Source organism: Leptopilina heterotoma, unplaced genomic scaffold, assembly GCF_015476425.1.
Source record: "Leptopilina heterotoma isolate Lh14 unplaced genomic scaffold, ASM1547642v1 Lhet_304, whole genome shotgun sequence".
NCBI lineage: Eukaryota > Metazoa > Arthropoda > Insecta > Hymenoptera > Figitidae > Leptopilina > Leptopilina heterotoma.
The window spans coordinates 287,733-359,821 of record NW_025111008.1 but is presented as its reverse complement, the minus strand read 5'-3'; the positions used below and the strand labels follow the sequence as shown (position 1 = coordinate 359,821).

Genomic DNA, 72,089 nt, shown 5'->3' with positions numbered 1-72,089 from the left:
TAAGTTTATTATTTTCTTTAATTATAAGAACATCTAAGAAGTTAATTGTATTATTTGTTTCAGTCTTGTATGTAAATTGTAGTCTCTCGTCATAATTATTAAACGTGTCAATCATCTCATGAACTTCATTTTCCGGTATGCAAGCAATAAGGACAGCTGTGCTGCCGAAACGTAAAAAGAATTGAATTTCTTTTATTTTTATTTTCCTTGACTCGGAGTGATCGTTAATTTTCACTATTTATTTATATCTATTATGTTCATTTATTTATTATCATGCAGCTCCCTTATGATATCAGTTCAGCTGCATGACGTTTTTCATTTCCTTTCATTGACAAATTATTACCATCGCGCCCCGACCTCTGAGATCCCTCGACAGTTTCATTTCGACCTCAGAACCATCGGTCTCGCCTGAATTGTTGCCATTGCGCCCTGACCTCTGAAATCCCCCTCCAGTTTCATTTCGATCTCAGATTCGTCGGTCTCGCCTGAAATTGTCGATTTATGTTCTACATAATTGTATCACTTTTTAATATGTTTATGATTCCAATAAAAGAGACTTTATTATAATTTGTTGTCAATTAATTATTCGGCTCAACCCTTTCCTTCCTTTTAACAAAATTAATAACAAACTTCTCTGTTTATTTGATTGCAATTTTTATTTTTTAGTATTGATCAACTGTTTTTAAATAATTTTGATATAAATATATACACATGTATATACTTATGAGTTTTAATTTTATTTAATTATATATATTTTTTTTCTTTATAGACTCACCCGTGTGGTAAAATACGTTTTCTCTTATTTTAAGAGTTATATTCTCTCCTTCGACGATGACTTTTATTTCGTCATCCGGATGACTTTTGTCTAATCCAAACATTAAGTTTAGATTTTTCCACATCTTTTGAATCGTCGTCTCATCTGTAACTTTTTGTTATATTTATTAATAATGTTAAATTAATGCACATTCACATTCATACATTATTTTGTTTAAATATATTAAAATTTTTAAATTAAATCTATTCACTTAAAATTTTATTTCGATTTCTCATCTTTATTCTCATCTTGTATCTATTTCAGATCTAGTTATTATTTCAATGTCACTTATTTCTATTAGTATTTAATTCTTTGTTTTGATTTTGTGGGTACCCAACGGCGCTCGAAGGAGAGAGAGAGAGAAAGACAGTACTGTGTTTATATTACCCATCTTTTGTTCGAACAGTTTCACAGTCACAGCCATCCCCACACTCCCCTTCGCCCCGCATCACTTAAACTTGCCGGTATTCTCCTCTTTGTTTCTCTCTCACCGGCACCCATTTTCCTCTCCGTCACATAGCCGCCATTTTTATTCAACAAGTCTTAGCCTGTTCAACCATGTGGCTTTTCTTTTTCTTTTAATTACTATTTAAAATTTCAATTCAAAAATTTATTTATATAATTTAATCTCATCTAAATCTTCTAATTATTTAAACTTAATTTTTATATATTTAGGTGCGTAATTAGAAATTAAATTCTTGTGTAAATTCAAAATCTCATCTACTCATGCTTTTGCTCATCGTTTAATAAAATTACATATATGTATATCTTACTCACCAGCTTGTGTAGTCTTTTCACTCATCTTGTCTAGGATTTTTCTCGCCACCAATTTTACAGTAAAATCACTTCCTAATTATTTTCTTTTCTCACTTACTAAAAAGCACTTTTTCCACGTGGTGGAAACGCGAATTGTTTTTACAATTACCTGGGCTCCATAACCTGTTGGAAGGTTAAGTGAGATATAGATATAGTAAGATACTTTTAGGTTTCGAAGGAACGAACGCACGAGGTAAGAGCAATGAGACGCTACGACACATCACGTGATCGCAGCCTAGTGGCGCTAGAATACACTAACAGAGAAAAGGGCGGGCGTTTCAAACTTCTAACATAAGGACCTTCAAATTTTAAATTGACAAACTCAAAACAATTCAATAATAAAAGTGAAGTTGTCTGAAGCTGTTTTGTTTATATTTAATTTTTTTTTCAATATTAGACATATTAGCAAAATTTCATTCCAATCGGCAAAATTAAAGGTTAAAATTATTTGTAAATAAAAATGTCTTAAAAAATGAAACTATAATTCTGAAAGTAATTCGAATGATAGTAAGAAGAAAATTAAGATGGATGAAAATATTGATTTGACATTCTCAAATTTTTTAGGGGAGAAATACGCACGTTAAGACGGTCCGCACGTTGAGACACTAAGATATTATAACCTGTGTAACTGATAATACCAAAAATTTTATTGGCATTTTGTCTTATCATTAATACCAAACTTTTTATTCAATAAAAGCGCAATAACTCCTGTTTTTTTCGGTAGAACTAGAACGAACCAATGTTTTAGTTAAAAACAGTGTTTCTTAGAATTTCTGTTTAGTGTATTTTACTCTGGCCATTTTTGTAAAAGTATTTAATATCAATGAGTGCCGGGCTGAAAAAGTTTCCTTTTCATCTAAAAAACAAATTCAAAAATAATAAAGTGAATGTGTGAATAATTAATGGACCCAAAAACTGATTGAATGTGAAAAAGAGATTTTATTGGATTTTTGCAGTAAATTTCAATGTTTCTTGAAAGAAAATGGTTCTTTTCTGTATAGCTATACTAAAAATATAATACATATGTATATATAAGAGACTTCTTTGCCTAAATTTTTTTTTTTAAATTCAAAAATTGTTAAAGATACGCCATTTCCAATTTTAATAGGTATTAATTTTATATAATTTTGAATATCTCAGAATATTGTTTGTAGATTTTTCTAAAGTTTACACTTTTTTCAGGTAAAAATTTGTAATTTGATATAAAAATAAAGTTAATAAAAAAAATTAATTTTTAAATACAAAATTTTAGGTATATCTCCGGCTGCTACTTTTGAAAAAATTTATTTTCAATAGATTTTCTTCAAATTTTGAGAAAATGTTTCTTTGTAAATATTTAAATGTGGTAAATATTTCAAAACTCTTTGCCATGTCAAAAAACGAGATATTGTGGTTGACATCTTTTATTTTTAACATAATTGCATGTAAAAGTTAAAGTTTTAACTTGAATATCTCGAAATTTAGCATCGCAAAGGGTTTTGAAATTTCTAACACATTTAAAGGGCACCCGTAGAGATATTTTCTCAAAATTTAACGAAATTCTATGGAAAAACAATTTTTCAAAAGTAGCAGCCAGAGGATTCAAATTTTTTTTAAGCATCGACAAAGATTTTCTATGGTAAAAAGCACAGAAATTTTAAAAAAAAATTAGGAACCGTTTGTACCACAGGCCGACAATATTTACTAAACAAGAATCAAACAATACTTTTCCGAAGGTTTTAACGTGATAATTCCGAATCCAACGTCATAAAAGACCCTGTACGTCAGTTTTTTTTCTTTTTCTGCGTATTTTCGGTACAACTGAATGCGAATACGATGTCAGATTTACCAAATTGTCTGCCATATACGATCCGCTATTTTGAATTTTGAAATATGACATAGAATTCGTAACCAGTTATACCAAAAACCTGCAGAACCATTTGAAATTTTGATGTTTGTAGTTAAATTCTTCTATATTATCGAAGTTTTGCCTATTTCTACTCAATTTTTGTAGAATTTGACCAACTCACTAACAAATGAAGATTTTTCAAATATCCGAAATGAGAAAAATCGAAAAACAGAGATTATTCAAAATTTCATATACCGATTTTTTCTTTTTTGTCTTAAGGTACTACTACACTTTAGAATTATTTTAGATTATTTTTTTTAAGTTAATTTTTAATGTTTTAATTTTTTTCTTTGAGTTAAGACCATCAAAATAAGTAAATAAACAACAAACAATTAGGAATCTGACGTAAGTATTTATTTTGTTTTAATTTAAAATAAATTACTATGGGTGTCTCAACGTCCGTACGACTTTTTTTTTGGTCAAAAATAACATGTTTAAAAAATCAGCTATAAATTTTTCAATTTTGTCTAAAAAAATAACTTTCTTTAGCAATGTTGTAGCCCTTGACAATACTTTTAAGAAAGCATTTCGAATTTTTCGCTAAATTTTGTTTTTTTTAAATTATAACTGAAAAACAGAACCCGTCTGAACGTGCGTACCTCTCCCCTACAACAAAAATTTAAGGTTGGAGATAAGTTAGTGTGAGTTGTAAAATATTTTTTTTACTAAATTAATTTATTTATCCATTTTAATTAATATTTAATATTATTTTATTATTATATTATACCATTATTATTAGATCTGTCGTGGGTTACGTATAAAGTGTAAATGAACTAAAACAATTTAGAGCAAAAGAAGATTAGAATGCTGAAAAAAAATTTAAAAGCAATGTTAAAAAAATGTAAAAAAGAAAAATTTATAAGCGAAAAAACATTAAAGAATATAACAATTTAAAAAAATTATATTATAATACACAATTGGAAAAGAAGAAGACCCACAATAATTTAATTCTCGACCAATTAAAAACTTCTAGAGATTCTAAAACTTTCTAGAAAATAATAAACTCTTTTAGAAATAAGTATAATTCAAAAAATGAAATTAACACAGATACATGATATAAATATTTTAATGACTTCTTCCAACTAAATGATTTAAATAGTTCAGAAAACAAAATAGTTGAAATTCCCTATAAAAACGGCAACGATATGCTGGAAACATTTATTACGAGAGATGAAATTATCTCTTCTTTAAGAAATAGTAAAAATAATAAGGCCCTGGGCTCAGATGGAATCACCTTTGAATTCTTTAGAAATCTCCCAGAGAATTTGATTAATTATGTGGGTCTACTTTTCAACCAAATTTTACATAAAGAAAAAATTCCGAGAATCTGGTCCAGAATAAACTTGCGAATGATTCATAAAAAGGGTGATATAAACGATCCTGGCAACTATCGCCCTATAGCTTTAGTTAACTGTATAACAAAGGTATTTACACAAGTGATCACTGATAGAATTGTTTCGTGGGCAGAAAAAGAAAATCTGATTCCAGAGTTTCAATCTGGCTTCAGAAAGAATAGAAGCTGTATAGACAATATTTTCGTTTTGAATGCCTTGATACAGAATCGTTTCAATATGGTTGGAGGGAAATTGTATGTATTATACGTCGACTTCAGCAACGCTTTTCCGTCTGTTTCGCACAATTTGATATGGGAAAAACTGTATAAAAAGGGGTTAGGCTATAAAATAACTAAAATTTTAATAGATTTTTATTCAAAGGCCACGATCTCGGTTCAAAATGATGAGGAAATTTCTACCCCAGTTAAAGTAACTAGGGGTCTTCTCCAGGGGGAGAGGAGCAGTCCAATCTTGTTCTCTCTTTTTATGGCGGACTTAGAAGAATTTTTGAGAGCCGAAGGAATAAGGGGGGTCTCCATGGGTCATAGCAATGAAATTATTTTATTGGCTTACGCGGATGACATTGCATTGTTTGCGGAATCTCCTGCGGCATTAAAAAAAATATTAAAAGCCCTTCGAAAGTACTGCATTAAAAATAATTTAGAAGTTAATGAAAAAAAACAAAAATTATTATTTACAAAAAAGGTGTCCGGTCAGTAAAAAAAACATTAATTTTATGTATGGTAATAAAAAAATCGAAGTGGTTAAAAAATATATGTATTTAGGAATTCAACAATATTATACCGCATCGTATGAACCTAAACTCTTGGGATTTAATTCCAAAATTATTAAACAGTTTAATTACTAAAACGTTTATGTACGCTATACAGGTGTGGGGTCTTCGAAGCCCTAATGAGATAGAGAAAATTCAAGTAACCTTTTATAAAAAACTCCTCTTGCTCCCTCGGAATACCCCTGGTTACGCAGTTAGATTAGAGGTTGGAGAATTAAGACTGTCGTATAAAGTTTTTAAATGGACACTAAATTTAATTAAAAAAATTCTAAAAATGGAAGATGATAGATACCCCAAAATATGCTTGCTAAGATTAATTAGTTTATCGAATTCTCAAAGCGATAATATCAAATATAATTGGTGCTCCCATGTAGAAAAAATTTTTGATACTATGAGAGAAAGAATTTTGTGGAGCCTCGAGTATTTGCAGATTAATAATGAGCGACTTTTGAATGTTTATGGAAGCTTTCTGCATGCTGAGGATGTTCTTTCGCTTTCAAATTTCGGTTCTCTCCAAATACTCCCTCAACTCACTTTGAGAGAGGGACCTCAAAGTTATTTAAAGTTAAAAGTCCCACTTCCTTTTATGAAGATATTTACACAGATAAGATTAGTACACGGAGAAAAAGGAATAGTTGACACATCCAGATACGTGGATATCACAGCCATATTATATTGAAAAATACGGGATATCCATAGTTAAGGTTGCTGCATCCATATTCTATGGCTGGCTGTATATTGTTAAAGCAGCAAAAGATCTATGGTTGGGTGATCCATAGTAATGGAAATGGGAAACAAAAAAATTTGAATCACTCAATTAATTAAATTCTATGTCACTTGAGATATTTTATACACATTTTTGTTAATTAATACACACCACTTATTGAATAACCGCATATTTACGAAATAAATTATTAACCGATGGGGGAGACGCGAACCCTAGACCTAACGCATACTAAACACTAACGCTATCCACTACACTATACACACAACTACAATATTTGAGCATATAATATTCCTTATATACTCTACACATATTTCATGAAAATGAATTTACATAAACACTAATAGACAATAACGATAATAAATAATAAACAATTATAACACTATTTATACACAATAAACTCACAACGTGATTATATAGACGTGACAGGAAACCGACGCGACGGACAAATTGAGACGACCATTTTTAAATGGATGCCATGATAATGAATTGCGCGCAACATGTATCGAAATTTTGAACTAACTATGGATCTCCCAACCAAAGTTTATATGGATGAGGCAGCCATATGTGAAAATCCATAGCCTGAATTGTAAGCCCAACCATGCCTATGGATGTCACATCCATATTTGATTCAACAATATAATATGGCTCCCTCATCCATTGAATATGGAATGTGCTTCCATTCTGAAAGTTGTCTCTTCCATTGAATTGGATAACACAACAATATTCTGCTCAACAATATTTTTATGGATATCTCTTCCAGACCTTTTCTTTCCGTGTAATAAATACAGTTTAAGAATAGTACACAAAAAGAAAATGCTGAAATTAGACAATGTTTTTTGTTGCGGAGAGCCGGTGTTGAAAGGGAGAGAACTTTATCATTTGTTATTCGAGTATGAATTATTTAAAAACATTAAAAACCAATATTTGTGCGACAGTGAGAATATATCCGTAATAAAAGATTGTTGTATTGATCTCTTAAGGTACTACTACACTTTAGAATTTTAAAAAATTTTATTTTTTTTATTGTATTTTTTAACTCCTTATAACTTCAGAAAACACCTCCTAAAGTATTTAAAACCAATTGTAAAAAATAAAAGTAAATTTTTCAAAAAATATTCAATTAATGTAAAAAGTCATTGACAAATTAAGTAAGTTTTTAAGGGGATGGTGGGGTCCAGCTTTTTGTTACGACCACTAGAAACATTGGTGCTAATGTATGTAACAGTGTCTGAAATAAAAAAAATGGCGAGGGTTTAATTTGCAAAAGAATTTTAGGTAATTTATGGATAGCCTCTAACCATACATATAAGTTTAAACTCGTTTTTCTCAAAATAACGTTTTCTCAAATTGCGGACAGTTTATCTCTGAATCTACTGAACCGATTTTAATAAATGATAACTCGTTTTGTTTGGTAGCATGTCCTGTGTGACAATTTATCAGAAAATGGTCAAAAAATTTTAAAAAAACATTTTTGCAGACTAGAAAAATACTGAAAAACACAGTGTATTTTTAAACAAATTATTAAAACATCTGCTATTTTTTTATTTTAGTCGATTTTTCATTATTGGTGGTAGATTGCTATGCAAGACACCTTCCTTTTTAAAAAGCAATTTGGATTTTTTGTTTCCGATTTGTCAATCTTGAGATAAACTGTCCGCAATTTGACAACTAACTTTTTGGAATTTCGATCTGAATGCTGTCTGCAGATTATGATATTAAATAAAAATTAAAAACAAACCATTATTTTTATTCTCCAAATATGTACTAATATAGGCAAAAAAGTTTTTTAAATATTTATAATAAAAGACCTAAGAAATTTTTTTTTAAATTTGGTCTTTTAAAAGTCTTCTAAAGTGTAGTAGTACCTTAAACTACCCGGATATAGAAGGTATTAAATCTGTAAACTATGTTATAAAAAATGTAGGGGAGAGTCTCCAGTTGTGAGACGGGTTTTATTTTTGACCTGTAAATTGTAAACGGGTAAACGAAATTATAAATAAAATACACCGTTCGAAAGGTAACAGAAATACGCAACTTTTATTAAAAGAAAGTATAGTGTTTCGATGAACTCAAAAAATTTTACGATACATTTTCCGAGCACGTCGCTTTTTTCAAAAAAAAAAATGTCTCCAGTTGTGAGACACTCATTAAAAATTGCTAAAATTGAATCAGTTTGACATAAAACGTTATGTGTAGTAGAAATAATTAAATATATTAATAATATATATTATTATATACTAAATAATAATATTTATTCGCCAAAATATGACTATCAAATAAGCACAGTTTAATAGCTTCAACAAGAGCATTAAAATTGATTTCTTCTGAATCAATTGACTTTTTTCCACTTGACATGCCCAAAAATACTAGAAAAAAAATCAAAACAAGATTTAAATAGTATGCCTGCAAAGTCGTATTTTTTATGCTGCCCAGATGGGTGTTGACACCGTCTCACAACTGGTGATATGCTGTGTCTAACACCCAGAAATTGGCGCTATTTTGAAAAAGGAAAATTAAATTATTTTCAACCGTAGATTGGAACAATGCAATATTGCATCACAAAATATAAGGAAAACACTAAAAGAAAATGCATTACATTTACCTTTTCCAATTAATTAACTTGGAAAAAAAGTACTTTGCATTTATTGAAAAAACGCTTTTTAGTCGATTATCACACACAGTGTTGGTAATTAACAAAAACAGTTTATATATCCGCTTCGGCGTACACGAAAAAGTTGGCTCATATATAAAGAAATGTTTTTATATAAACCAATCATCTTTTTAATATTGCATGTTAAAAAAATTGACTGTCTCACAACTGGAGACTCTCCCCTATTTAAAAAATTAACTTAAATCATATTAACTACAAAATGTAAACTTCGAAGATAGCTCAAGCGATACTCTTTTGTATGAACATGTGGTTCGAAAACAAATAAACTACTACTACTACTACGTTTTAGTATTTTTAATAATATGATTAGGTAATAAAGCGTTGCTTTTTAACCTTAAAAGAAATCTTCTTTGATTAACTAATTTGCGTAATTTTATACTTAGCTTTTTCCAAGTTTTAATGTTGTAAACAACTTGTTTGTTGTATTTTTGTGAAATATTATAATAGAATCAAACAATGATAATTGTCGGATCTCATGTTTATGATGCAATAACAATGCTGGGTCATTTCGCAGGAGAGTTAAGGTTCATGTCTCAGATTTTTTTTATATTTTGCTTATTAATAGTATTTTGGGTCCTAAACAACTATACCAAATTTTAATTAAATATTTTTATTATTTTTCAAGATATTTGCATTGCAAATTTCTTGACATGATTTTTTCATTTTATTATAACTCACTTATTTTTAAAAATTTATTAAATTTGTTAAGAACCTTTTTTACGTAAAAACCATTGAAGTTTAATAAAAAAAATTGAAAATTAAAAAATATCAATTTTTTAAATTATTTATTTATAAAATTATATTTATTTTTAATGTTTAAGCATGAGCCCTATCAGATTTTGTTTAAAAAAAAATCTTATTTCAAAGTTTAAGATCTCATTAAAAAACCGTGAAATTTTTAGAATGGCATCTGTCTTTGTTTTTTAGTAATAAATTGTCAAAGTTTTAATTGCACTATCGCGCGCCGGCTCACAGTTGGATTTTTTTACAATTTACTGTTCAAAAATGACTACAGCCTACAGTTTTTAACCGATTTGAGTATTTTTTGTTTTAAATTAAAGGGGACATCCTGGGAGGCCGATTTTTTAAATATTAATTGTTTATAATTTTTTATTTTAAAAAAATTAATACAATTTCTTTAAAAAGGACGTTTATTTCCTTATTCCGTTACTGCACATGATCTAAATAAGTTCAAAATAATCCAATATATCCACCAGACAATTAATAAAACAGAATAATTTATTTAAATTGTTATAAACAATATTAATTAACAAATAGTTAACTTTGATTCCTCTTCAATAAAAAATGTTTTTTTTTCACATTTACTTTTATATTTAGGTTCATTTTTAAATGAACCTAATATGTCCTCTCCTTGTTTAAATAAGTTATTTTTTAAACAAGTAGGACATGTATTCTTGAAATAAAATTAAATCAAAAAGAAAATGTGGAAAAAAACCTTTTTTAGTGAAGAGGAATCAAAGTTATCTATTTGTTTAATTATCTTGTTTATAACAATTTAAATATGTTATGTTTTGAACGAGGAGGATATATATTCATTAAATGATCCTAAATATAAAAGTAAATGTTAAAAAAACATTTTTTAGTGAACAGGAATCAAAGTTAACTTTTTGTTAATTAATATTGTTTATAACAATTTAAATAAATTATTTTGTTTTATTAATTGTCTGGTGGATATATTGGATTATTTTGAACTTATTTAGATCATGTGCAGTAACGGAATAAGAAGATAAACGTCCTTTTTAAAAAAATTGTATTAATTTTTTTAAAATAAAAAATTAAAAACAATTAATATTTATAAAATCGGCCTCCCAGGATGTCCCCTTTAATTTAAAACAAAAAACACTCAAATCGGTTAAAAATAATTGTAGGCTGTAGTCATTTTTGAACAGTAAATTGTAAAAAAATCCAAACTGTGAGCCGGCGCGCGATAGTGCAATTAAAACTTTGACAATTTATTACTAAAAAACAAAGACAGATGCCATTCTAAAAATTTCACGGTTTTTTAATGAGATCTTAAACTTTAAAATAAGATTTTTTTTAAACAAAATCTGATAGGGCTCATGCTTAAACATTAAAAATAAATATAATTTTATAAATAAATAATTTAAAAAATTGATATTTTTTAATTTTCAATTTTTTTTACTAAACTTCAATGGTTTTTACGTAAAAAAGGTTCTTAACAAATTTAATAAATTTTAAAAAATAAGTGAGTTATAATAAAATGAGAAGAACATGTCAAGAAATTTGCAATGCAAATATCTTGAAAAATAATAAAAATATTTAATTAAAATTTGGTATAGTTGTTTAGGACCCAAAATACTATTAATAAGCAAAATATAAGTTTTCTTTTAAATTTATTTATACCTTATAATGTACAGAAGATTTTCCAAAAACTCACGGAGTGGGCCGATGCGTTTAATGAGTTTTACAAAATTTTCAAAAATCAGGTTAAAACATTTTTCTTATTGTTATAAACAATAATAGTTAACAAATAATTAACTTTGGTTTTTCTGCGTATAAAACCATATGGTTTTATACATAGACGAACGATTCATACATAAAATCCTGCAAATTTTTCAAAAACTTTTCTCTGTTAATTAATTTCTTAAATAAACCCTATAAAAACCCTATATTTCGTCATAAAAATAATGTTCAATACATATTTCCCATATTAAATCTTACATCAAATCCCATGTAAAATCCATTTTCATTTTTTACCTATTTTTGATATCTTAAAATAAGATGTAAGATGGAAAAATGGTATCTTACATCTTAAAATCAGATGTTTTCTAAAGTATCTTAAATTAAGATGTTTCTGGTGCAATAAGATGTTTAGCGTTAAGTTACTTGAGAATCGTAAGATGCGACAAAAATGTAAGTTACTAAAAACTAAGATGCATAAAGTGTTTTCCATATGAGCCCATAGTTAATCTCAAAACTTTTTTCCGAAAAAATATGCTGAAAATGTGTACGAAGATACTTAATCATCTTAACCCCTTGGCTGTCAACGGGATTTCCACTGTTTGGGCCAAAAGTGTGTTAAAAAAATTTTTAATGGATTTTTATGAAACTTGGTACCCTAAGGTTTCTGGGGTCGCTGATTACGAATCTGACGTCAGTTTTTCGAAATTCAAAATGGCGGATCCAAGATGGCGGAATTTTTTCAAAATTCGTCGAATTTGCTTGAAACTTGTTACTCGGGGGTTTTAAGGGTCGCTGATTACGAATCTAACATTAGTTTTCCAAAATTCAAAATGGCGGATCCAATATGGCGGACAACGAAATAAAAAATTGATCAGATTGGCTTGAAACTGAATACTTGGGGATTTTCAGGGTCGCTAATTACGAACCTGAAATCAGTTTTTCAAAATTCAAAATATTTGGTTCAATATGTCGGAAAATTTTTAAAAATTTATTGAATTTGTTTGAAACTGGTTAATCTGACATCAGTATGAAAATTTTTGGTGAAATCAAATTTCGATAAATACCCTGAAAAAATAATGACAGATGCGTAATCAGCGACCCTAAAAACCCCTGAGTATTCAGTTTCAAGCCATTATAATTAATTTTTTATTTTGTCGTCCGCCATATTGGATCCGCCATTTTAAATTTTAGAAAACTAATGTTAGATTCGTAATCAGCGACTCTTAAAACCCCCGAGTAACAAGTTTCAAGCAAATTCGACGAATTTTGAAAAAATTTCCGCCATTTTGGATCCGCCATTTTGAATTTAGAAAAACTGATGTCAGATTCGTAATCAGCGACCCCAAAAACCCCCGAGTACTACGTTTCAAGTCAATCTGATCAATTTTTTATTTTGTTGTCCGCCATATTGGATCCGCCATTTTGAATTTTGGAAAACGAAAATCATATTCGTAATCAGCGACCTCAAAAACCCCAGAGTAACCGTTTTTAGGAACATTTAAGAAGTTTTAATCACCTTTTTTAAGTTGCGCATATATGCGTCATGAACCACTTTTGGCCAGTTTAGTTTTGCGCATATATGCGTCAGCGACAGTCAACGGGTTAAATTTAGATACTTCTTTTTATAGTGTATTCCTATTTAAAATTCCTATATGGGATTTTATATGAAAATTATATGGAATTTGACATTGGATTTTATGTAAGGCTCGACCAATGCATTTTTTGATGTTTTTAATAACTTTTTTGAATCAACTTAGAAGTAAATACAATAGTATCTTAAAATAAGATGCCTTCTTTTTACAGTGTACATGGAAATCCATATGGTTTTCTTTATCGAAGTAGGCCTTTACATAATTTTTTACTTAGGACCTCATGTAGATTCCCATGTGGGGATTTTCAATAAGGAAATTAATAAAAACTCCTGAATCGATTCACTCGTTTCATAAATAGGAATTTGTTATTTATTTTTAAAGTCATTTCTAATACATTTCTAGAATTAAAAAATAAGAAAAATTATGATTCAAAAATCCCAATTTGCCCTAATGGCACCTAAAATTTCATTTTTACTGATACTTCTATTCTACTGTTTATTTTTAACCCACTAAAAGCATACTTAACCCTTTAACGACGATATGTGCTACTTTTCAACATGAAATTCAATCTCTTACAATTAGTAGAAAAAATAAGCCATAAAAGTTTTTAAAAGTCCATACCCTACTATTTTTGGGGTCGCTCTTTCGAATGGTGTGGTCAAAATTTTCAAAAAATGATATTTAACCCTTCTTTTTTCAAAAATACTAAAAAAAGTCAAGTTTTTTTAATGTAATTTTTTTCAAAAGAATTTTTTTCTGTGTCTTAACGCTTCTCAAATAGAACAAAAAGTATCTAAAACGTGTTCCCGATAGTTGTACTTGAAAAATATTCATTTCTAAATTTTATTTTTTTCGATTTTGAATTTAAAATGGCGCTTGAAGGACAAAATTTTTTTCTTATTTTACGTAAGATGACAAACTTTTTCAAAATTGCTCAAATCTGATTGAAATTTGTTGCTCAGGGGTTTTCGTGGTCGCTGATTACGAATCTGATGTCCATTTGCCAAAATTCAAAATGGCGGATCCAATATGGCGGATGACTTTTTAAAAAATTGATCGGATTCGCTTGAAACTCGTTACTCGGGGGTTTTCGGGGTCGCTGGTTACAAATCCGATGTTAGTTTTTAAAAATTCAAAATGGCGGATCTAATATGGCGGACGAAATACAAACAAGTTGTTCATTTCATGATCATTAAGCTTCCTCAATATAATATATACCAATTGTTTAATTTTTTATTTTAGAATAATTATTTTAAAGTGTTAAGACAAAATGTCAAAAAATACAAAATTTCAATTTTTTGTGAAAATTTAAAATATTTATTAATTCTATAAATTTTGATAAAATATATACTTTATATACATGAATCGATTCGTTTTTATGTCAGGAATGCAATTTTGACAAGAATTAATAAAAATTTTAATATAGAAAAAAGTTATTTCAAAAAATCCAAAAATTAATTTTTTCAAAAATTAAAAAATTGTTGAAAAAATTTTTTTTTTTAGATATTTTTGAAAATCCTTTTGTCTGATTTTTGGTATTCGTGACCGTAATACACCTACAAAATTTTATCAAAATCCGTCAAGACGTGTAAGAGAAAATTTGTCCACAAGAATCGGTGACATACACACACACACATACATACACACACACACACACATACATACACACACACACACATACATACACACATACATCCGGACATTTGTTCCTCTCGACGAATTATGTATACTACACTTGAAAATTTGTAAAAATAATTGGTTCTAAAAAATTCGGAAATCGACATCACTATAAGGCTTCCTTTATGAGGAAGCAAAATTGTTCAGATTTGCTTGAATCTTGTTACTCGTGGGTTTTTGGGGTAGCTGATTACGAATTTGATATCAGATTTTCAAAATTCAAAATGGCGGATCCAATACGACACATGACTTTTTTAAAAATTAATTGGATTCGCTTGAAATTTGTTACTCTGCGGTTTTTGGGTTCGATAATGACGAATCTGACGTTAGATTCAACAAATTCAAAGTGGCCAAAGTATAATGAAAGACTAATTTTTTTAATTTACTCAGGTTTGCTTGAAATTTGTTAGTGTGGTATTTTTAGGGTGGCTGATTACGAATATGAAGTCACATTCCAAAAATTCAAAATGGCGGAATTATTATACTCTTTTTGCTCTGACTCTACCAGTATCAACTTATCTATATTTCACAATATGTGACAGGAAAATTTAAAAGTGATCTATGGTACGAGAAAATCGATGTTAGTTTTTCAAAATTCAAACTGGCGGAACGAATATGGCAGACGAAATTAAAAAATTAGTCGGATTCACTTGAATTTTGTTACTCTAGGGTTTTCAGGTCCACTGATTGCGAATCCGATGTTCGTTTTTAAAAATTCAAAATGCTTGGTATAAAATAGCTATAAGAATTGGTAAGGATTTTTTTTACACCTCGTCTGCCTTATCGATTCCACCATTTTAAATTTTGAAAAACTAACATCGGATTCGCAACCAGCAACTCCAAAAACCCACGAGTAACGTGTTTCAATCAGGTTTGAGATATTTTGACAAATTCGTCCGCCATTCTGGATCCGGCATATTGAATTTTTTTAATCTAACGTCAGATTCGTCATTATCGAACCCAAAAACCGCAGAGTAACAAATTTCAAGCGAATCCGATTAATTCTTAAAAAAGTCATCTGTCATATTGGATCCGCCATTTTGAATTTTGAAAATCTGATATCAAATTCGTAACCAGCGACCCCGATAACCCCCGAGTAACGAGTTTCAAGCGAATCCGATCAATTTTTTAAAAAGTCATCCGCCATATTGGATCCGCCATTTTGAATTTTGGCAAATGGACATCAGATTCGTAATCAGCGACCACGAAAACCCCTGAGCAACAAATTTCAATCAGATTTGAGCAATTTTGAAAAAGTTTGTCATCTTACGTAAAATAAGAAAAAATTTTTGTCCTTCAAGCGCCATTTTAAATTCAAAATCGAAAAAAATAAAATTTAGAAATGAATATTTTTCAAGTACAACTATCGGGAACACGTTTTTGATACTTTTTGTTCTATTTGAAAAGCGTTAAGACACAGAAAAAAATTCTTTTGAAAAAAATTACATTAAAAAAACTAGACTTTTTTTAGTATTTTTGAAAAAACAAGGGTTAAATATCATTTTTTGAAAATTTTGACCACACCATTCGAAAGAGCGACCCCAAAAATAGTAGGGTATGGACTTTTAAAAACTTTTATGGCTTTTTTCTACTAATTGTAAGAGATTGAATTTCATGTTGAAAAGTAGCACATCTCGTCGTTAAAGGGTTTTGTCAATGGCTCTTTTTATTTATTGAATACTTATTGAAAAAATTACTTTTATTTTTTACAATTGGTTATGCATACTTTAGAAGGTGTTTTTTAAAGTCTTAAAGAGTTAAAAAATACAATAATTTTTTTTAAATTATAAAGTGTAGTAGTACCTTAAGTAAATAATAAAATAACTGATTTTATTAATTATTTAAATTCCATTTTTAATTAAATATTATTTTCACTTAAAATAAAAAAATATTTCTAAAATGTACTAATAAAGTAACAATTTCATTGAATATTCACTTTATTTAATGGAGAAATTGAAAAAAAACATTTGTTACGGGAAATAATTTCTACTTTCAATGAATGTTGAAAAACAGATGAAGGTAGAAACATAAATCTAGGTACTAATTGTGTTTGAGATGATGATACTAACAGATCTAATAAAATCTCCAAGGTGGTTTTTTTTAAAATTAAAGATGAAATAAAGAGGAAAATTATTAAAAAAGAAAAAAAGGGTCGAATTCGCAAAAAAATTGAATAGAAATTTTCTTTTCTTTTTTTTCTATATAAATAATAAACTTACATTTCCCCTTTATAATTTTCTGAAAAAATTTGTAGTTGATTCATCATAATCGGTTGAAATTTGCCCGAGATATAAAAGAATGAAGAAAATGTAGCTTCAAAGTTTAAGTAGTATATCTTCCTTTTGCTGACTAATTTCTCTCATAGTATACTATTATTTCACGACGTTTTAATAAAATCTACGAACTACTTGCAGATTTTTATATTTCTGACGTGGACTCACCCTTAAACAATAATTTTTTATTGTTAAAAAAACATGCTAGGAACATTATGGAATTTACTAGAAAAATTATTTTCTCAAAATTTGAATATTCCTTAATAAGTGATTAAAGGCCGTAGCAGTATAAGCATGTAAAAAGTGCCCCCTTCTGGCAGAACCGATTTTCATGAAAAAAATTTTTTGTACAATATAATATGAACAGTTGATAAAAAAAATTGTCGACCATATTCTTACAAAAAAGTCAGTAAAAAATCAACAAAAACAATTTTTTTTAAACACATTTTTTTTTGTCGAAAATTTTTTTGCACCACCGACATTAGCCTGGCCACGATTTGTTAAGACATTTTTTAATCTTGTGATATCATTGTGCGCCGGGCAGAAAAAGTTTCCTTTTTACCTAAAGAAACAAATACGAAAATACTTAAGTTGATCTATAAATAACTAATAGACCCAAAAACTTAATAATATTAAAGAAAAAGAGATTTTATTGACATTTTGAATTTTAATATTAATTTCATATAGTTTTGAATATCTCGGACCATTTTTTATGGATTTTTATAAAGTTTACACATTTTTCAGGTAAAAATGTGTACTTTAAAATAAAAATAATGTTAATAAAAAATTAGTTTTTAAATAAAATAATTTTTTTAATTTTTTTTATTATTTACTGCTCTCTGTAAAAATGTAAAAAAATATGTAATTAACATATTTGGAATCCTTATGATTTCACCTTTAATTTAATAAAACAAAATTGATGAAGACTCATCTGGTTCCGGAGATAATGAAGTTTTTGTAAAAAAAGACTAGCTGCAGCAACAAGGTGAGCTTCAAATAAAAACCCAAAAGTTCTTGCCCATCCAATTTTTTTGGTATCGTTTCAGTAAAGCCATACAATAATTTTAAGGTACTACTACACTTTAGAAGGCTCTTAAAAGACCAAATTTTAAAAAAAAATTTCTTAGGTCTTTTATTATAAATATTTAAAAAACTTTTTTGCCTATATTAGTACATATTTGGAGAATAAAAATAATGGTTTGTTTTTAATTTTTATTTAATATCATAATCTGCAGACAGCATTCAGATCGAAACTCCAAAAAGTTAGTTGTCCAATTTCGGACAGTTTATCTCAATATTGATAAATCGGAAACAAAAAATCCAAATTGCTTTTTTAAAAAGGAAGGTGTCTTGCATAGAAATCTACCATTAATAATGAAAAATCGACTAAAATAAAAAGATAGCAGATGTTTCAATAATTTGTTTAAAAATACACTATGTTTTTCAGTATTTTTCTAGTCTGCAAAAATGTTTTTTTTTTAAATTTTTTGACCATTTTCTAGTAAATTCTCACACAGGACATGCTAACAAACAAAACGAGTTATCATTTATTAAAATCGGTTTAGTAGATTCAGAGATAAACTGTCCGCAATTTGAGAAAACGTTATTTTGAGAAAAACGCGTCTAAACTTATATGTATCGTTAGAGGCCATCCATAAATTACCTAAAATTCTTTTGCAAATTGAAACCCCACAATTTTTTTATTTCAGACACTGTTACATACATTAGCACCAATGTTTCTACTGGTCGTAACAAAAAGCTGGACCCCACCATCCCCTTAAAGACTTACTAACCTTAAGACAAAAAAGAAAAAATCGGCATATGAAACTTTGAATAATCTCAGTTTTTCGATTTTTCTTATTTCGGATATTTGAAAAATCTTCATTTGTTAGTGAATTGGACAAATTCTACAAAAATTAAGTAGAAACAGACAAAACTTCGATAATATAGAAGAATTTAACTACAAACATCAAAATTTCAAATGGTTCTGCAGATTTTCGGTATAACTGGATACGAATTCTATGTCAGATTTCCAAATTTAAAATAGCGGATCGTATATGGCAGACAATTTGGTAAATCTCACATCGTATTCACATTTAGTTGTACCGAAAATACGCAGAAGAAGAAAAAAAACTGGTCTTTTGCACATTTAAGTTAAAATACCTCGAAAACCTGACGTACAGGGTCTTTTATGACGTTGGATTCGGAATTATCACGTTAAAAACCTTCGGAAAAGTATTGTTTGATTCTTGTTTAGTAAATACTGTCGGCCTGTGGTACAAACGGTTCCTAAATTTTTTAAAAATTTCTGTGCTTTTTACTATAGAAAATCTTTGTCGATGCTTAAAAAAAATTCGAATCCTCTGGCTGCTACTTTTGAAAAATTGTTTTTCCATAGAATTTCGTGAAATTTTGAGAAAATATCTCTACGGGTGCCCTTTAAATGTGTTAAAAATTTCAAAACCCTTTGCGATGCTAAATTTCGAGATATTCAAGTTCAAACTTTAACTTGTACATGCAATTATGTTAAAAATAAAAGATGTCAACCACAATATCTCGTTTTTTGACATGGCAAAGAGTTAAGGTAAGCAGGTCTAAAAGTTCGACTCGGGCTAACCGACATTTTTTTCTATAAAATAATTGTCATTTCAAAAGTATCATATATTAGTTATACATATATTAGTTCAATAGATGATTGAAAGGGTATAATTAATAATATATCCCTATTTATTGTAAATATTGATTTTTTAGCCAACTTTTCAAAAAAATTTACAAAAAATGTTGCTGTCACTGCTGACATTCGCCAAACTATTCCCGTTTGCCCAAGGTACACCACGAGAAGTTTGTCAGTCAGATTATTTAACCTTATACTATTTACAAGATTTTTATATAATTTACACTATTTACAGTAATATTTATTTACAAATTGTAAATACTAGTCTCTAAATCTAAAAAAGCGTTAAGTATTTAACACTGATTCCAATTAGCGTATATATTCTCTGAATTATTAAAATTTCACTGATTCTCAGCGTCTATGTAATCATTGTTATATATAACAATTTCGCTGGAAAATTAGTGAAATTTCGAAAATTCAGATTTAGAGAGTAAGATTACTTTTTTAATCTTAATCGCTGTTTTCGTCAATTACTGAGGTTTTTTCATTTTTACAAAAAGTTTGATTAAAATTTCTGCAGGTCTGACAATTCTTGCTAAATATCTTGCATTTGACAAATAATAGACAATTGGTACAACATGGGAATTTTTAAATCACGATTTTTTTGTAAATACAAATGTCAGAAAATTAACAAATATATCATTCGAAAGATTATTAAATTCTACGATTTATGATACATAACTGAAAATTTATACAAAGATTGCAGCAATTTTTTTTTGATAAATTAGTCGATTTTTAACAGTTTTTGGCTAAAAATGCTCGGCCGTTTATAATGATATAATACTAACCGATTAAGATTTTTGATCCCTTTTGGTCTTAAGGGGAGGTTCTCATTGCGGGGGCCAAAATAAACACAAAATTTGACAATTTTTTGCGAGGAACGGCTATGACTTAACGATGTAATTTTTTTTCTAAATAAAGATACATTCTTAAACTTTTAAAATATATATTTCATTTTCAAAAAAATGCAAAATGGCGGCCAATATGGCGCATCTAGAAAATAATGTTTTTTTAAATAGGGAAAACGGTGGGCATTCTACACTGCGCAATTTTTAGTCTAAAACAAAAACTCAAAATTTTTTATAAAGGTGACATACTAAAGAATAGGTTATACCTATAAAATAGTTAAAAAGTTTATAAAATGGCAAAATGGCGAACACATTTTTAAAAAAAACTGCGTTATCGCATTATTTTTCCATATTTGACCTCTTGTAAAAATCTCTATTGTTAACAATTTTATCATATTATAGGTATAACCCCAGTAGAATTTAGTTACCTTTAATTATCCGCAAACCCAAAGTTGATTGATTAAATAGTTTAGACGCTACGATGCCCACCAGTTTGAAAAATCTTGTTTCGAGAAAAACGCGTTTAAGGTTTGAGAAACATTTTTGTGCAATAATTGTATTCTTTGCAATTCTTTGTTCAATTTGCGTATATGATAAATATCTATAGGTATTTAGGGTCGCTCTTTACGATTCTGAGGTCAGATTTGCAAAATTTTCAAAAATTGATTCGATTTGCCTGACATTTGTTACTCAGTGCTCGGGACGGCGGTGAGTTCAAGACTTCATAAAAACGAAAATATTCTTCGGATCAAAAAATCGCTATACACACATATTCTACATATATATATAGCTTTAAAAAAATACAATAAAAAAGAAATCAATTTTTTTGACTCCCGCAATGGGAACCTCCCCTTAAATTAAAGATCAGACTTCAATGATGACACCTTTATAAGTTTTAAATTTTTTCTGCAATTTTTAAAAAATATGCAAGAATTGAAAAAATTCAAAAAAAAATTTAGTTTTGTATTTTAGTTATGTATCATTGTTACCGGTCACCGTGTAAAGGAATCGGACCGGGCAAAGAAGTTACCCTTAAATTTAAAGAGTAAAATAATAGGAAACCCAAAGAGAGAGAGACATTAATATATTGCTCTTTGTTACTCTAATGTGAGATAAACGGACCGGAGTATAAATAATCGTCCTACGAAGGGATTGTTGTGAATATAGGCGAGAGAGAGAGAAGCGACTATGTATCGTTCTCTCTCACTTCCTCCGTTCTATTAATAGTGTTCAAACAATTAATTAATTTTAGTTGAATTGTTAATGTAGTTATGTGATAACTAATTCATTGTAATTATTTCATTTTTATTTAAAAGAATCAAAATAGTTATATTGTATATCCCTCTTAAATTTCATTATTGTAATGGTAAAATAGAGGAATGGAAAATACTGTAGGTGGAGAAGGAAAGAATTTTAAACCCGCCTGCAAGACGACGAGTGCAAGGAAAGTATGAGAAGGTAGAAGGCCCGCGATCAAGACAACGAGCGAGGTTAGGGTGTAGATAGAAGGCCCGCGTTCACGACGACGAGCGAGGTTAGGAAGTGAAAAGTAAAACCCGCGTTCAGGACGACGAGCGTGAACAGGATGTAGGAAAAATGCCCGCGTCCAAGACGACGAGCGAGGTTAGGAATAAGAAAGGATATCTGCGTTCGAGACGACAAGCATGTTAGGAAACCCGCGTTCAGGACAACGAGTATGGTAGGTGTGTAGAGAGAAAGCCTGCGTTCAAGACGACAATCGAGGTTAGGTAGGAGAGAGGAAAGCCCGTGTACAGGACGACGAGCGTGGTAAGTGCGTGAAGAGAATGCCTGGGTTCAAGACGACAAGCGAGGTTAGGTAGAAGAGAGAGGAGAGCCCGCGTGCAGGACGACGAGCGTAGCTAGGATGTAGGAGGAAAACCCGCGTACAAGGCGACGAGTTCTTTGGTGTTTCCAGAGATACAAGTTTAGGCGAAGGACTTGGCTGCATAAAAAATCTGTTCCTTGAAAGAGAAGATTTTGTATACATGTGAGTGGGCTAACAAGAGACAAAAGTACTAACCGTTTTACAAATATTCAAAATCTTAAAATTAAATCATAAAACACACAAAAATAAACATAAAAATTTCTAATTTTTACTTAAAATTATTAGCTAAAAATAATTGATATTTATATAATTTCGATGCAAATTGTAGAATTATATTAAAGGGGGATTCTACGGGTAAATCAAACAGTTGTACGTGACAAGTTACCGATTTGTCTCAAAGTCTTTAGGCATATTCTACCTTCAAAAATAGTGATCTAGCCAAAATTTTAAGTGCCTATCTCATTAAGATCACTCACAATCTTCAATTTCATGAAAAGTGACATTTTTGAAAACTAAGATTAAAAAATCCATTTTTCTTGAAAAAATGTCAATTTTGGTCTAAAAAAATCGGAAAAGTACTAGTCGATGGGAAATTTTCCAAGGAATCCAATGCCGTTGGAATTTTTCAGATATTTCAAAACGCATGCGCAGTAAATAAAAAACTACTTTTTTATAAAAAATCTATAACTCAAAAACACTTTTTTCGATTTGGCTCAAATTTTCAGGAACAATAGTTGAGAAGCCATACTTTAAAATGATTATTCTGGAAATCCGGGTATTTTGAGTATTTAGCCATATTTTTGCAAAATAGACAGATGATTCGATTTTTTCAATGTTTCCTTACGGTTTTTGCCTTTTTGTGCCTATACGCAGCTATATAGAAAACAAGTTGTTCATTTCATGACCATTTAGCTTCCTCAATGTATAAAAATTGCGGTTTTGCAAACTTTTGAAAAGCTATGTACAAAAGGGTTCGTCCAGAAGATTTGTTAAAAATAAAATTATATAAATCATTTATAATTTATAAGTTGTTATATAAATATTTGGTGAAATTTACACTTTCATTTGCCAATTGCTTCTTTTTTATTATAGAATAATCATTTCAAAATATTAATATTAATATTAAATAAATTATGAAAAAAATACAAAATTTGAATTTTTTTTAAAAAAGAAAAATATTTATTAATTTGATAAATTTTTATAAAATATATACTTTGTATACATCAATTGATTCGTTTTCTTGTCAGGAATGTAATTTTGAGAAAAATTAATAAAAATATTAACAAATAAAAAAATTATTTCAAAAAATACAAAAAAAAATTTTTTCTGAATTTCAAAAAAATTGTATAAAAAAAATTTTTGTAGATATTTTCGAAAATCCTTGTGTCAGATTTTAGGTATTAATGACTGCAATAAACCTGCAAAATTTTAGGACAATCCATTAAAATTTGTCTGAGATAATTTGTACACAATTTTTGTGACATACACACACACACACATACATCTGGACATTTGCTCATAATTGAATATACATATGTTTTAGATGAAAATGAGTCCATATAACCTTCTTTTGAAAAATTGAAAATCGTCACCAATGCAAAGCTTCCTCATCAGGAAGCAAATCTGAGCTCAAATTCACAATACTTGGAAATATTAATTTTATAAAATTTTGAATATCTCGGAATATTGTTTATCGATTTTTATTAAACTTACACATTTTTTAGGTAAAAGTATGTACTTAAAAATGCAAATAAAGTTATTTAAAAAAAATTAATTTTTAAATAAAAAAATTTAAAAAAAATTGTTTAAACAATTTCTTGTTTATTAATTCCTGTTTGAGAAAAATGTTGTTAACATATTTGGATTCCTTATGAATTAATCTTTAATTTCATAACAAAAATTGTTGAAAACTCGAATGGGTCCGGAAATATTGAAGTTTTTGTAAAAAATAGGCCTAGTTGCAGCAGCAATACACGACAACGATAACGTACTACGCGACTTGTGCAGTATGATGCTATGGCGCGGCGACGCTTTTTTTACAAAAACTTCAATATCTCCGGACCCAGTTGAGTCGTCATCAATTTTTTTGTGAAATTGAAGGTAAATTCATAAGGAATCTAAATATGTTAATAACATTCTTCTCAGACAGGAGTAAATAAACAAAAAATTGTTTAAAAATTAAAAAAAAAATTTTTAGTTAAGAATTAATTTTTTTAAATAACTTTATTTGCATTTTAAAGTACATACTTTTACCTGGAAAATGTGTAAATTTCATAAAAATCCATTAACAATATTCCGAGATATTCAAAATTTTATAAAATTAATATTAAAATTAAAAATGGCGTATCTTCAATAATTTTAATTTTTTTTGAAAAAATTTGGGGGAAAGAAGTCTCGTAAATAGAACTATAATCCCACAAAGTTTTGCGAAAATCAGCATAACCTTTGCAAATCGTGATATTTCTGACGTGAAATGCCTCTTATGTGCATGCAATCGGAAATAATAGTAAAACAAATGTAAACTTATTTAAACCAGAGAATATATTGAAAGTAAGTTTTAAGACTACAGAACTTCTAATACGCCTTCTTGGCAGTACGAACGTAGACTAACTGAACATGGCTGCAACAGCATGTATTTCAAAAAACTATAAACGGAAATAGTGGGCTCTGATGGAGCCATATACTGACAGTGCCGTAGATTGCTATAAGATTACCTGTTCCAATACTTCCCCTCAAGCGCACGACACTTTCTCTTTAATTTAAATGTTCAACAGTCCATTCCGAAACTCACTATACACTTTTGATGCTTTGCTCCAGACAAAGCTTTGGTAAAAACATCAGCCATCATTTCCGATGATTGTTCATAATGCAATGAAATGCTACCGTGCTCCAATGCCTCTCGGACAAAATGATGACGAATAGCTATGTGCTTAGTCCTGGAGTGAAAGATGGGATTCCTTGCAAGACTTTAAGCACCTTGGTTGTCGTTAAAGATCTGGACGACTTTCTGAGCACTTAATCCCATTTCCTTCAAAAATCTACCAAGGTAAATTGACTCCTTTGCTGCCTCCGTCAATCCCGTATACTCCGCTTCGGTTGTCGAAAGCGCTACCGTCCTCTACTTCTTTGACTCCCAAGTGACAGCACCAGCTGCAAGTAACAATACAAGTCCTGTATAAGATCTTCTATCGCGTGAACAACCACCCCAATCTGCGTCAACAAAGCCTTTTAGGGGTTCACAGGTTTTCCTGTAGATGATTCCCATATGAGTTGTTCCACGGAGATAGCGGAGAATTCTCTTGGCAGCTATCCAGTGCCGCTTTCTATGACAATTGTTGAACTGACTTAGAAAATTGACCGAGAAAGCTATATCTGGCCGGGTTCCGATGGACAGATACATTAGGCTTCTAATGAGCTGTCTAAAAGGATATTCCTCGGATTCTTCATTTGAGGCTTCATCTTCTATATTTATTTTCAATCCTAATTCCATGGGTGTTAAACCGGGTTTTGAATTTTCCATTCCGAATCTTCTCAATACATCCTCAATGTATCCACTTTGAGAAATTTTTATGCAGTCATCCTTCAGAGAAAATTCCATTTCGAGACAAGATTTCACCTCGCCTAAGTCTTTTACAGAAAAGAAGACACTCAGTTGCTGTTTTATTTTGATGATCCAATTTATGTTGTTCGAAATAATTAACATATCGTCCACATACACTGCAAAGATGATCACTGTATTGTCTTGTTTTCCAGCGTATACACAAATGTCACAATTTAGAGCTGTCAAATTAAGTCCCTTTAACACTTCACTGAGCTTTTGCCTACCTTTTTGCAACTTTTTTATTTAAAAAAGGTACTAAAGATTTTTTTTAAAGTTTAGTTCACTTAATAATAAATTCAATAACGAACAATTTTCAATTTTTCATTTTAAAATCGGTCAATAACTTTTTGAGCTACACTGCACGGCAATTTGAAAAATCCTGTTTTAAGAAAAACGCATTTGAAAAAAAGGATAAAAAAATTAATATTTCTACAAACAAATTTTTTTAAAGTGCTTACACTTTAATCGGCTATTCCAGCACTATACATTATCTGCTTTATAAGTAGCATGTAAGTCTAATAATTCCTCTTTTCGTGCCTTTCTGCTCTCCTTAGTCTCAAAAGTGCTACGCCTATTCTACTAATCTACGGTAACCTGGAGCGCGCTCCTTTCATCACCAGTACAGAGAGGACGTCGAATTTTGCTCTTAAAACTTTTTCAAACTATTTTTGAATACCTTAACTAACAATTTAGGCAAAAAAGAAAAAATCGATTTTTTCAGACGTGTAATGTGGTTTCCCCCATTAAAAGTCTTTACAGAGCTGAGTCTAACAACAGGAGCGAATGTCTCATTAAAGTCCAGTCCGGGACTTTGTGAATAACCTTTCGCTACTAGTCGTGCCTTTCTTCTCTCCAGTGTTCCATTAGCATCAAATTTTTTTCTCAAAACTATTCTGCATCCTACTGTGTTTTGTCGTTCCGAATCATCAACTAGTTCCCATGTACTGTTGTTGATAAGAGACTGAAATTCATACTAAATAGCCTTCTTCCATTCATTGGCTTCACTTCCATTAAGGGCTTCCTTCAAAGAGATTTCAGCAATATTGGCTTGTTCTGGATTTTTTCTTGACTTGTTTCATCGACGTTTTCTGTGTTATAAATTTTGCTAAGTCTCCCTCGTTTACCTATTTTATTTCTACGAGGACGTCCAGGTAATCTCTTTGTTTTCGCATTTCGACGTTGATCCACATTCAAGTCTTGAACTTCTTCGTTTTCGTTATCACTATAATTGTCTTCCGAATTCACTTCGCGATTGTTAATGTCTATTTGGGGATGAACTTTGATGGATTCTATTTCCATCCACATTTTCTTATTTGTCACTTCACTTCGAGATTTGTCCGAATTATTTACACTTAAATCCACTTCTGAAATCGATTCTTTGTTCTGCTGTGACGGCAAAAATTTATTTAAGAAAGTTGCATCTCTAGTAATTTCGACTTTCCTTTCAGCTGTTAACCACACTCTGTAGCCTTTAGATTCTTCTAATGGTACTAAAAAAATGCACTCACGCGTTCGTTGTTGAAATTTGTCCTTTCCGGGAGTTTTGTCCAAACAGTGTCCTTTGCTTCCAAATACTTTCAAATGATTAACACTTGGTAACTTTCCATACCACACGTTAAAAGGTATTCCGTTGTTTAATCCTTTTGAATGACATCTGTTTCTCAAATAGTTCGCTGTAGCCACTGCCTCAGCACGGTGGTCTTCAAGCACTTTTAGGTTTACCTAAAATGAGTGCTAACGCAGTTTTATCTGGAATCGTTCTAAGATTCCAAATTTTCATTTCCAAAAATCGTAGCTGATTCTTTTTTCGAAAAAAAATATGGGCAATTCCACGTGAGATTTTAGTCAACCTCTTAAAATTGGCCAAAAATATTTTTTTCTATTCTGTATCGAAAAAAACAGATACGTATTCTTTTTATTTTTGTTTAATTGTCCAAATTTTCGAGTTATGAATTTTCGAAATTTTGGACACTCAAATAGATAAGGGAAGTGTTTCGGTTGTGGGCACCCTTTTGTTTTTGCCTCATAACATTTGTCCATGTGCATATTATACAAATATATGTGTACGAATTTAAAGCTAGAGGTCTAAGGTGACTGTCAGTGAAGGAATTAAATTGATTCCTTTAAATAAAAAAGTTTTATTAGAAATTTAGTGAAATGGGAATTTTTTGACAAAAAAAATTTTGTACCCGGTTGTGGGCACCCTTGAAAAATCCGCTAAAAATGGAAAAATATTAAAGGAAACCAACACAAATAAAGAAGAAATGAAAGTTTCTTTATTTTAAGAGAATTTGCCGGGATAAAGAACAAAAATGATGACACGTTTTCACACTATGCTCATCGCTAACAAAAGCATAATGCTTGCATGTGAAGTTGCTAGTACGCATAACATAACGCACTTCGAATGCACTGAACGTCTATATTCATCGCATTTAATAGAGTTTGCGGCTGTCACTTTCCTTGGCAGAAAGTTTAGATAGATGAGACAGTAGTCCTCATCATTGTCAGATGGTAGAGCCTCCTTAACATAAAGGTGCCCACAACCGGGAATGACAGTCATTTTTTAAAAAGACCAACACATTTTGTGATGCAGGATTTTGGTTAAACACGAAGGTAAATCACAAAATATAATGACAACACTGCAAAAAAAAAAATTAAAACCTTTTTTCTGAACGAATCTACACCCATATGTTGCTCTTCGAAAACAATACAAAATTACTTTTTTATTTATTTAATGCAAATTTTCTTTATTATGCTCACAGCTATTACACAAATGCATATATTTGTTTCGTTATCAATACGAAAAGTCCGTATTGTCAACGAACACGACTTGCAATACTTAGATCAGTAAAGTCTGCTTGCCGTCGAAGTTTACGTAGGGGTGCCCACAACCGGCGCACTTCCCCTATAAAATTATACGCTGTAGACAGTTTTAAAAAGTAAATTGTAAAAAAATCCTACTGTGATGCTTGCAAGTGATTTTTGATAATGTTTTAAAACTCATTTAACCCCTTTGCAGTCGATGACGTGTATACATGTCATGGTGCAGATGGGCTCAAACTGTCGATGACGTGTATAGACACAAGCAGATTTTTAGCTACAAAAACACACAGATTCGTCCACAAATTGATACTCGGGGGTTTTCGGGTCGCTGATTACGAATCCGATATCAGATTTTAAAAATTCAAAATGGCGGATCCAATATATAGGACGACATTTTCAAAAATTCATCGGATTTACTTGAAACTTGTTACTCAGGGGTTTTCGGGGTCGCTGATTACGAATCCGATATTAGATTTTAAAAATTCAAAATGGCGGATCCAATATGGCGGACATTTTCAAAAATTCATCGGATTTACTTGAAACTTATTACTTAGAGGTTTTCGGGTTTTTTTAACAATTTTTTATTCACAAATTAATTTTTTTTAACTTTAGGCCAGATTTTTTTTTTTATTTTTTTAAAATTTATTTATATCTTATAATATAGTGGAGATTTTCCAAAAAGTCCCGAGTTGGCCCTGATGTGTTAAACCCTTCGCAGTTAAGACCAAAATCTCATAAGTGGGCTCAAAATGTCGCCAACTTTTTAGAAAACTAAAATTTGCGCAAACGAGCATACTATTGTATTTGAACTTGCTGATTGCGAATCCGATATCAGATTTTAAAAATTCAAAATGCCGGATCCAATATGGCGGACATTTTTAAAAATTTATCGGATTTACTTGAAACTTATTACTTAGAGGTTTTCGGGTTCTCTGAATACGAATCCGATATCAGATTTGAAAAATTCAAAATGGCGGATCTAATATGGCAGGCGCGATTAAAAATTTATCAGATTTACTTAAAACTTGTTACTTGGGGTTTATTGATGTCGTAGATTAAAAATGTAATATCGGTTCTGAAAATGGCGGATCTAATATAAGAACTAGTCATGTTTTGATGTCATTATTGATGTCGTAGATTAGAAATGTAATATCGATTTTGAAAATGACGAATCCAATATAAGAACAAACAAAAAAAATATTAAAAAACAAAAAAAATAAATGAGTGTAAAATCCGACCGCATTCCTCCCCGTGGTACACTCTGGGGTCGTAAGTAACGTAGTATTTACCAGCTGACTGCGGGGGAAAAATTTGATATTTTTTATTGTTTAAAAAGTTTTTCTTAATCAGCAAAAACCCCTGAGTAACAAGTTTCAACTGAATCTGATGAATTTTTATAAATGTCGTCCGCCATATGGATCCGCCATTTTGAATTTTCAAAATCTGATATCGTATTCGTAATCAGCGACTCCGAAAACCCCCGTGTAAAAAGTTTCAAGTGAATCCAATGAATTTTTTTAAAAGTCCGCCATATTGGATCCGCTATTTTGAATTTTTAAAATCTTAGATCGGATTCGCAATCAGCAAGTTCAAATACAATAGTATGCTCGTTTGCGCAAATTTTAGTTTTCTAAAAAGTTGTCGACATTTTGATCCCACTTATGAGATTTTGGTCTTGACTGCGAAGGGTTTAACACATCAGGGCCAACTCTGGACTTTTTGGAAAATCTCCACTATATTATAAGGTATAAATAAATTTTAAAAAAATAAAAAAAATCTGGCCTAAAGTTAAAAAAAATTAATTTGTAAATAAAAAATTTTTTTTTAAATATAAAAAAAAAATTTTTAATAAAAAATTTAAAAAAAATTTTGTTTACATTTCTTAAAAGTCGAAAGAAAACTAAAACTTTCGTTATTTGACAACTTTTTCCTAAACTCAATATTTTCGGATTTATAAGCTACTGAATATAGGTCTACAATTACAAGTCCAAAATTTCGAAAATTCATATCTCGAAAATTTGGAAAATTAAAACAAAAATAAAAAAATAAGTATATCTGTTTTTTTCGATACAGAATAGAAAAAAAAATATTTTTGACCAGTTTTTAGAGGTCGACTAAAATCTCACGTGGAATTGCCCATATATATGTTTTTTTCAAAAAAAGAATCAGCTACGATTTTCGGAAATGAAAATTTGGAATCTTAGAACGATTTCAGATAAAACTGCGTTAGCACAATTTTGACTCATTTTAGGTAAACCTAAAAGTGCTTGAAGACCACCGTGTCAGCCCAAAAACGAAGTGGAAGATTGGATTCCGAAAGAAGACATCTTGCCATTGACGTCAAAGTACGGTTCTTCCTTTCAGCCACCCCGTTCTGCTGAGGTGTATAGGGTACAGTGAGCCTTCAAATGATTCCACACTTATCCAGATGTTCGTTGAATGCTTGATTTATATATTTCTTCCCATTATCTGATTGGAGACACTTTATCTTTTTACCCGTTTAATTTTCCACAAAACTTTGATAACTTTTGAAGGCACTTAACGCTTCACTTTTTGATTTCAAGAATTTCACAATGCTCCAACAAGAAGCATTATCCAGGAATGTCATTATATAGGTGATTAAAATTAAAATGTCATTTTTGATCTTACTTATTTTGATTTTTCGATGTTGGATTTTGAACTTAACGATACTCTATTTTGGTTGACTAGAATATATGATGAACAAAAATAATAGTGGTCGAGCAGGTGTAAGCAAATTTTAATTTTCACCAGGTGAAAAAAGATAGGCAGAAATGATAAGAAATTTTCTGTTTTCGTTTATTCACTTCTCAAATAAATTCTTACAACTTTAAAAAGTTAAAATATTTCAAATTACAATAATGAATGTTTCAACCTGATTTAAAAAATATTTGTAATGAGTTCTGCCATAAATTATATACTTTTGAAGACCAAAAAGAACATATGAACATTGAGGGACACCACTGACATTTTTGAAAGATTTCACTGATAATTTTTTTTAATAGTAAGAATAAAATCAGCTTATAAATTACAATCCAGTATCAAATCTTCATTAACTGCATATAAGGAGTAAATTTAATACAAATTTATTAAAAATAAAATAATAAGATGTGTTGAGAACGATCGTGAGAAAATCCTTGGTTTATAAAAAAGAAATAGTTGGAGTTAAATTAGGCAAATGCTAAATGAATTTAAATTGGAATTTTCAATTTTGCTTTTTATTTTTCACACACAATAAAATTCACTCAAGTGTTTTAAATGGCGGCGGTCACGCCGGCAACAGCACACCTTTTACAAAAAATGAGAATGCACTTACAATTTGAGAATGTCCTTGTTAATTTTTTATGTTCTCTTTTAAATAAAACTCCCTTTTATGAAAAATTAACTGACTCAAATAATAAATGTAAAAGAAAGAATCGGAGAGCTGAGCAAAAAGCAACCTTGCCGAGAGACTATAATTTTATGAGAGACGAGAATGTACATAGACGCGCGCGCGAACACCTCACCGGCGGCCACACCGAAAGATGCTGCCCTCACGCGGCCGACGTAGATACAATTTTCAAAAGTTGCCTGCAAGAAACAGAATTTTGAGGGGACACCACTTACAAGGGACACCACTGACATTTTGCTTCATTTCTCAATTTCGAAAAAGAAAGACTTTATTTTTAAGTTAAAGTCGTTACGGCTTTTAAAGTACGTGTAATAACTGAAAATGAGATTACAATTACTATATAAAAATATAGGCTCTTATCTATAAAACATAATTTTTCTGATACTAATAATTTTAAAATCAACAATTTTGCTTCCTCATAGAGGAAGGATTGTATTAGCAAAATTTTCGATTGTGATTTTTTGACATATTTATAAATTCTTTTTCATTATACCTAATCTTTTAGTACTTTATGTACGAATGGGCACTGGCCGTATAAATGTTCTAAATAAATGAAAAAAATTTCGACGCATTTTGACCTCCGAAGTCCAAAAAACGGATTTTAAAAATTTGTCCCGATGTGTGTGTGTGTGTGTGTGTGTGTACTAACATTACATTTGCCTCAATATCTCAGAACGAGAAAAAGCTAAAGGCCTCGATTTTTTTAATTGAAGGTCTCCCCGGGGGACATAAAATGAGAGTATTTTCAGCCCGATTCATAAAGTTTAACTATATTTTTTTTGCATTTTTCATTTTGTAAAAAAACGTTTTTTAGCCATAACTTAAAAAAAATGTTAGGACACCTATAAATGTTTTTCTTTAGTTTTGTAGAGTTTTTTCAGGCGCATCTTTTGAGCCTCCATTGAATATTTTTCGTCTATATTAGCCAGAGATATTAAAGTTTTAAAAATCTAAATTTTTCAAAAATAACACTTTTTTGAAAATTCTGTTAAAAAATGTAGAAGTAATTTTAAAAGTATCGTTACCAACTTGTAGAGCATTAAAAAACGCTTCGATTGACCTATTTTAGAATCTGATTTGGTCAAAAATTATTAAATTATTGGTATTTAAAAAATAAAAAATTGTGGAAAATATAATTTTGTCAACATTCTTGTTTATAAACTTATGTATAATTATTAAACTATTATAACCATTTTATAAAATATATAAAAACATATTTTTTGGACCAAGATTTAATGATTTTTAACTCTTTTATAAAAATTAATTTTCATATTTCAATTATTATTATTTCTATGAGGAAGCAAAGTGTTCATGAAATGAACATTAAAATTATAAAAATCTGTAACTTGGCAGCGGTTTTTATTATTAGATAAAGTTCTGATTTCTTAAGTGCGGATAAGGGACACCACTGACATTTTGCTTCTAATTCTTCTGACAAATTTTTTCAGAGAATTTCTAGCGACTAAGAATTATTAATTTAAGTAGAAGGCGTGATTAAGAAAATTAATTGACTTACAAAATTTGTATATATGAACTTGTTACGTGCCGACATATTTTTGATTTTATCGTATGAAATTGGGAACAAATCATAAATATTAACATTAGCTAATTTGTTAAATAATTTCATAAATATACGACTTATACATTGCTCGTAAATATATAGTTTGATAGTAATTTCCTATTTGAAATTAATTCAAATAATAAGTACAAATTGAATAAAAAGAAATTAAAGTTTCTCTACTATTTCATTCATTATGAATCATTAACACTTGTCGTATTACGATGTATTTAATGAATGAAGGAGTAAGATGAGTCAACAAACTATGCCTTCTCGACAAGTATTAAAATACGAATGAAAAAAATACACATAATAAAACACGTAAGATTTGGAGCACGTATCGTTGTATTATGGTTACATAACATTATAGAATATTAATAAAACATAGGGTAATTAATGATTTCGATCTATGATAGGCATATATCAGACATTAAATTTAAAATAAAAAATATTCAAAATACAAATATAAGACATAATCAATTATCGATTATCGATCATTAATAATCGATCTTCGATTTAGCTGTTCGAGTGCAATAAGCACATCAATAATCGAATTCAAACAAATCAAATAATAACTATTAAGAATCAAAAGTATTAAAGAAAATACTAGACTATAGAAAAGGATCATATTACAATCATACGTGCCTGAAACAGCGTATGTTGTACGTGCCTCAAACAGTGCATATTATACGTGCTTAAAACAGCGTGTGGTGGAAACGTCTAAAACAAAATGCTTCCACCACTTAACATCCCTAAAATGCATTAGGTTTTGATACTATATAAGCTGCTGCAAAAAGCAGAGCAATTGTCAAAAGTTCCAGTGTAGTTCAGTGCGAATATTTCCATTGTAGGGCGACCTTTTAGTTGAACGCGAATTATTGTATTCTTTCCCGTAAAAAGGTGCAAGTTAGATTATTTATCACTTAGAAACAAGTTTCTTTCCCATAAAAAGGTGCAAGATAAATAATATAACATTTAGAGTCGATAATTTTGTTAATTTAACTGTCGTATTTGCGAATAATAATTAATAGCTTAAACTTCATTAATTCTTTCCGTAAAGGTGCAAGTTATATTGTTTGTCACTTAGAAACGAGTTTCTTTTCCGTAAAAAAGTGCAAGATAAATAATTTAACACTTTTTTTTTTTTTTTTTATTTATTTATTTTTTATTTATTTTTTATTGTTTTTTTTTTTATACTCCTGCCCTATTGGCCTTACGCACTTCGACAAGAGTCCCCGAGAAATACTTTTTTTGGATTAAGCATAACCATTCTACTTTAGAAATTTTCTATATATTAACCTAATTTTGCGTCTACAGCCGACTTTATTAGGAGTACTCGCATTACGCCTGGACCACCCGTCAATGGGTTTTCTCGCCAGAGAAGAGGGAAACTGTAGAAAACCTCTCTGAGTACAACCGGTTTATCGACAGTCGAGTTCTAATGGTGTGTACCGGACAATAATCGACGGTGCACATCATTATACCTCGACGTCATAATTTAACACTTAGAAAACGTGAAACTGTTAATTTAGCGCAAAAACTCTTATAAAGTTGTGAACATTATACAAGTGTAATTTAACAAACTTTTAGTTTCATTCATTTGAAACAAGCAACAATCCAGAAAAACCAATTAAAACAACCTTGCGATAATCTTGTCAACGAATCCGTATTTAAACGTAATTAACAATTTGTATCAATTGTAACTTTCTTATTATTATAAACAATAAACCATTTTCTCTTTGAGCTAGCACTTTTTCATTTTTACTGTCTCGAATCACTGCTTCATGTTTCCTGAAAACTACTTCGTAGCCCTTATCCGCGATCATACCCACAGATATTAAATCTGTCCTTAAATCGGGAACGTATACGTTCCCGTGTCTTCTAAATTTGTTGTTTTCAGTTTGTCACCTTGAGCAACTGATATTTTCACATTTCGTTTTGATTCAACAGATGTTGTTTTACTACTAGCTAGGTTTAATTCTAAACCGATGCACTTTTCACTATTTACAAACTTCGTTTCATCACTGCACATGTGTGAAATACACCCACTGTCTAAACACCATTTCACTTTAGGTTGGTATTCTTTCGATTTTAGTGCCGATTCTTCGCTATTCACAGTTACATGAAAGCCTATTTCTTCCACATTTCTGGCTTTTTCCGTTGAATTTGTAAGTTTTACATTGCAGTCAGCAATTTTGTGTCCAACTTTCTTACATCGATGACACTTAAAAGGAAATCGTTTGTTGTCCTTGTCGGCATCCATATTCTTCCCCTTCTTCCTAAAGTTACGAGTGTGCGCAGTACTGCTGTTGCTTGCTGTCATGGCGCTGGATGTGACACCAACTAGCTTTGATTTTCTAACGTCACTTTCTTCGATTATTTTCACCTTTAATGATTCTGGATTAGGAAGATCGTCCCTCGACTCGATCGCACATCTGAAGTTCTTGAAACTTGGTGGCAAACTGTAAATCAACATAATGGTTAAAAGATATTCATTGATAGTTATCAATGAATTTCCTGTAGCTTGTCCACCGCGTCAAAAAATTCCTTAATGTGTTCTCGTACGTCTTCCCCTTCGGCCATCTTTTGTAGAGTCAGCTTCTTTAACAAGGTTGCTTTTCTTGCTGGATCCTTGGATTCATAGATGCTGTGCAATTTCTCCCAAATTTCATGAGCAGTAATGCACCCTTTGATTTGTTTCAGTTCGGATGGATTTATTGCCAAAATCAAATCAGAATCAATCAATCAAATCTCTTGCGGTCGCAATAGACGCTTCGTCATTTAGGATAATTTCTGGTTTAATCTTGCCACCGGACACATACTCCCAATTATCGTTTTTTACAAGGAGGGCTTTCAATTGGAGTTTCCAGGTGTCAAAGTTTTCTTTCCCGAGAGCTTCGATGCGTGCCGAAAAAGAGGAAGCCATATTTCTATAATTTTAACAGTCCACTCTTTCTCGACAATGCGCTCATAACACTTCACTTCCCAGGGAACACCGCGAGTTTTTTATTCGGGAAGTTAACCCTTTAACGCCCAGCGGTTTCGATCGAAACCACTTTTGATTTCTAAAATCTATAACTTTGACAAAAATTAAGATATTTTTGATTTCTAAACGCTTACGACCCACAAATTTATAAACCTTTATGAAAAAAATTTACATTTTAAAAAATAATTAACAACTTTGTAATTACAACAATAATAACAAAAAAATATTTGTTGCAAAATTTGCAACAAAATTAAAAATTCGAAAATAAAAGGAAACAAAGCTACTGAAAATTGTTACTCGGGGGTTTTCAGGGTCGCTGATTACGAATTTGATATCAGATTTTAGAAATTCAAAATGGCGGATCCAATATGGCGGACATCATTTTTAAAAACTGATTCAATTTGCCTGAAAATTGTTACTCGGGGGTTTTCGAGGTCGCTGATTACGAATTTGATGCCAGATTTAAAAAATTCAAAATGGCGTATCCAATATGGCGGACATTTTTTATAAAAATTGATTCAATTTGCCTGAAAATTGTTACTCGGGGGTTTTCGGGGTCGCTAATTACGATTTTAATTTTTTAAAATGTTAAATAGCGGTTTCAATTTAGTGTATAAAATGTCCAAATAAAAACGAGATCAGAATAAAATGTTCGTCTACCTTTGTGACAATGTGAAAAACAAATGCCTAACGCAATACCGGCATCATAATGATTAATGAAATATTCATTTCTATATTCGTAATAATCAGAAAAAAATGCCTAACGCAAAGACGAAATCAATCTAAAATGCTTGACTATATTTGTGAAAATCTGAAAACAAAAGCCTAACATGAGAACGCGATCCGAATAAAATATGAATCTACATTTGTGACAATGCGATAAACAAATGCCTAATGAGAAAACGATGTCAAAATTAAATGTTCGTTTACATTCGTGACTATAGAAAAACAATTGCCTAACATAGACTCTAACATTGGATTAGTAAACAGCGGCCTTGAAAACCCCCTACTCACAATTTTCAGGCAAATTGCATCAGTTTTTAGAAATGATGTCCGACATATTGGATCCGCCATTTTGAATTTTTAAAATCTGGCATCAAATTCGTAATCAGCGACCTCGAAAACCTCCGAGTAACAATTTCCAAACAAATTGAATCCGTTTTTAGAAAATATGTCCGCCATATTGGATCCGCCATATTGGATCCGCCATTTTGAATTTTTAAAATTTGACCTCAAATTCGTATTCAGCGACCCCGAAAACCCCCGAGTAACAATTTTCAAGCAAATTGAATCAGTTTTTAGAAAAATGTCCGCCATATTGGATCCGCCATTTTGAATTTTGAAAAAAGGACATCGGATTCGTTATTAGCGCTCCCAAAAACCTCCGAGTAACAATTTTTAGGCAAATTGAATTAATTTTTAGAAAAGTTGGTCGCCATATTGGATCCGCCATTTTGAATTTTTAAAATCTGACCTCAAATTCGTATTCAGCGACCCCGAAAACCTTTATATACGAGCAATGACGTGAATTGCACTGCTACAAAAAGTCGGGCGTTAAAGGGTTAAATAGTTATTTAACTTCCCGAATAAAAAACTCGCGGTGTTCCCTGGGCCCATAACCTAATAGAGTTATGTGGATGGAATCGGGAATAATAGTAAAACAAATGTAAACTTATATAAACCAAAGAATATATTGAAAGTAAGTTTTAAGACTACAGAACTTCTAATACGCCTTCTTGTCAGTACGAACGTAGACCAACTGAACATGGCTCCAACAGCGCGTATTTCAAAAAACGATAAACGAAATAGAGGTCTCTGATGGAGTCCTATACTGATAGTGCCGTAGATTGCTATAAGATCACTACTTCCAATAATTTTAGACAAATTTTAACAGCAAAAACAAAGCATAATTGATTGGAAATTTTCCAAGGATTGTGAATTTAGACTCAGATTTTTTCTATATAGCTGCGTATAAGCACAAAAAGGCAAAAACCGTAAGGAAACATTGAAAAATCGAAATATCTGACTATTTTGCAAAAATATGTCTGAAAACTCAAAATATCCAGCTAAGTATGAATATATAGAGAAATAGAATACGTCACACACACAGCCATCGTAGTCACGTTCAGCGTGAGAGCTACGAGAGAGTAGCGACCGCGCACGAAACTTGCGTCGACTGCCTCCGCTCCCCCCGCCACTCGCTCTCTTCCCGTCGCGGCAGAGCGAACCAATATACCTCGCTGCACGATCCCAGATCGTCAGTTCGTCTACCGCCTTGGCTTGAGGTGCTCTTCTTGCCTAACAGGTACGAACTTACTTTGGGCATTAGACTTAGACAGAGGTGCTCTTCTGGTGAGTAAAATGCTGTCAAAGGAAATGTTTGTTCTACCCAGGTGCTCTTAGGTCGAACGAACTTTCTTTTACCAGGTACAATGCAACTGACCAGGGGTGCTCTTGTAGAAAGTTGACAAGTACGCCTAGTTTAATTAATTTCCTTTCCTCGTAATTCATATTCACTCGTTACCGCATACGGCAAGGATTTCGTCAGCATCCGGAATTTGAATTAACCCCTATGTGCTACTTGGTTAATTCTTAGAAGTGCGCGCGCGCCATAGGTATCGTCGGACTCGCGTAAAGCGGAAACCCATTCTAGAACTGTCTCGCGAATATGAATTAAATCCCTATATCGCAAATGCAAACAGAAGCGCGTAATTACTTTTAACTGAAATCTAATGCGTACAAATCTACTGCGTCCCCGAGAACCGATAGTTATAAGAATTAGTATTATTTGTTTAAATGATTTTTCTAATGTTAACTAAAGTATTTCTTTCGACAAGAAACAAATGTTAAGTTACTTTTCATACTATTTTATGTTTCACTATCTTTATATCTTTTTATTTATTGATTTCTTATTTTTATTGTTTGTTAAATATTTTCTTTTGATTTACAATATATTCACTTTCGAAAATATTAACACTTCGTTAAAATCAACTAACAATCTTTCAAAAATATTCGCAAGCAGTAAAGACAAACGAACAAAATTGTAATATAGTTTATTCCATTCTTTGTAATAATTGTCCAGACAACAATTTTAAATAAAACTGAAAAATATAGAAAAAGATTGGTTTATGAAATGACTTGCATTGTCACTTCACATCTAACTCGGTTAACGAAAGAAAAGATATTGAACATCTATCCAAAATTTATTTACCACTTCTTAAAAGAATTAAAAAATAATTTATACCCAAACAAAAAAATACATAAATTAATTAATTAACAAATATAACATAATAAATACAATACGAAAAGTAATAGGTAAAAAAAAGTAAAAAATAAGTAAATTATAAAAAAATGAAATTTTAAAAAATAAATATTTCTCATATTACTATGTCTCACACAATTTCTTCCAACCACTTCGTCGTCCTATAGAATATTTACAAACCATATAACTTAAAACACATGTTAAATTAAAACCGAAAAGTCAAAAGTCTTCAGTATTCAGTCTTCAGTACAAAACAGCCAAACATATCACATCTCACATCTCATGTTTATCTCACAACCCAATACATTAGTATTGTTGAAAAGTGTTTTATTTAAAAAAAAATCAGTGAAATAATAACAATAATGTGCAAAAATTATGTAATGTAACCAGGTAAGAGTTTAAATGTCTTCTTAATAAATTCCATTTGTTCCATATTGGTTTATATATGTCGTAGGCAACTAGAAGAATCCGGCATTAAGCTTAATTTCTAGGCAGAAAGCTTACTGCCGTCAATTAGACGAATTCACGACGAAATCGTTCAGATTTTTCTATTTGCCTAAGCAGTAAGCTTAATGCCCGGCAGTAAGCTTATTGCTCGATGAAGATTCGTCAATTAGACGAATTACATTAGCATCCGGGTTGCTCCATGCGCTTAAAAAATTAAAGTTGTCCCCTACCACTAATATCACGAGTATTTTCCACACAAAAAATTGATTAAGGGTCTGAAACTTTAGGAGATATTGAATTTTTTGTCCTTGCGTGCAACCGTAAAAAGCGCATTTTCAGGCTATACTCTACATACAAACTAATGTTCAAAATCACCTATAATTCGTCAATTTTAACCGAATTCAATTTTTCTTTTTGGAAAATGACAGGCTATAAATTTGTAAGAATTCTATGCATTTTACTGCCATATTGAATCCAACATTTTGAATTTCTTTAAAATGTGACTTAATATTTGTAATCAGCGTCCCCAAAAACCTCCTTGATATAAAGTTTAATGAAAATTGAATAATTTTTTTAATTTTATGTCTGACATAATTACCCGCCGTTTTAAATTTTAAAATCTTACTTCATATTCGTAATCAGCGACTCCGAAAACGCCCTGATATATTGTTATATGAAAATTAAATAATTTTTTTAATTTGATGTCCGTCATATTGGATCCGCCATTTTGAATTTTTTTATAATCTGGCTACATATTCGTAATTAGCGACCCCTAAATATCGAGTTTTATGAAAATTGAATAATATTTTTAATTTGATGTCCGCCATATTGGATCCGGCATTTTAGCTCGATTTTGGCCCACTGTGCAACAGCCTAAAACTTCTCTTTAAATGTTTCTGAAAATTATTCCTTACATACTTGCATATACGTTTAAAATAAGAAAAAAAATAATTTGAGTAAAATAATAGTATATTAAGCAACAAGAGGATAAAGGCAGCCATTTCTTTACGGTGATTTTTGTAACACGAGTAGAGGTCGAGGGCGCTCCGAGACCAGAACAAGTGTCACAAAAACCATCGTAAAGAAATTGGCTGCCTTTATTCTCGTGTTACTTACGATATTTTTTATTTTCAATGCACAAAAGTCGCGTTTTTAGATAGCAGACGACAGGGAGTAAAAGACATTCACTTGTTCGATTTGTATGAAAATGGCGGCTGTTTTCTCCCATTGGCAAGAAAAATGCATGTAAACAGCTAATTTTCTTGCCCTTGGGAGGACACGGCCATCATTTTCATACGGTCAAAGAAATGAATGACTTTCATCCCTGTCATCTGCTATCAAAAAGCGCCATTTTTGTGCATGTGGGATAAAAACACTTTACTTATTTAATCGTCTCTAACCTTTAGTAAAAAATCTAATATTATCGAAAATTATCAAAAATTCAAAAAACCGAATTTCTTAAAATTCAACATTTTTTTCTCTCTTTTGCGGAATTTAGCTTTATTATTTTTGTACTCTTGGAAAATACTTTACTTATTTAATAGTCTCGACTCTTTAGTAAAAAATCTAAAATTATCGAAAATTATCAAAAATTCAAAAATCCGAATTTCTTTAATTTCAACATTTGTTTCTCTCTTTTATAGGATTTAGCTTTATTCTTTTTATGCTCTTGGAAAATACTTCACTTATTAAATAGTCTCGACTCTTTGGTAAAAAATCTAAAATTAACGGAAATTTTCAAAAATTCAAAAATCCGAATTTCTTAAAATTCAACATTTTTTCCTCTCTTTTATGGAATTTAGCTTCATTATTTTTGTGCTCTTGGAAAATACTTTACTAATTAAATAGCCTCGACTCTTTTGTAAAAAATCTAAAATTATCGTAAATTATCAAAAATTCAAAAATCCGAATTTCTTAAAATTGAACATTTTTTTCTCTCTTTTATAGGATTTAGCTTTATTCTTTTTGTGCTCTTGTAAATACTTTACTTATTAAATAGTCTCGACTCTTTGGTTAAAAATCTAAAATTATCGAAAATTATCAAAAATTCAAAAATCCGAATTTCTTAAATTTCAACATTTGTTTCTCTCTTTTATAGGATTTAGCTTTATTCTTTTTGTGCTCTTGGAAAATACTTTACTTATTAAATAGCCTCGACTCTTTTGTAAAAAATCTAAAATTATCAAAAATTCAAAAATCCGAATTTTTTAAAATTCAACATTTTTTACTCTCTTTTATAAAATTTAGCTTTATTATTTTTGTGCTCTTATAAAATACTTTACTTATTTAATACTCTGGACTCTTTGGTAAAAAAATCTAAAATTATCGAAAATTATCAAAAATGCAAAAATCCGAATTTCTTAAAATTCAACATTTTTTCCTCTCTTTTATGGGATTTAGCTTCATTATTTTTGGGCTATTAGAAAATACTTTACTTATTAAATAGTCTCGACTCTTTGAAAAAAAGGCTAAAATTATCGAAAATTATCAAAAATGTGAATTTCTTAAAATTGAACATTTTTTCCTCTCTTTTATGGGATTTAGCTTTATTCTTTTTGTGCTCTTGGAAAATACTTTACTTATTAAATAGCCTCGACTCTTTTGTAAAAAATCTAAAATTATCGAAAATTATCAAAAATTCAAAAATCCGAATTTCTTAAAATTAAACATTTTGGCTCTCTTTTATGAAATTTAGCTTTATTATTTTTGTGCTCTTGTAAATACTTTACTTGTTAAATAGTCTCGACTCTTTGGTAAAAAATCTAAAATTATCGAAAATTAACAAAAATTCAAAAATCCGAATTTCTTAAATTTCAACATTTGTTTCTCTCTTTTATAGGATTTAGCTTTATTCTTTTTGTGCTCTTATAAAATACTTTACTTATTTAATAGTCTGGACTCTTTGGTAGAAAAATCTATAATTATCGAAAATTTTCAAAAATTCAAAAATCCGAATTTCTTAAAATTCAACATTTTTTCCTCTCTTTTAAGGAATTTAGCTTCATTATTTTTGTGCTCTTAGAAAATACTTTACTTATTAAATAGCCTCGACTCTTTTGTAAAAAATCTAAAATTATCGAAAATTATCAAAAATTCAAAAATCCGAATTTCTTAAATTTCAACATTTTTTCCTCTCTTTTATGGGATTTAGCTTTATTCTTTTTGTGCTCTTATAAAATAGTTTACTTATTTAATAGTCTAGACTCTTTGGTAAAAAAATCTAAAATTATCGAAAATTATCAAAAATTCAAAAATCCGAATTTCTTAAATTTCAACATTTGTTTCTCTCTTTTATAGGATTTAGCTTTACTCTTTTTGTGCTTTTGGAAAATACTTCACTTATTAAATAGTCTCGACTCTTTGGTAAAAAATCTAAAATTAACGGAAATTTTCAAAAATTCAAAAATCCGAATTTCTTAAAATTCAACATTTTTTCCTCTCTTTTATGGAATTTAGCTTCATTATTTTTGTGCTCTTGGAAAATACTTTACTTATTAAATAGCCTCGACTCTTTTGTAAAAAATCTAAAATTATCGAAAATTATCAAAAATTCAAAAATCCGAATTTCTTAAATTTCAACATTTTTTCCTCTCTTTTATGGGATTTAGCTTTATTCTTTTTGTGCTCTTATAAAATACTTTACTTATTTAATAGTCTGGACTCTTTGGTAAAAAAATCTATAATTATCGAAAATTATCAAAAATTCAAAAATGTGAATTTCTTAAAATAGAACATTTTTTCCTCTCTTTTATAGGATTTAGCTTTATTCTTTTTGTGCACTTATAAAATACTTTACTTATTTAATAGTCTGGTCTCTTTGGTAGAAAAATCTATAATTATCGAAAATTTTCAAAAATTCAAAAACCCGAATTTCTTAAAATTCAACATTTTTTCCTCTCTTTTATGGAATTTAGCTTCATTATTTTTGTGCTCTTAAAAAATACTTTACTTATTAAATAGCCTCGACTCTTTTGTAAAAAATCTAAAATTATCGAAAATTATCAAAAATTCAAAAATCCGAATTTCTTAAAATTAAACATTTTTTGCTCTCTTTTATGAAATTTAGCTTTATTATTTTTGTGCTCTTATAAAATAGTTTACTTATTTAATAGTCTAGACTCTTTGGTAAAAAAATCTAAAATTATCGAAAATTATCAAAAATTCAAAAATCCGAATTTCTTAAATTTCAACATTTGTTTCTCTCTTTTATAGGATTTAGCTTTACTCTTTTTGTGCTTTTGGAAAATACTTCAGTTATTAAATAGTCTCGACTCTTTGGTAAAAAATCTAAAATTAACGGAAATTTTCAAAAATTCAAAAATCCGAATTTCTTAAAATTCAACATTTTTTCCTCTCTTTTATGGAATTTAGCTTCATTATTTTTGTGCTCTTGGAAAATACTTTACTTATTAAATAGCCTCGACTCTTTTGTAAAAAATCTAAAATTATCGAAAATTATCAAAAATTCAAAAATCCGAATTTTTTAAAATTCAACATTTTTTGCTCTCTTTTATGAAATTTAGCTTTATTATTTTTGTGCTCTTATAAAATACTTTACTTATTTAATACTCTGGACTCTTTGGTAAAAAAATCTAAAATTATCGAAAATTATCAAAAATGCAAAAATCCGAATTTCTTAAAATTCAACATTTTTTCCTCTCTTTTATGGGATTGAGCTTTATTCCTTTTGTGCTCTTGTAAAATACTTTACTTATTTAATAGTCTAGAATCTTCGGTAAAAAAATCTAAATTTATCGAAAATTATCAAAAATTCAAAAATCCGAATTTCTTAAATTTCAACATTTGTTTCTCTCTTTTATAGGATTTAGCTTTATTCCTTTTGTGCTCTTGGAAAATACTTCACTTATTAAATAGTCTCGACTCTTTGGTAGAAAATCTAAAATTAACGGAAATTTTCAAAAATTCAAAAATCCGAATTTCTTAAAATTCAACATTTTTTCCTCTCTTTTATGGGATTTAGCTTTATTCTTTTTGTGCTCTTATAAAATACTTTAATTATTTAATAGTCTGGACTCTTTGGTAAAAAAATCTATAATTATCGAAAATTATCAAAAATTCAAAAATGTGAATTTCTTAAAATAGAACATTTTTTCCTCTCTTTTATGGGATTTAGCTTTATTCTTTTTGTGCTCTTGTAAATACTTTACTTATTAAATAGTCTCGACTCTTTGGTAAAAAATCTAAAATTATCTAAAATTATCAAAAATTCAAAAATCCGAATTTCTTAAATTTCAACATTTGTTTCTCTCTTTTATAGGATTTAGCTTTATTCTTTTTGTGCTCTTATAAAATACTTTACTTATTTAATAGTCTGGACTCTTTGGTAGAAAAATCTATAATTATCGAAAATTTTCAAAAATTCAAAAATCCGAATTTCTTAAAATTCAACATTTTTTCCTCTCTTTTATGGGATTTAGCTTTATTCTTTTTGTGCTCTTGTAAATACTTTACTTATTAAATAGTCTCGACTCTTTGGTAAAAAATCTATAATTATCGAAAATTATCAAAAATTCAAAAATCCGAATTTCTTAAAATTCAACATTTTTTCCTCTCTTTTATGGAATTTAGCTTAATTATTTTTGTGCTCTTAGAAAATACTTTACTTATTAAATAGCCTCGACTCTTTTGTAAAAAATCTAAAATTATCGAAAATTATCAAAAATTCAAAAATCCGAATTTCTTAAAATTAAACATTTTTTGCTCTCTTTTATGAAATTTAGCTTTATTATTTTTGTGCTCTTATAAAATACTTTACTTATTTAATATGTAACAAGGCATTTGTTACTGGGATAATAGCGGTTTGTCTGTGTCGGAAAAGTCATTGTGTTAGTTGGTATCTCTTTCTTAAATTTCCAGAGTTTATTTGTTTCTGGTTGCGGCTCACTGTATGTGATGAAAATAAGGCGTGGTGACGAGTTTCCACTATTGATAGCGACCAGGGCCGAATTTATTTACAGGTGATTTTCCGTCGTTTGAGGGACAAGGAAGGATTTATCAGATTTGCGTGACCTTAGGACAAGGACAGGAATACCGGCGTCTCAGCTGACAAATTCGTTACAAGCAGTTATGATATTATTCATTCGATTACCGGCGTGCTTTTAAGAATGTTCGTTACGCGAAAGAGTGTAATTCTTTGGTGGTTAATAAAGAGAGGTGTTGTTAAATTGTGTGTTTAATTGGGGTGTTGTTTAGTGTATTTGAACCTCTTCCACAGGGAATATTTCTTTTGGCGTCGTGGGTAATTGTTTCACATTTTCTCTCTGTTTTCAACGTCTAAGCGTTAACGTCGTCTTGGCGGGAAAGTTCCACAACTTGAGTATGAATTGTCTTGGTGGTGTTGTGTTGTTTGGTTAGTCGAGTTGTTTGGGGTTAAATTGCAGGAAAGTGAACTAACGAACGGATTAGATGCTAATAATTAAATTATAATTTTTAATTAAAATATCCGGTCGCAAATTGGCGCCCAACGTGGGGCAAGCCAAAACGCGGAGGCAGAGAGAAATTTATTATGTGTGATATTGAGGAAAGATATATTGTGTATTGCGGTAGTGGCCAATATTCTGGATTGTTGCTGTTGAAATTAAGTTTCTGTGAGGAAATTTTTCATTAATTTGCTTCGGACAGACGCAAGCGAAAAAGGTCAAAAATTGCCATGTGCTTGGATGTAGTGTACATCAGGGACGTATTGTCTAGTAGGCTGGCGGTTTTGTAACGGTTGCAGATTTGAAGGGAATAGAAATTTTTCAATTGCAAAAATATCCGTAAGGAAGAATAAACGTTAAAGTGAGTGACATTTTCTCTGTTTGGTTTGGCTATTTATCGGCAATGAATTTCTTATATATATCTCTCATATCAAGAGTTGAAGTTTTGTGTGTGTTGAGAAGTAGAATCAGTGTTGCCTCCGTATTGTCTATCGATAATACGAGAAAAATATTTGGCGGTAAAAGATAATTAAATTATTTTCATTAATTTAATTCAGATTTTACTTCCTTTGTTTTTAATGTGTTGTGTGTGTAATTTGGTATTTTATCTGAGTAACAGTACAAGTTATGCGACTCTAGAAATACAAATTGGGTATTTTTTGTGTTAATTTTGAGTAATTTGGAACTATATTTCATCGTTGCGGAGACGCTATGGAGTCACGTGACAAGTGGAAAATTTTGGCGGTATAATAATTTGTGGCGCGTCCCAATTAATTGAGGATTAATATAGAGGGCGTGAAAATCGTCTAATTATGAGAAATAATTTGACTATTAGCAATAATTATTTCTGCCATGTTTCTTGGAAAAATAGTTTTCAAATTTTTGGGTTTTATGAGTGGACAGTGAAAATTTTTGTTTTGAGCATTAATTATTATTTATTTTTGTCTAATTTTACTGGACGAAAAAATAATTATTGTTCGTAAATCAACTGTCAAGCGATTTGGAATTTAGGAGGGAACATATTTTGGTAGCGCTGAGAATGGAAATCAGCAGGAAAAAATAAAAGAATTTTTGATGGCATTTATGGAGGAAATTAATTATTTATTAAGGATTTTCTCGTTCATGAGATTATTTTGGTAATGAAAATTCTTCATTCAGAAATTAAATTCTTTTTCTGTGCTTTAATTCTTTTGCCCCCCCCCTCTTATTGTATTCGTATATCAAGGACGAGTGTCAGTTGTTCTTGGAATATTGGCAAGTCAATTGAACTTGATTTTATTTTTATTGTGGTTGTGACTAATATTTATTTTTGCAATTTTTAATTATTGTGGAGTTGATATTTATTTGTTGGAACCATATTTAGTTGAATGTGATATGTGTCGTGTCATATTTTTTGTGTTGAGCGGTCATTATGGAGAATTGTAGAGTGCAATTTATTTGTCTTTTGAATTATCGCAATTCATCAGCGATTTGGTTTGGCATTTTTCATACTCCTTTGTAGAATATTGTGGCTGAGTTGTCAGAACAAAATTGTGGTACTAGATGTTCGGCTAAGATTCTACGCGAATGTTTATTACGTTTTCGTACAAAGATGCTCTTTGGTGTAGTCGACCTTGTATCATGCTCTGACAAATTTGATTATGGTGATGTGCAAAAGAAGCTTGGACATGTGAAGTTTTTCCCACTCCAGAGGAATTGGGCGTGGTGGAAAGGGGGAAACAGGACATTCTCAGTGGCATTGGTGGCGAGTCAAGCGTTTTGACTCAGGGTTGCGGGTTGTCAATTAATACAGAGGTTGTGTCAGGAGTCATTTCAAAAAGGAATACGATGTCAAGTTAAGTCATCGTGTACGAATTCTGTTACAACAATGGTATCTTATTCAGCCTTTGACACCAGCACTACGGTCAAATGGTCTATGGCTCAGGAGATGTTCACCTCATCAAAGTGGTTGCAAATGCATGGAGGAGGAGTCAAATCGACTTTCGTCTAATGTTTAATTCAGGTTTTGGACAATTTCTTACCAATAATTGACACAGGGGTCAAAAGGATTAGTCCAGGTGTTCAAATTACAACAAGTGTGGTTGTATTACAGAGCAAAGAAGGGACTGATCTATTGGTGGGAAAATAAATAAATGGCGGCATCAGGCCTAGGACAGGGGTGCTATTCTGTAACTTCACTTCACATTCACTTCACATTCATTTCACATTCACTTCACTTTCACTTCACATTCACTTCACATTCACTTCACATTCACTTCACTTTCACTTCACATTCACTTCACATTCACTTCACATTCACTTCACATTCACTTCACTTTCACTCCACATTCACTTCGCATTCACTTCACTTTCACTTCACTTTCACTCCACATTCACTTCACATTCACTTCACATTCACTTCACATTCACTCCACATTAACTTCACATTCACTTTCAATGTGAAGTGAAAGTGAAGTGAATGCGAAGTGAATGTGGAGTAAAAGTGAAGTGAATGTGAAGTGAATGTGAAGTGAATGTGAAGTGAATGTAAAGTGAAAGTGAAGTGAATGCGAAGTGAATGTGGAGTGAATGTGGAGTGAATGTGGAGTGAAAGTGAAGTGAATGTGGAGTGAAAGTGAAGTGAATGTGAAGTGAATGTGAAGTGAATGTGAAGTGAATGTGAAGTGAATGTGAAGTGAATGTGAAGTGAATGTGAAGTGAATGTGGAGTGAATGTGGAGTGAAAGTGAAGTGAATGTGAAGTGAATGCGAAGTGAATGTGGAGTGAAAGTGAAGTGAATGTGAAGTGAAAGTGAAGTGAAAGTGAAGTGAATGTGAAGTGAAGTTACAGAATAGCACCCCAGATAGGCTGGTGAAAATTTGAGAGTGGGTTTAGAGATGGTGATAATGACCGACACAGTGAGTTTGTGTTTAGCGGAGTTGAAAATTTTATTGAGTGTAAAATCGGATAATAGTTATTTCCCTTTTATTTTTGTTGGGGGGAAGAAATAATTATTCAGATAATTATGTTGAGTTTTGAGAATTTTTGGATTGTGAGCGGATTAAAATTATTTTCCCTGATTAGTGGTGTTCCGGGCAAATTAAGTAATCCCAGTGGGGTAGAGTGAATTTAAGAGTTTGTGTAATTTTTGGGTTTTGTTTTGCAATGTTTAGAGTAGGACATTCTGTATCATGAATTCATATGGAAATTGTTGAATTTATTGCGTACTCATGACAATACTTTGGCGGTGTGAAAATGTTTTCACGATACCGACGTTGTTAGATAAGAGTTGCAAGTCTTGACGAGGATGTCAACACTCATGTGTTAATACTGGAGTGAGTGAAAATTTGGTTTGGATTTGGGTCACAAGTGTAAGACAACAGTGGGGTGAAACTGGAAATGTTAAGGTTTTTGGTGGTCTTTAGTGGAATCTAATTTTTGATTTTATTGGATTCTCAATTCTTACGAGTTTGACTCTTGGTGGAATTTTTGAAGTTTTTGTCGATTATAATTGGGAGAGAAGAGAAAGAGTGTATATCAATTTCTATTTTCTTTAGCTAGGTAGAAAATGAGATTTTCGAGTAGCGGTTCTTAAAGAATTTTAAAGAAAAGGTTAATTGATACTCTCCTCACTGAAAGATCAGCGTGTTGTTTTTCAGAAGTGTGTGTACACTTGTGGGTTTTGTGAAAAACAGTTAACGTGTGTTAATTGTCAGCTGTTCGAGTAGGAGAGGGGGAGGGAAAAAAATTAATATTGTGGTTTTGTCTTTATTGGAGTGTTCCAATCACCAATGAGGAGATACTCAGAGAGGGTGATGACAAAGTGAAATTTAATTTTGAGGTGTTTTATTTTTGAGAAATTTTGAGTTGTGGGGACTCACTCTAATATCACTTTTTCCAGTGAGAGTAATTTGAGTGAGGTTACCAACTCTAATGTGAGAGGTGAATTTTGAGAGTCAAACGTGATTTGTGGGAAAGACCTTTTTGTCTTTTACTTTGTGTGACTATTAGAGTCCGGGGTTATCAGTGTTTGTGAGTTGTTTTTTGTGTATTTTACTTAGTTGTGTTTGTGAGTGAAGAAGAGAATTGGCGTTTTCTTTTGGAGATTGCGTAATTTTATTATTGTGGCTCTTCGGAGAAATTTTGAAAAATGTGGGAATGTTCATGTTCTCATACTTTTTTATTGTGGTTTGGAAATTTATTGGTTTATAAGCAGAGTGTTGCTTAAAAGGGTTAATAGGTTTTGTTTGAGAATTAATGTTTATTATGACTGTGACTATTCCGTATTTCTGGATTGATCGGCGATAGCATCGGAGATACTATCGGCCTAGGAAAGGGGATTGTAACAAGGCATTTGTTACTGGGATAATAGCGGTTTGTCTGTGTCGGAAAAGTCATTGTGTTAGTTGGTATCTCTTTCTTAAATTTCCAGAGTTTATTTGTTTCTGGTTGCGGCTCACTGTATGTGATGAAAATAAGGCGTGGTGACGAGTTTCCACTATTGATAGCGACCAGGGCCGAATTTATTTACAGGTGATTTTCCGTCGTTTGAGGGACAAGGAAGGATTTATCAGATTTGCGTGACCTTAGGACAAGGACAGGAATACCGGCGTCTCAGCTGACAAATTCGTTACAAGCAGTTATGATATTATTCATTCGATTACCGGCGTGCTTTTAAGAATGTTCGTTACGCGAAAGAGTGTAATTCTTTGGTGGTTAATAAAGAGAGGTGTTGTTAAATTGTGTGTTTAATTGGGGTGTTGTTTAGTGTATTTGAACCTCTTCCACAGGGAATATTTCTTTTGGCGTCGTGGGTAATCGTTTCACATTTTCTCTCTGTTTTCAACGTCTAAGCGTCAACGTCGTCTTGGCAGGAAAGTTCCACAACTTGAGTATGAATTGTCTTGGTGGTGTTGTGTTGTTTGGTTAGTCGAGTTGTTTGGGGTTAAATTGCAGGAAAGTGAACTAACGAACGGATTAGATGCTAGTAATTAAATTATAATTTTTAATTAAAATATCCGGTCGCAAATAGTCTAGACTCTTTGGTAAAAAAATCTAAAATTATCGAAAATTATCAAAAATTCAAAAATCCGAATTTCTTAAATTTCAACATTTGTTTCTCTCTTTTATAGGATTTAGCTTTATTCTTTTTGTGCTTTTGGAAAATACTTCACTTATTAAATAGTCTCGACTCTTTGGTAAAAAATCTAAAATTAACGGAAATTTTCAAAAATTCAAAAATCCGAATTTCTTAAAATTCAACATTTTTTCCTCTCTTTTATGGAATTTAGCTTCATTATTTTTGTGCTCTTGGAAAATACTTTACTTATTAAATAGCCTCGACTCTTTTGTAAAAAATCTAAAATTATCGTAAATTATCAAAAATTCAAAAATCCGAATTTCTTAAATTTCAACATTTGTTTCTCTCTTTTATAGGATTTAGCTTTATTCTTTTTGTGCTTTTGGAAAATACTTCACTTATTAAATAGTCTCGACTCTTTGGTAGAAAATCTAAAATTAACGGGAATTTTCAAAAATTCAAAAATCCGAATTTCTTAAAATTTAACATTTTTTCCTCTCTTTTATGGAATTTAGCTTCATTATTTTTGTGCTCTTGGAAAATACTTTACTTATTAAATAGCCTCGACTCTTTTGTAAAAAATCTAAAATTATCGAAAATTATCAAAAATTCAAAAATCCGAATTTCTTAAATTTCAACATTTGTTTTTCTCTTTTATAGGATTTAGCTTTATTCTTTTTATGCTCTTGGAAAATACTTCACTTATTAAATAGTCTCGACTCTTTGGTAGAAAATCTAAAATTAACGGGAATTTTCAAAAATTCAAAAATCCGAATTTCTTAAAATTCAACATTTTTTTCTCTTTTGCGGAATTTAGCTTTATTATTTTTGTACTCTTGGAAAATACTTTACTTATTTTATAGTCTCGACTCTTTAGTAAAAAATCTAAAATTATCGAAAATTATCAAAAATTCAAAAATCCGAATTTCTTAAATTTCAACAATTGTTTCTCTCTTTTATAGGATTTAGCTTTATTCTTTTTATGCTCTTGGAAAATACTTCACTTATTAAATAGTCTCGACTCTTTGGTAAAAAATCTAAAATTAACGGAAGTTTTCAAAAATTCAAAAATCCGAATTTCTTAAAATTCAACATTTTTTCCTCTCTTTCATGGAATTTAGCTTCATTATTTGTGTGCTCTTGGAAAATACTTTACTTATTAAATAGCCTCGACTCTTTTGTAAAAAATCTAAAATTATCGTAAATTATCAAAAATTCAAAAATCCGAATTTCTTAAATTTCAACATTTGTTTCTCTCTTTTATAGGATTTAGCTTTATTCTTTTTGTGCTCTTATAAAATACTTTACTTATTTAATAGTCTGGACTCTTTAGTAAAAAAATCTATAATTATCGAAAATTATCAAAAATTCAAAAATGTGAATTTCTTAAAAATGAACATTTATTTCTCTCTTTTATGGGATTAAGCTTTATTCTTTTTGTGCTCTTGTAAATACTTTACTTATTAAATAGTCTCGACTCTTTGGTAAAAAATCTAAAATTATCGAAAATTATCAAAAATTCAAAAATCCGAATTTCTTAAATTTCAACATTTGTTTCTCTCTTTTATAGGATTTAGCTTTATTCTTTTTGTGCTCTTATAAAATACTTTACTTATTTAATAGTCTGGACTCTTTAGTAAAAAAATCTATAATTATCGAAAATTATCAAAAATTCAAAAATGTGAATTTCTTAAAAATGAACATTTATTTCTCTCTTTTATGGGATTAAGCTTTATTCTTTTTGTGCTCTTGTAAATACTTTACTTATTAAATAGTCTCGACTCTTTTGTAAAAAATCTAAAATTATCGAAAAATATCAAAATTTCAAAAATCCGAATTTCTTAAAATTAAACATTTTTTGCTCTCTTTTATGAAATTTAGCTTTATTATTTTTGTGCTCTTATAAAATACTTTACTTATTTAATAGTCTAGACTCTTTGGTAAAAAAATCTAAAATTATCGAAAATTCAAAAATCCGAATTTCTTAAATTTCAACATTTGTTTCTCTCTTTTATAGGATTTAGCTTTATTCTTTTTGTGCTTTTGGAAAATACTTCACTTATTAAATAGTCTCGACTCTTTGGTAGAAAATCTAAAATTAACGGGAATTTTCAAAAATTCAAAAATCCGAATTTCTTAAAATTTAACATTTTTTCCTCTCTTTTATGGAATTTAGCTTCATTATTTTTCTGCTCTTATAAAATACTTTACTTATTTAATAGTCTGGACTCTTTGGTAAAAAAATCTAATATTATCGAAAATTATCAAAAATTCAAAAAAGTGAATTTCTTAAAATTGAACATTTTTTCCTCTCTTTTATGGGATTTAGCTTTATTCTTTTTGTGCTCTTGTAAATACTTTACTTATTAAATAGTCTCGACTCTTTGGTAAAAAATCTAAAATTATCGAAAATTATCAAAAATTCAAAAATCCGAATTTCTTAAATTTCAACATTTGTTTCTCTCTTTTATAGGATTTAGCTTTATTCTTTTTGTGCTCTTGAAAAATACTTCACTTATTAAATAGTCTCGACTCTTTGGTAAACAATCTAAAATTAACGGAAATTTTCAAAAATTCAAAAATCCGAATTTCTTAAAATTCAACATTTTTTCCTCTCTTTTATGGAATTTAGCTTCATTATTTTTGTGCTCTCAGAAAATACTTTACTTATTAAATGGCCTCGACTCTTTTGTAAAAAATCTAAAATTATCGAAAAATATCAAAAATTCAAAAATCCGAATTTCTTAAAATTAAACATTTTTTGCTCTCTTTTATGAAATTTAGCTTTATTATTTTTGTGCTCTTATTAAATACTTTACTTATTTAATAGTCTAGACTCTTTGGTAAACAATCTAAAATTAACGGAAATTTTCAAAAATTCAAAAATCCGAATTTCTTAAAATTCAACATTTTTTCCTCTCTTTTATGGAATTTAGCTTCATTATTTTTGTGCTCTTAGAAAATACTTTACTTATTAAATAGCCTCGACTCTTTTGTAAAAAATCTAAAATTATCGAAAATTATCAAAAATTCAAAAATCCGAATTTCTTAAAATTAAACATTTTTTGCTCTCTTTTATGAAATTTAGCTTTATTATTTTTGTGCTCTTATAAAATACTTTACTTATTTAATAGTCTAGACTCTTTGGTAAAAAAATCTAAAATTATCGATAATTATCAAAAATTCAAAAATCCGAATTTCTTAAATTTCAACATTTGTTTCTCTCTTTTATAGTGTGGTATTTAGTAAATTAATCATAAATTACATTTATATAATTGTTCATGAATGTATTGTATAACTAATAAAAGAATACAGGGCCGCCATGGTGGGGAGACTGACGATAAGACAGTTCTTTTCTACTCGTTGAGCCGAGAGGTTCGGGGCCCGCTGTGTAGTGATTATTATATGTATTGTTCTTGTGTTATTGTGTTTGACCTTACCCTGAGAGAATACCACAATTGGCGACGAGGAAAACCAAGTAAGATTTTAATAAAATTAAATATTAAATTTATCAAAAAAAAAAAAATAAATAAATAAATAAATAAAAAAAAAAAAAAAAATTTAGTGCCTGCAATAAGCTATTAATTTGTTTATGTTTATAACAAATTTGTCCTTGGTGGTATCTCTGTAACTGTAATTGTATGGACAATTGTTCATTAGAAATAAACTAAATAAGATTCCTCTTTCTTCTTTCATACAACAGTATTAATTTTTTTTTTTGCATTCAATATAGAAAATTATTTATATTATAATTATTAATTATTATTAAATTTAACAGTTTAATAAAGAAACAACTATTCGTATTGTAGATCGCTAGCCATGTCTCAAATAGCACCACTTGAACAATTTGATTGCGAGGGAGATTTAAATTCGCTTGGTAGTCGTTGGGAAAAGTGGAAGCGCGGTTTAGAAATTTATTTTCTAGCTGCAAACATCACAGATTCAATTAAAAAAAGGGCTTCTCTTCTTCATACTGGAGGCTTGGCCCTGCAGGATATTTATTTCAATATTCCCGGTGCATGTGTAGAAGAAGGAGACAATGTCGATGTTTACCAAGTAGCTGTTAATAAATTAAACGAATATTTCGCACCAAAACAGAGTAGTCTATTTGAAAGGCACCTATTTAGATTAATGAAACAAGAAGCGGACGAGAAATTTGAAAAATTTTTGTTTAGACTACGCCGTCAGAGTGTCAAATGTAATTTTTCCAATGAGAATGAGAATTTAATTGATCAAATAACTGAGAAATGTCTATCTGTAGAATTAAGAAAGAGGATTCTGTTGTTAGGAGATACAGTTACAGTTGAAAAAATTATTGCAGAGGCAAATGCTCAAGAAACTGTCGAAAGACAGTTATGTGATTTCCAAGACAAACAGAGTCTCAATGTAAATAAAATTGATACATCAAAAAATAAAGGACCTAGTGAAATTCAATCACAATGTACTAGATGCGGCAGTAAATCACATAAAAATGATAGTCCCACCTGTCCCGCCAAAATAAAACCTGTACTAAATGTGGATTTAGAGGTCATTTTTTCAAACAATGCCGTACAACGGCAAATAAGCGTAAATCTAAGCCGATTAAAAATACAACAGATGTAAAAAAGATTCGTCACGAGGACGATAAATTAGATCGGAACATGAAACTGCAGGGCAGTTCAGAGTCAGCAATCGATTATATATTTCACATCGATGACGATGCGACAATTACATGTCAAATAGGTGGAGTAAATCTAGAGATGCTTATAGATTCAGGAAGTAAGTGTAATATTATTTGCGAAAAATCGTGGGATTTTCTAAAGTCGCAAAATTGTAAAGTTAAATCTCAAGATAGAAACCCTGACAAAATATTTATGGCCTATGGAGCGAACGAGCCTTTAACAGTGTTAGGATTATTTGAGGCAGAAATTCGAGTAGGGCTTGAAACTATTTGTGGAAAATTTTATGTGATTAAAAATGGACTGAGAAATTTACTGGGTAAAGATAGTGCAATTGCTCTCAAAGTTTTAAAAATTGGTATTGTTATAAACGCACTAAATGAAGTCCAACTTCCAAAATTTAAAGGCGTTACCCTGGAATTCTCTATCGATGAAACTATTACACCTGTTCGTCAGCCATATAGACGTATTCCTATACCTTTAGAAACTAAAGTAAATAATAAAATTGACGAGTTGGTTGAAATGGACGTCATCGAACCAGTCACGAAGCCGTGTAAATGGGTTTCCCCTATGGTACCAATCTTGAAAGAAAATGGTGATGTACGTATTTGCGTTGACATGCGTTGTCCCAATAAAGCAATAATCAGGAAGAATCACCCAATACCAACTATGCATCAATTATTGCCGAAATTTCGAAAAGCCACAGTTTTCTCTAAATTAGACATTTCCAATGCATTTCATCAAATCGAAATTGATGAAAATTCCCGATATATTACTACATTTATTACAAGTAAAGGTTTGTTCAGATATAAGAGGCTTATGTTTGGGATTACGTGTGCTCCCGAAAATTTCCAAAATATTATGGAAACTATGTTATTAGGATGTGAAGGGGTTGTTAATTTTATTGACGACATCGTTGTCTTTGGCAGTGATGAAAAGGAGCATAGCATGAGACTTAGGCATGTCTTACAAGTTTTAAGAGAAAATAATGTTTTGCTTAATGAAAATAAATGTATATTTAATGCTAAAGAAATCAAGTTTCTTGGGCATAGATTATCTTCAGAAGGAATCAGACCACTAGATAAATATTTAAAGACAATTCAATCATTTCGTGATCCCAAGAATATTGGAGAGATTCAGAGTTTTATTGGTTTGACAAATTTTGTTGGAAAGTGGATCCCTAATTTGGCAACGTTAACAGAACCCATTCGACAAGTATTGAGACAAAAGCTTAATAAACATGCCGACATCACGTGTTTTTGGAAGAAGGAACAAAAACAAGCTTTTGTTGACCTCAAGAAAAGTCTGAGCGAAATTCCGACTTTAGGTTACTATAACCCAAATGATAAGACGCGAATCATAGCGGATGCAAGTCCTGTTGGTTTAGGTGCCATACTTATTCAATTCGATTCAAGTGGACCACGAGTTATTTCATATGGTCATAAAAGTTTAACAGATGTAGAGAAAAGATATTCTCAAACTGAAAAAGAGGCTTTGGCTTTGGTTTGGGCCATGGAACATTTTCACATGTATCTGTATGGTAAAAATGAATTCGAATTGGTTACAGATCACAAGCCGTTAGAGGTAATTTTTAATTCAAGATCAAAGCCATGCGCTCGAATTGAGCGATGGGTTTTAAGACTGCAGGCTTATAATTATAAAGTAGTGTATCAACCTGGGAAAATGAATATTGCTGACCCACTATCGCGTCTTTGTATGACCCCTTATGCTACTCCATTCGATAATGAGCATCACGTAAACCAAATTGTTCAATATGCTCGACAAATTGCTCTGTCCCTAAAAACTATTTCAGATACGTCCCAAACAGATCAAGACTTTCTATTAATCCAAGAAGGACTAACAAACAACAACTGGAATCCGCAAGTAAATAATTACAGATTGTTTGAAAGTGAACTTTGGTTACATGATAATATTCTGTTACGGGGAAATAAAATTGTTATCCCAACAAAGTTAAGAGCACAAGTATTAGCAGCAGCCCATGAAGGACACCCAGGAATTGTGAACATGAAAGCTAGATTACGTACAAAAGTTTGGTGGCCAAAAATTGATAAAGATGCAGAAAACGTAGTAAGAAATTGTAAAGGATGCATATTAGTTTCGGGACCCAATCCACCTACTCCTATGAAAAGAAGAGAATTGCCAACTCAAGCATGGATCGATACAGCCTTAGATTTTCTAGGACCTTTACCTAGTGGAGACTACCTTCTCGTGGTAGTAGACTATTATAGTCGCTACAAGGAAATAAAAGTATTAAGATCAATTACAGCGAAAGAAACAATAAATTCCTTAAAAGAAATGTTTGCCCGACTTGGTTTTCCAGCTACTGTAACCTGCGACAATGGTAAACAGTTTACCAGTAATGAATTTAAATCATTTTGTGATGAGTTAGGCATCCGAATTTTTAGTACAATTCCCTACTGGCCTCAACAAAATGGGGAAGTCGAAAGACAAAATAGGGATATATTAAAAAGATTGAAAATTAGTCAAATTCAAAAATCTGATTGGAAAGACGACCTTCTTACATACCTAATGATGTACAATAGCACTCCACATGCAACAACGGGTCGAACACCTTCAGAATTGTTTTACAGACGTCAATTTAGAGACAAATTGCCAAGCTTAATAAATATTGAAAATAAAGAAACGGATCAAGAAGTAAGAGATAGAGACATTCAGAAAAAATTATACGGAAAAATTAATGAAGATAGAAAGAGGAAAGCAAAAGAACAAAGTGTAGAACCCGGACAAAAAGTTTATGTGCAAAATTTTCAAAAACAGAATAAATTAACACCCAATTTTCATCCTGAACCACACACCGTTATTGGTTCTGAAGGAAATGAGGTACATGTTCGCAACGACTCTACTGGTCAAGAATTTAAAAGAAATGTTATTCATCTCAAACGTGTGGAAGGAAATTGGGAGGTGATACAAGATTAATAAAAAAAAAAAAAAAAAAAAAAAAAAAAAAAAAAAAAAGAAGAAGAAAAGAAGAAACACTACCAAAACAGGAAAATTGTTAAAATAATTGTTTTGACTTCACATTAGTCTCTAATAGTTAATTGTTTATTATTAAAAAAAAAAAAAAAAAAAAAAAAAAAAAATATTAATGCGTCAAATGTTACTAAAAACTAAGTTTCAGAATGTACTACGAAAATATTGAAGTATTATATCTTATTACTACGAATTAATCAACTAGTTTATAATGTTAAAAAAAAAAAAAAAAAAAAAAAAAAAAAAAAAAATTTGTAAAATGGAAGGGATGTGGTATTTAGTAAATTAATCATAAATTACATTTATATAATTGTTCATGAATGTATTGTATAACTAATAAAAAAATACAGGGCCGCCATGGTGGGGAGACTGACGATAAGACAGTTCTTTTCTACTCGTTGAGCCGAGAGGTTCGGGGCCCGCTGTGTAGTGATTATTATATGTATTGTTCTTGTGTTATTGTGTTTGACCTTACCCTGAGAGAATACCACATATAGGATTTAGCTTTATTCCTTTTGTGCTCTTGGAAAATACTTCACCTATTAAATAGTCTCGACTCTTTGGTAGAAAATCTAAAATTAACGGAAATTTTCAAAAATTCAAAAATCCGAATTTCTTAAAATTCAACATTTTTTCTTTTTTTTATGGGATTTAGCTATATTATTTTTGGGCTATTGGAAAATAATTTACTTATTAAATAGTCTCGACTCTTTGGTAAAAAGTCTAAAATTATCGAAAATTATCAAAAATTGAAAAATGTGAATTTCTTAAAATTGAACATTTTTTCCTCTCTTTTATGGGATTTAGCTTTATTCTTTTTGTGCTCTTAGAAAATACTTTACTTATTAAATAGCCTCGACTCTTTTGTAAAAAATCTAAAATTATCGAAAATTATCAAAAATTCAAAAATCCTTAATTTCTTAAAATTAAACATTTTTTGCTCTCTTTTATGAAATTTAGCTTTATTATTTTTGTGCTCTTAAAAATTACTTTACTTATTAAATAGTTTAGACTCTTTGGTAAAAAATCTAAAATTATCTGAGATTTTTAAAAATTAAAAAATGCTAATTTCTTAATATTCAACATTTTTTTCTCTCTTTTACGGGATTTAGCTTTATTTTTGTTTGTGCTCTAATCATATATATTATATATTATATCATATATTATATCATTAAAATATATTTATTATATATTATAAAAAAATATTTTAAATATATTATACATAAATATATAATATATTTAATAAATATAATAAATAATAATTATAATTATAATTATAATTATTAATAATAATTAATATATATTAATTATTATAATTAATATAAATTGTAATTAATTTAATAATAATATAAAATTAAATTAAATAAAAATAATAATAATATTATTATAATTTATTAAATTATTTATTAATTATTTATTAATAATTAATTTATTAATTTATTAATTAATTTTATTATTTTATAATTAAATTATTATTATTTTTTATATTTTAATATTTTATTATTAAAATATTAATAATAATATTAATTATTATAAATAATTATAATTTTAATATTATCAATTATTATTAATTATTATTAATTTATCATTTTATTAATAATTATTAATATATTATATTTATATATATTATATATATTTAAAAATTATTTATTAATTATTTATATAATATTATAATATATTACAATATTTTCATTATATATTATATATTAAGCGGTTGCCATAGAATCGTTTTATGAGGGAATTTCAAAAAAAAATTTTAACCTGGGACCCATTGCATTACATTTTAAGGACCTTAAATTGTAAGAAATCGTCTAAATCTAAAAATCGATTTTTTGGTCCTAAGGTTTTTTTCTTAGACGCGGTCACAAATGACCTCAACGTTGACAATCGAAACACCGTACGGAATTTTTGGGGTTTATTTTCTCCCACCATACAATTTGGTTGACTAGTCTAGAAATCTTCGTTAGTTCTTTACTGTCACTATTACTGGAGACTCCGACAAGGAATGCATCCCTACCTGTGTATGCTTTAAAAAAATCTTTTTAGTTCACTTTTTAATGTTTTTTATATCTACATTTTTTAATTTTAATAAATTTAATTCTGAAAGGATAGCTTCCCTCGTAGTCTTCCGAAATGCCTTTTAGGATCCTTGTTATAACTCTTTTTTCTTTAGGTGTTTTAGAATGGAATTCTATGTTATATCTTAAACTTTTTAAAATCATCATAAGAATTTACATAAAGAGTTAATTTGTTTTCGGCGAGACTTTCGAATATGAAACTCTGTATATTTATTGTTTTTATTTAACCCCTTGACTGCCGATGGCAAAGATCTTTGCCATTTCGGACTTTGCTCTGACTGCCGGAAAACTGACAATCTTTGCCATGATAAAAATTGATGTAAAGAAGTCAAAATTGGCTGAAAATTAAAAATAAAATGATTTCTAAAAAGTCTATGCAAAAAAAAAAAAAAAAAAAAAAAAAATTCTAAAATTCTAAAAATTCTATGCAGAATGCGACGCACGTTTCTGTTTTTAAATTCAATGAATTATAAAAATGTTATAAATTTTTAAAAACAACACTTTTAGCAAATTTTTCAAAATCTTTGCCATGGAAAATATAATGCATTTTTATTTGAAAAATGTCTAAAATCGCCTGAAATTTGTTACTCGGGGGTTGTTGGGGTCGCTGATTAGAAATATGATGTCAGTATTTCAAAATTCAAAATGGCGGATCTAATATGGAGGATGACTTTTTTAAAAATTGATCCAATTTACCTGAAATTTGTTACTCGGGGGTTTTTGACAAATATGATTACAAATATGATGTCGGTTTTTCAAAATTCAAAATGGCGGATCCAATATAGCGAATAACTTTTTTAAAAATTGATCCATTTTGAATTTTGAAAAACTGACATAGAAATCGTCATCAGCGACCCCAAAAATCCCCGAGTGACAAGTTTCAAGCGAATACAAAATTAAAAAAAAAAATTTCCACAATATTGGATCCGCAATTTTTAATTTTTAAAAACTGACATCATACTCGTAATCAGCGACCTCGAAAACCCCCGAGTAACAAATTTCAGGTAATTTGGATTAATTTTTAAAAATCCGTCCGCCATTTTGAATTCTGAAATACCGACATCAGATTCGTAATCAGCGACCCCGAAAACCCCTGAGTAACAAGTTTCAGACAAATTGGACGATTTTTTATTCTTGGCATTCTGGGCACATTTAGTGTTTTTCAGCCGGCAGTTAAGGGGTTAATATATATTAGTAATAAATATTACCTTGAGATTTTTTATAATAAATGGTGGTAAGTTGGATCTAAATTTACTCTTTGCGATCGTTGTTCCCTCAGGTGATCACCGTTTCTTGTTATTAGTTGTTCTATCCTGGATCATTGGAGTTATTTTATTTCCCTCATTCATAGTATTCATCTCATTTTCGTATTCTCTGATTCATCTTTGTCAATGTTAGTTGTGTTTTCACTGTTTTTTTTTTGCTTAGGGAATTTTGGGAAATCTGCCTACAGATACCTTGGATTCCGCGCTCCAAGGTTATGTGGGGTTGGTATGATAAAACAAAAGGAATTAAAAAAAAAGAAAAATAAATCTATAAAAAATTAAATTTAATACACATATTGTATTAAATTTCTATATAATATACATGAGTGTTAAATTTCAGTGCTTAGTGTATATCAAAATTACGAACATTTTAAACAGTATACACTAGAATGAATCTATAAGGTAGGGGAGACTAGGTGCGGTTGTTACGCTGTGCAGTTTGTTACAAATGGAATTTCTCAGAAACAGTGAATTATAAAGATGGGGTTCCAACGGGAAAAAAGTTTAGTTTTTATGTACGAACTTGCTGCAATATGTTCAAAAATTATATGCAAGCTTTAAAAGTTAGAAAATATGCACATTGGTATCTAGAGGACAAAAGTAAATATTTCTCTGCTTGATATTTTTTAAATAATTAATAGACCGCTTTATACTTGACAAAGTAAATTTTTTAATATCAATTCTATGTCAAAAATTATGAATAATTAATAAAAATTGTTTTAAAAAATTATTTGTCTTTAATTTAGAAATGTTATATATGATTCTTGGTATTGTAACAACCGACATTCACTTTGTGCAGTTGTTACAATTTACACGCTGTCACTCAAATGCGTCATAAATAATGGATAATAATAATAATGGATAATAATAATGCGTCATAATAATGGATATAGATCTTAATCAATTATGGCCTTATAAAACTACATAATATTAAGCAAAAACAACACAAAAGACAATTGAAGCCTTTTAAACTATCCAATGTTAAACTATGCTAATGCTATACTATTGACTTACCATTGGTCATAATAACAAACAAATGTGATGAAGAAGAACATATATATGGGCAAATCCACAGAACTGGTAGATTTTCGCTTATAAAGATAAAAAATTTTAATTTGCAAGCACACCTATCATTTATGGTTTATTTTTCTTGAAATTTATTTGAGAACAATTATCACCTTGCGTGATTAGATTTATTAAAATGCCGTCAAAGTTACAAACCAAAAACGAAAACAAAATTTTTGTTAAGGAAATCAAAGTTAAAAATGCATTTTATTCTATATATTATTGTAATTTTTACAAAATATTTTAAATCAAAGTACACTAAGAAGTAATAATATTAATAAAAATAGAATTGTTCTTTTCTTAAATTAATCTTTCGTTTTAAAACATTATTTTTGTTTTTTTAATACTCTATTCTTCTTTGTCCCAACTTTTTTATTTGTGTAATTTTAACGAATTTTTAGTTTTTAAACTTGTCTTCTTTTAGAAGCAGGAGTAGCAGGGTTTTTTAGTTTGTTAACTTTTTTCTGTTAGAAGCAGGAGTTGCAGGAGCACCAGGAGACGCAGAAGTCGTGGGAGCATCAGGAGTTGCAGCAATAGTAGGATACGCAGGATTATTTCGTTTGTTAACTTTTCTTCTGTTAGAAGCAGGAGTCGAGGAAGCATCAGGAGTAGCAGGAGTCGTAGGAGCATCAGGAGAAGCAGGAGTCGCAGCAATAGTAGGATACGTTGGATTACTTCGTTTGTGAACTTTTTTTCTGTTAGAAGAAGGAGTCGCAGCAGGATTATTTTGTTTCTTAACTTTATTTCTGTTAGCAGCAGGAGTCGCAGGAGGCGCAGCAGGATTTTTTCGTTTGTTAACTTTATTTCTGTTAGCAGCAGGAGTCGCAAGAGCAACAGGAGTCGCAGCAGGATTATTTCGTTTGTTAACTTTTTTTCTGTTAGAAGCAGGAGTCGCAGGAGCATCAGGTGACGCAGAAGTCGTAGGAGTATCAGGAGAAGCAGGAGTCGCTGCAATAGTAGGATACGTAGGATTATTTCGTTTGTTAACTTTTTTTCTGTTAGAAGCAGGAGTCGTAGGAGCATCAAGAGAAGCAGGAGTCGCAGCAATAGTAGGATACGTTGGATTACTTCGTTTGTGAACTTTTTTTCTGTTAGAAGAAGGAGTCGCAGGAGCATCAGGAGTCGCAGCAGGATTATTTTGTTTCTTAACTTTATTTCTGTTAGCAGCAGGAGTCGCAGGAGCATCAGGCGACGCAAAAGTCGAAGGAGCATCAGGAGAAGCAAGAGTCGCAGCAGTATCAGTAGACGCAGGATTATTTCGTTTGTTAACTTTATTTCTGTTAGCAGCAGGAGACGCAAAAGTCGTAGGAGCAGGAGTCGAAGGAGCATCAGGAGTAGCATGAGTCGTAGGAGCATCAGGAGAAGCAGGAGTCGCAGCAATAGTAGGATTACTTCGTTTGTTAATTTTTTTTCTGTTAGAAGAAGGTGTCGCAGGAGCTTCAGGAGTCGCAGCAGGGCTATTTCGTTTGTTAACTTTATTTCTGTTAGCAGCAGGAGTCGCAAGAGCATCAGGTGTCGCAGCAGGATTATTTTGTTTCTTAACTTTATTTCTGTTAGCAGCAGGAGTCGCAGGAGCATCAGGCGACGCAAAAGTCGAAGGAGCATCAGGAGAAGCAAGAGTCGCAGGATTATTTCGTTTGTTAACTTTATTTCTGTTAGCAGCAGGAGACGCAAAAGTCGTAGGAGCAGGAGTCGAAGGAGCATCAGGAGTAGCATGAGTCGTAGGAGCATCAGGAGAAGCAGGAGTCGCAGCAATAGTAGTATACGTAGGATTACTTCGTTTGTTAACTTTTTTTCTCTTAGAAGAAGGAGTCGCAGGAGCATCAGGAGACGCAAAAGTCGTAGGAGCAGGAGTCGAGGGAGCATCAGGAGTAGCAGGAGTCGTAGGAGCATCAGGAGAAGCAGGAGTCGCAGCAATAGTAGTATACGTAGGATTACTTCGTTTGTTAACTTTTTTTCTTTTAGAAGAAGGAGTCGCAGGAGGCGCAGCAGGATTATTTCGTTTGTTAACTTTATTTCTGTTAGCAGCAGGAGTCGCAAGAGCAACAGGAGTCGCAGCAGGATTATTTTGTTTGTTAACTGTTTTTCTGTTAGAAGCAGGAGTCGCAGGAGCATCAGGTGACGCAGAAGTCGTAGGAGTATCAGGAGAAGCAGGAGTCGCTGCAATAGTAGGATACGTAGGATTATTTCGTTTGTTAACTTTTTTTCTGTTAGAAGCAGGTGTCGCAGGAGCATCAGGTGTAGCAGGAGTGTCATCAATCGCAAAAGTTTTTTGTTTATTAGCTTTTCTTCTGTTAGAAGCAGGAGTCGTAGGAGCATCAAGAGAAGCAGGAGTCGCAGCAATAGTAGGATACGTTGGATTACTTCGTTTGTGAACTTTTTTTCTGTTAGAAGAAGGAGTCGCAGGAGCATCAGGAGTCGCAGCAGGATTATTTTGTTTCTTAACTTTATTTCTGTTAGCAGCAGGAGTCGCAGGAGCATCAGGCGACGCAAAAGTCGAAGGAGCATCAGGAGAAGCAAGAGTCGCAGCAGTATCAGTAGACGCAGGATTATTTCGTTTGTTAACTTTATTTCTGTTAGCAGCAGGAGACGCAAAAGTCGTAGGAGCAGGAGTCGAAGGAGCATCAGGAGTAGCATGAGTCGTAGGAGCATCAGGAGAAGCAGGAGTCGCAGCAATAGTAGTATACGTAGGATTACTTCGTTTGTTAACTTTTTTTCTTTTAGAAGAAGGAGTCGCAGGAGCATCAGGAGACGCAAAAGTCGTAGGAGCAGGAGTCGAGGGAGCATCAGGAGTAGCAGGAGTCGTAGGAGCATCAGGAGAAGCAGGAGTCGCAGCAATAGTAGTATACGTAGGATTACTTCGTTTGTTAACTTTTTTTCTCTTAGAAGAAGGAGTCGCAGGAGGCGCAGCAGGATTATTTCGTTTGTTAACTTTATTTCTGTTAGCAGCAGGAGTCGCAAGAGCAACAGGAGTCGCAGCAGGATTATTTCGTTTGTTAACTGTTTTTCTGTTAGAAGCAGGAGTCGCAGGAGCATCAGGTGACGCAGAAGTCGTAGGAGTATCAGGAGAAGCAGGAGTCACTCTAATAGTAGGATACGTAGGATTATTTCGTTTGTTAACTTTTTTTCTGTTAGAAGCAGGTGTCGCAGGAGCATCAGGTGTAGCAGGAGTGTCATCAATCGCAAAAGTTTTTTGTTTATTAGCTTTTCTTCTGTTAGAAGCAGGAGTCACAGGATTTTTTGGTTTATTAACTATTCTTCTGTTAGAAGCAGCAGTAGCAGGAGTCTTTTTCTTTTCCTCAAAAGAGCAACTATTTGGAGTTAAAGAAAAATGGCAACATGGATGACTATAAAGGCCATTATTCACACAATACGAACAAGTTAAATAATTTAAAAAGAGACTTTTTTCCTTTTGTTGAGACCAAAGAATTTGGAAAATCTTAGTGGTGTTTGGAATAGCTTGAATTTGTGGTTCCACTAGTGAATCCATTTTTTCCATATTGGTTTCAAGTATTTTAAAGGCTCGAATTTTTTGTGATTCCAAAGAATTTATAATATTTATCATTGATTCTGCAGTAACGATATCCTTTCCTTGTGCCACTGCTCTATCACATAGTCCCTTTACTGTGCCTCCAATTCCATCTGCAGTGCTTTTTCCATGTCCAGGCGATGAGAAATTCCACGTAGCATGTTTTAAATTCAACTCCTTGCAGTGATGTCGAAACAAAAAAAAATTTGTTTTGTTTCTGTATTGGGTTGAAGGCCCGTCACTTTGAAAGTGTAGTGCAGAAAAATTAGGAACTTTTTCTTCAATTAATTTCAAAATTGGTTCCAAATGTGCCCACACTGATGCTGCATCATGCCTTAAACATTCAGAAATAGTGCAAAACGAATTGCACAGTACTTTTCCGGAAGATTCATCCAGATAATAAAACGCACCAGTGTGTAGAGATAGTTGTTTTTTGGATGCACCAAAATGCGCGCTTTGTATTTCATTATTATATTTACAAATATAATTTTGCGAAAAATCGATAACGATGTAAACTTCGTTTTGTTGTAGATTGTTTTGGATATTTTCTAGAGCCCTGAATTGATGACCAGTAACGAACACGTGATGCAAATAATGTGGAATAGCTGAATTTACTGCTTCTACAAATTCCTTTACAGTGCAGTTGATTCTTTCTTTTGACGTTATTTTAACGTTGTAAGTGAGCCCTTTTGCTCCTAATCTACTAACGTTTTTAGTCTCCCACTTGAAATACCACGTAGAATCATCATTTTCTTCTACCGTCAAATTTTTTACTGCACAGTCCTTGCAATTTCCATAAAAACAGTCTTTATTTTCGACATTACAAACTAATGATTCCACAAATGATAACGACGAATTGCTAGTCAAAAGATGCAAGGAATGCAATCTTTTTATCATAAAAGCCATATTGGTGTGATCTTTGCATAAACATGTATCACGACCAGTGACTTCATGTTTAACAATCCAAAACGGTTTCGACTTATAAAACGATCCTCTAGAAATTTTAACTGATTCCTGTTTTTCAAATTTTTTGTATAAATTGTCCATTGAATCTAATAAAAACCTCTTTCTTTTAGCAACTTTATTTTTCGTAATCGTATCTTTCACTCCTGGAGCCATAACCGAATTTTCATCTTTTTCTTAAAATTTTTGAACGCGTTCCAGTATTTGTGCTTTTGTAGCAATTTTTTTAGTACGAGACTTTTCAAAATTAAGTGATTTCGAGTTTGCGTATTTCTTTTGAGTCTTTGTAGAGACTAAGTGTTTCATGCTATTCATGAGTCTGTATTTCTTTAACACTTTGCCTGCTAAACATTGTGAGAAAACTGATCGTTCTTTCTCGCCCTTCAATGACAATTGTTTTTCTTTTAATTGTTGAATAAATGCCTCATGAAGGAACAATTTTTTTCTAATTTCCTTGGACCCTTTATGCTCAATTTTCTTAACGCTTTTTAGGACATTATCTTCATTTTTATTTAGTAACCTATGATATTTCATTTTCCATTTACTTATCGTTGCATTTTTCCTCTTTATAACTTCATTCAGTTTTTTATTTTCGCGACGTAATTTTTCTTCTCTAGCTCTTGTAAGTTTGATTGTTTTATTTAGGCGTTCAATAATATTTTGCTTCTTATTTTTGTAAGACTTCGTCCTATCGAGATCAGGATTTGATATGATTCTATAATAAACAAATAGTAAACTTTTTATAATAAGAAAAAAAATTATGTTTTGAAAACTAATTATTTTATATAAATGTCAAGAAAGATTAAAAAAAATTTAATTTTTATTTATAATATTTGTTTTTCATAATTTTAAGAAAATTAAATGAACTTACAGCTTATTTGAATCATTTTGACTCTCATATTGACAAGAGTGTTCTCCATTTTCATTAAATGAGTGATCTTTCGAAACTTGTACTTTTAAATTATTCGTGTTTTCAGGATTAACATTTACTGCTTCACAATTTTTTGCAATTTCACTGTCAGGTTCTATTAATCCCTCATTAATATTTTTATTTAATTTTCGTCTTTTACTCAACGGTTCTTCAATATCAACATTTGATGGTGATTTTTCAACAATATCGTTTCTAAAGAGTTCAAAAGTTTATTGTAATTGGAAAATTTCACTATTTTTTTCTAATGATAAGAAATATTTACAATTTCTTCAAAATTAATTTTATTTTATCTACTTTCATTGCAAATTTAAATAAACTTACAAAGTGTTTGAGTTATTCTTCATTTTTTCTATTCGCTTTTCATCGTGATATTTTCTTTTGCGATGCAGTTCCTGAACTCGAAACGCAGCAAGACTCTCACGCTTCTTACGTTGTTGCTCCCTTTTCAATAACAATTTTTCTCCTTCTGTCATCTCCACTAATTCATCAGCTTTTAAAGTAAAAATATATTACAAATATGATTCTGTGCTAATATGCAAAATTTCCCCGAATATTTTAATTTACAAAACTATTTACTTACTCATTCTGTTATCTGTTTTTTATTGTAGGTTAAATTATTTTAATAATTATTTCAACTAAAAAACTAACACTGACACTGATATTAGTACAAGTTTGAAAATAGAACAAATGAAAGGTTATTTTATTTTTCATATTGATTAATACCTTCATGATGAACCAGTTAAATTTCTATTAATTATTAGTTATTTTTAATTTTTAGACATTATAAATTGAAAATATAATTTGGCGTTTATGTATAAGAATTATAATAATGCCTTTAAATAATCACACATGTTTTCAACTTATTATATTTTCTCCTGTATTTGTGCTACTAAAAAAAGGCTAAGTTTAAAATCGTTCACGATCAAACATTGAGTGATAATTATTGTAATATTTTCTTTAATTCTTATAGCACATTATTTTATGATACCTAGATTTGTTTGTCTATTGCAGAGAAATAAGCACCAATTTAAAAAATTCAAATCGAATCACCGCCGTAAAAGATATTTAAAAAAATGTATAGGCGATTCATTATTTTAAAATAATGAGTAACGCAACTTTCAACGACTACCATTTCTTTTTAATTGAGAGCACATATTTTTTTATGCTTTCAATATATTCTACAATAAGTAAACTATAATCTCCCATCGTTTGGAATTGTTTCGATCTATGCCAAACAAGATATACTAAAAAGAATTGAAATTTATACCTAGAGTAACACGGCAAATTTCATTTTTTAAGTTACTTAACTCTATTTTACTATTTATTTTAGGCAAGAAGGTTTCCATTTATTCAATTTTCTTAGTTTAATAGGTTCTCATAGATATTATAGAATGGTAGAAAAATGAAAATTATTAATATAATACTTTTAAAATAGAAAAATCTGTGTGTAACATGAAATCGAACGGTTCTGTGGATTCGCCCATATATACTTTAAAATCTAAAAACATAAGTTGTTATAAAGAAACATTACGCTTCCAAAATTTTAATATATTTCTGATGAATATTCGATTGCTTCTGGAGATTTATTAATATTATGCGTCAGATGGTTTTTGCTTTTGTTCATTTGCGTAGGTAGACAAGCAATGGAGTAATGATAATGTTCCAGCGATACTCGAAAGCATGTTAACATTATTCGATTGCAAGTATAGGTTCCTTATGGTTTAAGCATTGCTCGTGGTACATATCTCGCTACACAAATAACACACACTATCTGTGGTGACATTATATGGATTATAATCCAAATGCTTTTCAACCTCTGCATCACCCTCGCGATTAGAATTAGTCAGACAGTTATGTAGAAAAGTCATGTAAGTTGTAAACCTTAAAAGCAAACGAGAGAATAGTGTCTAATTGCATCAGTAATAATCGTTTGTCTTTCTCATGTGTGTAAGCCTAATAGTCATTGGATTTTTTAATTTCGAATTTATTTGCAACCGGTGACAATATACGTATGGGGCATTCCACACCAAGTCGGAAATAATTTTGATTTTGCATCTCAAATTTTTTTTAAACATTTTTTTTTCTTTTAATACTCTTTGAAATGAGCTACCTTGATTTTTTTCAAAAATTTTCATAAAGCGGTTCAGGAGATACAGATTTTTGAAAAATGACGTTTTTTACGTAAATTTTTGTTTTAAATGCTTATAACTCGGTCAAAAATTGATCAAATTGGACGTTTTCATAATGAAAAGTTTTGTTTTTACACGTAGTTTTTAATAAAAATATTTAAAAAATTTTTTTTAATAATTTACGATAAGATTTTTAAATTTTTTAAATAAAATTTCATTTTTAACAATGTATGTATCGATTAATTTCTTTCAAAATTTTTTGTAAGAAACTAGCACTGAATTACCAATTTTTAAGCCTTGTCCGATTGTGGGCAAACGATGGGATCTATTTATTTTGAAATTTTTAATTTTTATATACTAAGTCTCTACAAACTTACCCTTCTTTCTGTGTAAAATTGTGATTTGGTCAAATGGCAAGTTAGGCCTACCGTTTTTACTGTGTATATACAAAGTAAAAACTTAAAACTAAATAGATC

The 72,089-nt window shown here is 30.4% G+C and overlaps 3 protein-coding genes across 3 annotated transcripts; 2 read left to right on the top strand and 1 right to left on the bottom strand.

Moving 5' to 3' along the window:
* The first annotated feature begins 56,623 nt into the window (after positions 1-56,623).
* LOC122504559 (uncharacterized protein K02A2.6-like) lies at positions 56,624-59,599 on the top strand. The gene has a single exon (XM_043615717.1). The coding sequence runs from the start codon at positions 56,624-56,626 to the stop codon at positions 59,597-59,599; it is 2,976 nt and encodes a 991-aa protein (XP_043471652.1).
* Positions 59,600-63,569: 3,970 nt separating this feature from the next.
* Positions 63,570-66,700, top strand: LOC122504558 (uncharacterized PE-PGRS family protein PE_PGRS54-like). The gene is made up of 6 exons (XM_043615716.1): positions 63,570-63,579; positions 64,533-64,739; positions 64,770-65,074; positions 65,484-65,486; positions 65,921-66,428; positions 66,522-66,700. Exons 1-6 carry the CDS (start codon positions 63,570-63,572, stop codon positions 66,698-66,700), a joined length of 1,212 nt encoding a protein of 403 aa, XP_043471651.1.
* Positions 66,701-68,730: 2,030 nt separating this feature from the next.
* Positions 68,731-70,068, bottom strand: LOC122504557 (reticulocyte-binding protein 2 homolog a-like). Its single transcript, XM_043615715.1, has 4 exons — positions 70,065-70,068; positions 69,806-69,974; positions 69,425-69,676; positions 68,731-69,268 (listed from the first exon to the last, which is right to left on the bottom strand). Exons 1-4 carry the CDS (start codon positions 70,066-70,068, stop codon positions 68,731-68,733), a joined length of 963 nt encoding a protein of 320 aa, XP_043471650.1.
* Between the last annotated feature and the right edge of the window lie 2,021 nt (positions 70,069-72,089).

Excerpts from the sequence above, each read along its gene's own strand:
- LOC122504559 (XM_043615717.1), top strand. The coding sequence starts at position 56,624 with ATGAAACTGCAGGGCAGTTCAGAGTCAGCAATCGATTATATATTTCAC.
- LOC122504558 (XM_043615716.1), top strand. Across the intron at positions 64,740-64,769 it reads AGGATACGTTGGATTACTTC|GAGTCGCAGCAGGATTATTT; the intron begins GTTTGTGAACTT and ends TGTTAGAAGAAG. Across the intron at positions 66,429-66,521 it reads AGGATACGTTGGATTACTTC|CAGCAGGAGTCGCAGGAGCA; the intron begins GTTTGTGAACTT and ends TATTTCTGTTAG.
- LOC122504557 (XM_043615715.1), bottom strand. Across the intron at positions 69,677-69,805 it reads AAGAATAACTCAAACACTTT|AAACGATATTGTTGAAAAAT; the intron begins GTAAGTTTATTT and ends TGAACTCTTTAG. Across the intron at positions 69,269-69,424 it reads CAAAATGATTCAAATAAGCT|AATCATATCAAATCCTGATC; the intron begins GTAAGTTCATTT and ends TGTTTATTATAG.